This window comes from Rhopalosiphum maidis, chromosome 3 (genome assembly GCF_003676215.2).
Source record: "Rhopalosiphum maidis isolate BTI-1 chromosome 3, ASM367621v3, whole genome shotgun sequence".
Taxonomy (NCBI): Eukaryota; Metazoa; Arthropoda; class Insecta; order Hemiptera; family Aphididae; genus Rhopalosiphum; species Rhopalosiphum maidis.
In genome coordinates, this window is record NC_040879.1 from 36,496,060 (window position 1) to 36,568,148 (window position 72,089).

Consider the following 72,089-nt stretch of genomic DNA (forward strand, 5'->3'; position numbering starts at 1 on the left):
ATTAAAAAATTAATATTTATTGTATTTATAAATATTATTAATATTGAAAATTAGTCGAACTAATTTTTATCAAAAATAATTAAACATATATTATACCTATATTAAATACTTATTTAAAAGTAATTTAATGTAATATTTAAGTCAATTCCGATCTCGTTCCGTAGACTGGTGTAAATAAGATCGCCATTTGTGGCATAAATAACTTAAACATTTCGAAAATTTCATTGGTTATAGAATAATATTATATAGGAAATCCTGGATTATTTTAAGTGTCTGCGGTTTATATTTTCGGATATAAATTTATTAATATTTGTAAAATAATTAAAACTGTTAGAGGAAAAAATTACTTTTCGTTCAATTATGGTATTTAATTTCGTTAAAACTTGAACTTAATACTAAAAAAAATTAAAAAATTAATAATAAAGGGTTTTGACTTAGTAGTTAGTTGCTATAAGAACAACGAATTTTGAGAAATAAAAGTTTCCTATAAACAAGCATTTTATAATCATACATCGAAAAAAAAAACTAAAAATAATCGACAATTTTAAATTTGTTTGGTTATTTTTTTATGAATATTGCGATACAAAATAAATACCAAAAACTTAAGTTGCGTAGGTATTCGTGTACTATAACTCTATGAAAATAACTACCGATTACTGGTGTAAATATATGTCTGTTTTCCCGCATTTTTTGTTTGTTTTTCTAATTGTTAAGTAAAAATCCAGAATTTCAACATTTAATACGGGAGATAAGATAGGTAAGGTTTTGTTACTAAAAAGTGTCTGAGTAAAAAAAAAAATATACACACTGTGGAATCAATTAGCTATTCATTTAACATCTAAAAATGTTCGCTTTTCTGAGTGAATCATTTTTACATTTTAGTATTTTACGGTTCAAATTCTAAAATATTGATGTTCGTGTGACTATTTTTGTATTATACATTTTTACGGTATTGTGGTTCGTTAGATTACTCCAAAACGATATTACGGGGCCCATAATATTGTCACTGTCGTGACACGTAGAATTCAACGCGAGATGTCACCGAAAATTACAGTGGCGCTCGTTTACACGGTCTATATCAGTGGCTTATTTCCAACTGGGTGCAGCGCGGCACATCAATGTGCGGTAAACATTCACTAGGTATGCCGCGGGTTTTCAAAAAAAAATTTTTTTTTATAAATGACCGGTTTTCTAAACTTTGATATACGAAAATCGTCATGCATCCGCTTTATTTATATATTGATAAATCGACAGTTTGTGGGAAGTAAACGATTAAAATTACTTATGAGTGCACCTATCTTACTATCTTAGATAACTATTGAACATTGAACTGTAAAATGTATAGATAATATTATTAGTCCTGTTATAATTAATTTTATGCGACTAGTCAGTAGTCAGTATATCCGTTGCAGCCGACCTGTATAGTTAAACCGTATTCGTTGTGTATAGTTAGTAACACCATATCTGTATTTAAAAAATATACATTTATGATATTCGTTAATCGTTTACTTATAAGTTATAAATTTATAATCATAATTATAACTATGGATAAATTTGTAACTCGTTCTGTGGACAACGATACTCAAGTTAGTAAACAAACAAAATATATTAATATTTACCATACACAGTACATGCTCTTCATCCATCGTGTCTCATAAGTGGTGAAAAATTATCAAATGAAGCAATGGTGTCCAGTAAACTTAAACGTAATTTATCTCTTCGTTGACAATAATGTAACGTATTTCCAGAATAAAAAATGGTCAGTATGTTGTGTTTAATAAAAGCTTGAACACCACTGGTCTATATAATAATAATTAATAATTCATAGATTCGTACACTCTTACACTATGGTCTATATACAACAATGATAATATGATATTGTTGATTATAGGTCCCTGATGGTAATCGGTCAAAAAGTCCGTTTTAAAAAAAGTTGGACAAAATGTCCGGATTCAGTTTTTATAGTCAGACAAAAAGTCCGAAAATACAAAATATTTTATGTAATTAATATTTATTTTAAAAATTTAAAAATGTTTGTAGACATTATACATTATACACATTATATTAATATATTTTGTTTCTATTAGATTCTGAACGGAGTGATGAATGTATTATGTATTGATTTTACAATGATGTGTGTTTATTTTTTTTTATTTTTGTGTCTGTCATCACGTTTTGGAGTAGTAATAGTGCTTTGATTTTTGACATCAGCCTCTCTTTGAGAAAGAAAATTCATCTAGTTGGTACTTTGGGGAGTCAAGAGTAAAAAATTATCAGTAGTTTTCAAAAGCGTAAGGAAAAACCGTGAAAAAATAACGAAAAACGGGAATTTTTAAGCATAACCACTTTTCGACAAAATCGATTTTTTTATTTTGCTACAACACAAAAAGGTAAAAATACTTGAAATTTTCACCAAATGTTTATATTAGCGTTATCAATTTACGATTACATTTTCAAAATATTTTGACCTTTTTCAAGCTACATATAGACAATTGAAATTTTCGACTTTTCTAAGTTTTTTTTTTTGAAATTACTGTAAAAAAAAAATTGCTATTTGAAAACTCTTTAAAATTTAATCCAAGGTTTATAAATTGTACTTATTGTAGTAAAAAAAAATCAAAACTCTTTAGGCACAATTTTTGTTTATAAACATTTAAAGTTTAAATGTTTACAAAATATATCAAAATCGCGAAAATTTGCAAGGAATTTTGATGTTGAAAATTCAAAAAAATTTTGTGATTTATATCTAAGGTTTTAAAACCCAATTTAAGGCTATCTATAAGTTTTCTTCAAGTAACTGTAAAAAAAAAATCACGGGTCAATATAAAAAAAATTTTATGAGCGTATGAAATTTAATTTTTTACGAAATCGCGTAAAATAACGATATATTACAATTTAAATATAGGTATAATAATACAATATATCCTACTAATTAAATTATTATTGACTGACAAATCATCTCCGTTCAGAATCGTTTTTCGTATACAATGATACCTTTCATTGCATTCAAATTTAATACATCTATTATAGTGACCAGTACTCTTCATCTCTACTATACAGCAGAGCAATATACCCACTTTTTTTCTTTAAATTTTCATTTATAATTATATAATTTATTATTAATTTTAATAGGTACGTAGATACATGTATTAAAAAATATTAGCAAACAATCACACGATATCTTAGGAACAACAATATCAACATTTATTTGTAATTAAATACATTTCAATCAACAATGAAATTTATTTTATTTATAAACATGTAAAATAAACTAAAACTAAAAAAAAAACGCTTATCAAGTCAGAGACCGGCATGTAAACTTTCTTGATTTTCAATTTTTAGAAATTTATTAATTGTATGCAATATGTATGTATAATGTATTTTATTTATAGTGAGATAGATCTCTGAAATTGGAGCGCAGATTTTGTTGTTTGGAGTCTTTTTAGATTCACATTGGCTAGGAGAAGTGCAGTGAAGTTTTTCAGAATTTTATTGATTCATTACTGTACTTCAAAAAAAAATTAGAATACATTTTATTCGGTGTTTTTTTATATTTTTCAGCTTTACATAGCTTTGTAGTGAGTCAGCGATTGAAGATAAAGTTCTGAAAATCTTCACAGCACTTCTCCTAGCCAATTTGAATCTAACAAGATACCAAATAACAAATTCTACCACGCTAAATGAAAAACTAGCAAAAAATAAGTATTTTTTTTAACTGTGAAAAATTAAATAATTTTTTTTGAACATTTTTAATCTCACATTTTTTATCTACTTAATAATCCCTTTTTAATGAGCTATCAACCAGCTTTTTACCTATAAGCCTATGATAGTTATGGAGAAAAGTTAAAATATAGAAATTTTGGGACTGTTCACGCCAACATTTTTGTGGATTCATATCGTTATACCGCTTGTCCGTTTGGGTGTGATATCGGATCTCTCTCATTAACATTTTAGGTTAAAGCTAGCTTAATTATCCACCTACTCATTTCATTGAGTTACATTTTTATCATTTTCCTATTTAACAAAACTTTTCGAAGTTTTGAAAATTCAGACTTTTTTTTAATTTTAATAACCATACTTGATTAAAAATCAAGAAAGTAAAATAGAATATATATTAAAAAATATGAATTTGTTATTACTATAGATACATAACTACATAGTAGTTTTCCATTATATTTTTGTTAGTTATACGAAAATATAATATTATAAAATGTGTACAAATATTTTTAAATTTTTAAATATTAATTATATAAAATATTTTGTATTTTCGGACATTTTGTCCGACTATAAAATTTGAATCCTTACTTTTTTTCCAACTTTTTTTTTAACGGACTTTTTATGTATAGACTTTTTGTCCACGATTCGTCCTTGATGTACCTAATATAATGATTAACTACCCTTGAATCGAATAATCTGCTGCATGTAAACTGCATATTACCTCGATCGTTTCAATAGATAATTAATATTGGCACTTGGCAGGTAAAAATATTATTAAAAAAGATAATTTTGTCCTCTACAATTTTTGTGTGAAAATTTTTTTTGTACAACCAGTATAAAGCGAGATATTAACGCAACGGCTACTTGTTTTTAGCAAATAATTCATATTTCATTAAAAGTGTACATTTTGATGGCCTTATAACGCAAAAACTATAACTTTTATGTGAAAATATCAAATGACTTTTTTTGTAGATAATTACTTCCTTTACAATTTATATCTTAAACTTTTTATTGTACGACTCATAAAAAGCAAGATATTCAAAAAAAGGCCAATTTCGTGACTTTGACCTCAAATAACCTCTGACGCAATAACCTCTGTACATGATACAGATGGCGACTTCTCACACGTTATTTACAACGATGTCATAAAGGTGTGTACCAAAATTCAGCTAGGTGGGAATTTTTCCAAGCTGGACCCCATTTTTCGTCTAATATCACTAATACCAGTTGTATGAAAATGAATCTAATTTAAATTTAAATTGGTCATAGTAAATAAATTCCTTGCCATTGATTTAATGACTGTATTAATAAATAAATATATATATATATACCTAATAAACTATTTCAATTTCTAAAAAAAAGTGAATTCCAAGTGAAAATCTGAAGCACTATTTTTAAAAAATAAAATAATACCTCATTAAAAAAATATTTTATTCTTTATTCCACTTAGATCTTAGAACATTGAATACATATTGAGGTTATTATTTTTCAGTTAACTATTTGTCAAATTTTAACCATAAATACGTACACAAAAATATTATAGTTTAAATATAAAAATTAAAACAATCAAAAATGTTACATGTTCTATATGGCTCAAAAAGAATCTAATTATTTAAAAAATTGTATTGTATGTTGGAAATGACAAAATAAACATTTAATGAAAATTTCAGGTATCTCAATTTTTCAATTTTCAATTAGACCAAAAATAAAATAATTTTGTCAAAAAATTCAGTTTTTTTATTTTTTTTAATTAGTTTTAAAAATGTTCAGCCATCTACTTTTACTATTGTAAAATTTGATTTACCTACTAAGAATTTAGTAAAAACTAGAACCTTGATTAAAATCTTAATTGAGTTTATTTAATTTTATTGGAGACTATCTACCTCTGGCTTAAGTAATTATATCTAGATGGTCCAAAAATTCTTATTAGGTATCTTATAAGATATTCTCTACGCGTTGCAAAAGCAAAAAAAAAATGTACATTTAGTTATGTAATGTGATTCTAAAATATTTAAATTATAATAATCATTATACCATAAGTGTATATATTATAGAATATTATTAATTACACACATATTAAGAATAAAATATTTAACTAATTAAGTAAACCATTATTTTATTTTACCATTAGTACAGTAGTGCATCATATTAGTATAAAAAAATGAGATAATTTGTTCATTTACTAAGATTTCTGTATTTATACTTTCATTATCAGTGAAATATCTATACCTTGGTTATTTATACAACATTTTTAAGTGTAAATACATTATAGTTATACTTATTAGTTATTACATACACACAAATTAATATTTTAACAAAATTTAGTTAAAACTTTAAAAGTAACTTAAATTTAAGTTGTTAATGTTTAGACATTTTTAAAATTTTAAGATAAGATTTGGCTTGTTTCTAGAGGTAACCATAAGTACAAATTATGATGGGCTCTTGTTGTATTATTTTTAATTACAAAATTATTGATAATTTTTAGTCGTTTATTAATTTAATTGGGAAACGGAGTGGTCGAGCGGGCTCCGGCCACGAGCGGCATCTCTTTTGTGGGCAGGTAACGGTTTAGAGAGCGAGGCCACCACCCCCCTCCCCTGGGTATGACAGAAACCTATAGGCCCAAATAGTAATTCTGCTAAATAGACGTCCGGAATTAGGCCTTAAATAAATAATATTAAAAATTTACTTACTTATTTAAATTTTATTTGAGTAAATAGTTAAGTAGTTTCTACATAATTGATTTATCGGCTAAATAATTTTTACTGAACAGAGCATTGCTTACAGTTATATCCAATAAGATGTTATAAAAGAATGCAAATAAGTTTTTGTTAATTTAAGTCTAAACAAATTTTATTTATTAGATACTATCGGAAATGGGATTATTAATGTATACCAACTGAAGTGTGCTGATTAGGGTGATCCTTTATTAGCAACTATTAAGTACTTTTTATTAGTTTAAGCAAAAAATTAGAATCAATCCTTTTCCTGCATAGCTAAAAACAGTTATCTAAGTCACATAAAATTTTTGCTGTTCCTTACTTATATAATAATTATACTATACTTAGTATATAACTTATACACAAATTATTAGTTTTTTCAAAATTAAAATATTTTGTAAAGAATAAAAGGATAAAAATATAAATAATAAACAGGAAATATAAGGATAGAATAAAATGTATAAGAGGTATAAATTGGTTTATGAAATATATAGGATACTCAAGTGCCTCTTATACTAATAATATTATACATATTATTAAACTTTTATTCTCAATCAAATGTTACAAAAATTAACATATAAATAATATAGCCTATATATACAGTAAACCACGACATTAATATTATGGATGACAATCTTTCATTGTTGTTGTGGTGATGTTAAAAGTGATGTTCATTTTTTAAAAATTAAACGTAAAATAAAACAAAATTAATTTTAATTAATATACTAAAGAATGACAAATATAAATTAATGATAGTAATAATAATAATAATAATAATAATAATAATAATAATAATAAAAAAAAAATGTTTATAATTATTTTTTGAGTTTCAATAAGAAAAGAATACAAATTATGGCATCATAACATATACATTTATACCTAACAAATAGTTTACTAAAATCTTAATACATAAAATGATGTATACATATACAAAATATGTATGTATGTATATATTTTTATCAGTATATGTATTTTCAGCATTTTTATTATTTAGTCTAATTTAAAAAAAAAAAAAAAAAAAATAATCAATAATAATGTAATAACAATAATGGGGAATTTTAATGTAGGTATAAATTATGTATATTAAAATAATGATACAGAACAACTCCAGTCATTTTTCTTATATATTAAAAGTTATAATAATCTACATTATAATACCAAACATTTTTAACTTCTAGTCTCAAAAATATTAATTCTATAAAAAAAAAAAACATTCAATTATTTTAGAAGAAAAAATGTCTGGTTTTATTAAAACTATATTAAAATATAAGTTTATATATAGAATTAATAATATAATACAAGAACTAAAAATTAATTCAAATTAAAACAAAAAGAGAATTTCACAGTTAAAAATTATTTTAAATGTATCCAGACTGAAAATTAATTATACATACTATATAATACTGCACTTAGTAAAACTCTGAACGATGATAATTAAAAGGTATTGGACAAAGTCTCTTTGATAGTATGTAGAATAATTAAGATAAAATATAATTTGTGTTAAAGTACATAATAATACCTATTTAACTATGTTTTAAGTATTAATAAACTCTTATACGATTTGAATATTTATTTTAACTTGAGTGCAGCACCATATTTTGTACAACATGTACTACTAAATCATGTCTTACATGGACCTAATTTATGTAGGATTTATATAATACAATAATTAGAATATATTTATTAAGTACACATATTTATATTTTACCACAACATTATACATGGGACAGGATTAGTTATAGTACATGATATACATAGTATGTAACTGATTTAATTTGAAATTTTATTTAATGTAAATACATTTTAATATTCATTCATAAAACATATAAAAATTGTATTTTTAACATAAATACACAATATATGGTACAATAATTATGAGATATATGATTTATATTTACAGACAACGGGTATATAAATGATCAAATTTAGATGCCTGTTTGGTAGCAGACAGTGATTATTAAAAAATATGTTTTTAGCATGTAAAAACCTGATAGCTTAAAGGTTTTTTGTGAAAATTACATTTTCAAAAATTTAAAATATATCAGATTAAATTCTTAAGCTATTTGTAAAAATTGTGAGAAAATAATTGGCATCATAAATTTAGCTGTAAGCGAACCATATTAAATATCTCTTGTCTGTAACTAAAACCATTTAACATAAAATTAAATAATTACAAGTGGTCAGAGTAGTAAATGGTAAGAGAGGATCATGTTTATTTTTCATTTCAAATTTCATAAATTTTGTTAATGTTGTTAAAGATAATATATCATTAATTGAATATCTATTAATTTTGTTTGAATTTATATTACTAATTTTTCTTGTGAACTAGTTTTGTTTACATACAAACAATTGTGAAGTACTATTAAAACTTTTCACTTTAATGAATTATATTTTTAATATTTGAATAAAAAATCTTGGTATTTTAAAATTATTTTTACTATCATTGACCACTGATAATTGTTCAAACAATATGTTTAATTGCACTCATAATATGTTAAATATACTTGAATAATTAAATGTAAACTGAATAAGATCGATAATTGATATTTTTTAAAACTGTATACCATTGTTGTTATATTCTGACAAAAATTAAAATTGCAGCAAGTAACGAATGAATAATCTAAAGGTACATGTCAGCACTTAAAAAAATTATATAAAGCTAAGTTTTTCTAATGTAAAAATAAAAATAACCTTAAAATAAAATTAAAAAAATTATTACTATGGAGATTTTTCTTATTAGGAAACGGTTTTTACAATAAATATACAAAATAGATTTGTAGAAATATGTGTTTCAAAATGTAATAATACTTTTGATTGTAAAATTAATACTGGCGTGAACGTAATGAAATTAATTATTTTTCTCTAAAAAAATGCAAATCGATATATTATTTATATAATATAGTTATATTAAAAAAAATATTAATCTGTTAAGAAAAAAAATATATTTAATAAACAATGATCAGAAAAAAAATTAAAGCTTCAACACATACATTTTTCTTCTAATATACTAATAAAAATTTGGTATTTGTCACATGAATACACATGTGTATTAAAAATAACCTTTATTAAATACATTACTTAATAAATTTATAAATCAACTTTCAATAAATCATACATAATCACGCCGTTAGTGAAGACAGAGCAAATCTAAGAAAAGAAGTTATTATTTTAAGATTAATTTATGATGCTACTAACTAATTAAGATTAGATTTGTAACCCTCAAACTTAAGAAGTAACCGGTAACTTGAATATTATTTTATAATAATCATTAGCACAACTTGGTAAGGTGATTTTCCAATGCTCAGCATCGTATAATATTCACTACATGTGTAGTTCTTTAAGATGATGGACAACTAACATAATATATTATAAAAGCAATCTAATTTAATTTGAAAAGTCAAGAATTAAAATATTTTAATTTATCAAGTATATGCAAAACATGGAACCCCATCATATAACCACATAACTAATTTTGTACCATGTTTTTTGATTTAAGCCAAACACACATGGTTGATATTTAATGCATTTATATATTATATACATAAATAGTTGTTATTTTTAAATAGATAAGAGCAGTTAGTTAATTGTTATAAAAATAATATGTATATAATTATTTGGTAAAGGTTATAGGAATGTAATAAGGTTTTAACCTAGAAGAGCTTATTTTATTATAATTTTTTTTTTTTTATTAGTTGCGCCAATGATAAGAATTGTTATGATCAATAATAAAATGCAAATAAAATACAACATAATAGATAATAGTTGCATAAGAAATTTGGAAACTTGTTTTGAGTTCAAATTTGTACTTACTGCAATTATATTTTGGGCATGATTGTGATTTATTTACTGGTTTTAAATTGGCAATTCTAATGTTGAAAAGGGCTTAGAGGAGAATTAAGACATATCAGTATATAAATTAAGTATTGATTTTAGACTGAATTCAACATAAAAATATTTGAACTTTGTATGTTTATACTCTGATAAATATTCTGAACTCAGACTTACATTTAAAATATATAATCTAAATGTCTAATAAAACTTCGGGCTTAGCTTGTATTAATCACAAAGGGCAAAAAAATCATTTATGTTGCAAGTATATAAAAAAAAACAATGTCATACGAATAAAAAATATCACTAATATAATATACTTGGCAATATTTCAATGGAGATTTTAATGTAAGGCAAACTAATGCCATCACCTCCAAATCACTTAGGAGCATAATATTTGAGGTGAAGTTGTACTCCATCGCTACTGGGGTCCATTATGAGGCAAGCCTGCTTGATTATTTGGCTATAAATTAATTATTTTAAATTAAATAATTGCTATTTTTTTAATAGAATAACTAGTTTTAATTAAAAATAAATTTACCAAAGTCATGGGTGGAAAATGTGGTCCTTGGACAACCATGTGTTGTGCTACCGATAAATGATGTCCCAATTTTGGTCCAACATTATCTTCGGCCTTTTCTTCTTCTCTCCTCTTTAGACAAGCTGCTTTAGGATTTAGATTTCTCTCTGAAATAAAAATTGAAAAAACCATTAAAAATCATTACAAAATAATAACAATTTTTATGAAAACTAGATTTTAATATTTTACCTCGAACTTGTTGTTCCAGTGACATGATGACTTCAACAGCCATGTTGAGAATACCCAGTTTAGTTTGAGGTTTATCGGTTTTTAGGTGTGTCATACACATTCTGCCAAGTTCTTTTAATGCTTCATTAATGTCACGAATTCGAATTCTGAAAATAGATCATTAAAAATATAAAATAAACATCACTATGATTACATTAGAATGGTTTTATAAACTTTTAAATTATATTTAAAAGTTAATTAAATTAAATTAGCAAAGCTAATTTTGCAAGCCATTGCCTAACAATGACTTATTATTTCATGTTAAAATTAAAATACAGTACAGTTCATGTTTTTAAAAATATATTTATGTTTTTCATAAGTTTAGTTGAAAGTATACATCATTAATTATAAAAATAATTACTAAATGTTGTCAATAATGATTAAAAAAAAGGAATATAATATTATTTTTAAAACAACTATTAAAAAACTACATTTTTAATAAATCATAAATTAAAAAAATTAAAACATTTGGATTTTAAATAAGTGAAATAAATCGTGGAACTTATTTTGCAATTATTAGGTGATCATAGCTGTGTACAAGGGGTATAGACTGAGTTCATATGAAATTTTGTTTGATCACTGATTTATGTGAATAATATTTTATAATTATTTAATTTCACTATTCAATATTAAATGTAAATAACCATGAATAGTTATTAATAAATTTAAAATTAAACCATGATATTAACATAATATAAAAAAAAGGAGCCAAGAGCCGCACACAAAGTTGCCGGCAAAAAAGCTCACCTTTCTCGAGCGTTATTTGCTTGGCGGCGCTCCTTTTCCCGTTGAGCTTTTAATTCAGGATCTTCACTCTCGTCGTCCACACTTGTACAACAGCAATACGAAACATCATAGTTAACATTAGTTTTAAACTTATGTTACAACTTAAAAGTTAATGATTCATTTTTAATGTTCTAAGAATTGTAAGTTTATATAATCTTAATAACTTTATTTATAATTCTTAATAAAAATATATATATAATTTCCAATATTATACAAATATACAATTATAATAAGTTTTAAATTTTAAATTAACAATAATAGCAACAGATATTGAATTGAAAAATGAAAACAATTGTAAAGTTGTACATTTTTATTTACTTTATAATCGAAAACTATTTAATTATACCTCATAAAATTTAATGAATTAGCAAATTACCTTTCACGGACATTATTGGCTTGTCTGCGTTCTTTCTCTCTATGTGCTTTTGTTGAAGGATCTTCATTATCTTCATCAGCACTAGAACAACTAAAATGATAGTCATAAAATAAGTTAATATCTTATTTATTAATCTTTGAGAAGCAAGCGTGTGGGTGAGGTCAAATAGAGGTGTGCCAGTATTTAATGTCAACTGAACACAACAAATATAGTACAAATATACATGATTTATATTTTAATTTATATCACTACTTAAGTTTTGTTATATACATACTCACAAGTATACAAAATATATTACTATATCTATGTAAATTAATGTGCCATATTGTAGGTGAAAATTATATTGATATGTTAAATAATTTTTTTCTTAATTAGATCAGTAAATTTTTATTTTTTAATTTTATTTAGTAATTCAGCCTAATGTTTGCAACAACATGCTACTTATTATTTTATATTTACACAATACTAATTTACTGTAATCCTAAAGAATTAGCCATTACTCCATTACATTTCATTTGACATTCTTCACCAATTTTATTTTATTAATATTGTCACATGTTAAAAAAAAATTAGTTTAGCTACCAATAATCTAAGTAAGATTGCAAGTTTAGAAAAATTTACTAAAAATAATTTTAATTTAATTTAAACATAAATTGATTAATCCACTAGTTTAATAAGTTTTTTCATTAATCACTATAGTTTATCATGGATAACTAGTAAAATATTCTTGTGCAAAATTACCTAAACTATTTAATAATTAAATAATAAATTTAGAAAAATTAAACTCGCAAAATATTTATCATTTAGGGGAGATTTAATATATTAAAATTTATTTTGAATGGATATTTGTTCGTTTGAGGTTCTGATAATCAAACACCTGAGACACCTCTACGAAACAAAAATCTGAAATTAAGTTAAGTTAATGTGTCTTTAAGAAAAAGGGGGGAAAATTGCACATTAAACTTACTATCGACGGGATCGTTTTGAATTTTTATTTATAGGCGAATTGTTTGGGGGTGAATTGGCATTAACGATGTTATTTACTAACAAGTGATCACTGCTAGTAGGCTTGATGTCCGAACTGTCTGGAGGTTCTTTCCGTTTTTCTACAATAAAAATAAAACAAGAATTAGATTAAATCATGTTTAAAAAATTAAAAATTACATTATTAGTATTAAAATAGAAAAAAAAAAATTTTAATGATTAATACATACTGATATTGCTTAGTCTTTCAATTTTGATTGGCCCATCACTGTCTTGACATGTTGAAAGTGTTTGGTATGTATTTGGAACAGCTCCTACTGTAGCAGTTGCTGAATGGGGACTTCCCTAAAAGTAAAACAATAGATTATAAATACATATAAAATAAGTAAGCTTTAGAAAAAAAAAATTTTAAAATAATGTAACTTACTAAATGTTGATGATACAATGGTACAATGCCTGAAGCGGAATGTTGAACACCAGCTAAACTTAAAGCTTGACTTTCAGCATGATTTCGTAAAACATTTATGGCATCGTCCAGTCTTTCTTCCATACGACTACCCTATAAAAAAAAACAAAAAATGTACTTATAAAAACTACAGAAAAATAAATAATTTAAAAATATACACCAACCCAAGTTTAAGCAATTAATGTTAATACTAATTGTAGCTATTAATTTTAAGAGTTAGAAATGTTAGAATATTACATACCAAATGAATAGTGCGATGATCAGTAGGAAAATGAGGAGATCCAGGATGAGGTGGTACTACGCCAGGGGTCCAAGATCCGGCACTGTTTGCAGGCGCTAAAGGTGCCAAAGGTGGTGGTGAACTTACAGGTGTAGATGGATTTGAACTGTAACTGCTGACACTCTGGTCAGTGGGATATATCTACAACACATTGTTGTATCTTAAGAAATTGCTTCTTTTATTTTTATATATTACAAAAAATTTTGAATTATTTCATAACCACTGACGTAGGTCCAGATTACTGTAATTGGGTGTATAATTTTAAGGATAGGATTCAGGTATTTTTTACAGCAAAAACAAAACATAGTCCCTAATAAATCTAACAATTATAAGAAATGTATAATGAATCGCTATGATTCTTGTTAGTTATTTGTTAATAAAAGCAACAAAAAGCCTTCAATGGTAACTATTTAAGCATACCGTATTAATATCCCAGTGTATATATTATAACATATTACATATTATTACATAATATGTAGGTTAATTATGTAAATTAAAATAAAGCAAATAAGTAAATAAATTTATCGTACTGATGCTAGGGTTTTGCCAAGTGTATCCCCGGGAGTTTGAATAGTGGGACTGTTATGTCCTGGGTACATCATTGAGCTAGGGGTAACTGCAATTGGACTTGGAGCAGAAGGAGGAGCTCCACGCAAACTTGACATAGGTGGTAGAGGGGAAGTGCCTAGGCCATCTGTAGCAGGTGAAACACCACTAGGAGGTATACTAGCATTTGGACCAATAGTATTATAGCCCTGTGAAAAATAAACATTTATTATCACCAAACTTATGACTCAGATGTATAAAAAAAATATAAAAAAAAAGAAAAATTTAACAAATAAAAAAAAAATTAAATTATAGCTCATGTAAATTATTAAATACAAATTTAATGAACTGTAGTAATATTTATTTGAAAATTATATGATATTACGATGAATAAATAATAAAATTAAAATATAATTTATTCTCTTATACCATAGATTAAATATACTATAGATAGGCAACACCAATACAATAATTTATCTATTATTATTTTAATTTTGGTTGAGCTTACTAGTGGCAAGAGACGGTAGATACTTATCTCCCACCTTCTCTAGCCAGTAGCCAGTTCTCTAACTGAATCCAATTTAAATTAATGAGCTATAAATAATTGCATTGGCATTGCCTTCATATAGCAAATTTAATCTATGCTTATACTAATGAGATCAAGTAAATTAAATATAATTATAAATTTATAAAAATGATAAGTAAATTGAAATAAAAGATAACAGTTGTTAAAAATTTAATTTTAGCTTAAAAATGGGCAAAAATTATTACATAAAAATAGGTTGATAAATTTTTAATAAATTCCATTAACAAAACTAATATTTAAGTTATTTTAAATGATAAATTAAATTGCCTCAATATTATACAAAGATGCTAGAATAGAATAAAAATATAGTAATTTAAAATATGTCCTTACAAATAATTTTATATTTGTCACATACATATTATATTATTATAAGACTAACCAAAATATTTCATTAAATTAAAGAATACATTTTTAATACTGCATGGTTTTTTAATAAATATCTAACTATGAATATTTCATTTAAAATCTTAAATAAATTCTTGTATTAAAATCTAAAAAGTATAATTTTAATTTTTTATAATAAAATGTGGGAAAGGGCGAGTGAGTTTTTGGTGGATATGCGTAGAGATTTATTTTTAATAAATATAATCTAGTAGGTATACAGAAATTGTATATAACATGATCACAATTTAATTTTGAATTGGGGATTGCATCAATTATCAGTTTGAAATTACAACAATTCCATTAGTTTTAAACAAACTATTTTAGTCATGCATTATTATAAACTAAATTGTTTTCTTTTTTCATAATACTACATTTTAAAACCGTGTTATATTTTATGCTAATTTAGAGTTGGTATTTAAACATTTAATTCTTTTGTTCTAATGCTTTTGTATAGTATAAACACAAAAATAAATTATATTAGGTTACCTTAAGAACTAAAATATGAAGTTGATAAATAAATGTAAAAATTTTAAAGTACAAATGGGAGAAAATACATTAATATTAATAGTTTAATAATATATACATAATAAAAAATGTTCATATTATTAATATTTTTGTAAGACTTAATATTTTATGCAATTATCTAAAATAATGTTTTAATAAAATATGTTACCCACTTTTCAATACTTTTACATTATTAACATTTTAATTGAAACAAATAAAATAAATAAATGTAAAAAAAAAGAATACAAATTTATCAAGTTATTATTATAAATCATTTTACAAATAAGTTTTTATTTTTAATATAAAATATTAAGAAATAAAAAAAAATAATTTATATAACTAAAAATTAGACTACATATTTAACTAAGAATATTATAAAATATCTTAAAAAACACTTATTATATATTTAATGAATTACTATTTTCTACAACTACAAATATTTTAATTTAAAACCAATAAATATAATACTAAAAGTTAATAAACCATTAAACCACCAACTACTATTCAATTTTTCTTTATCAAACATAACTACGAGTATACTTATGTTAAAAATTCAAATTTAATTAAAATAAAAGTTAACAATTTATTAAAATGATTGTACAATATACAACATAATTAAATAATAATAGCTACATACAATGAGATCTAAATATTGTATACGTTATATGCATGTTGTTTTTTTTTTTTTTGTATTAATTCGATGTTACCATTGAAGGGGAATTTGTTTGTACAGTGTTGTTCGCAGCAATATACACATTAATAAAGCTCAAATAACCTCCCGTTAATTTAAAATTATTCCAAATTTAATGTTAGCTTCAGCCCTTATAAGTGACTAAAAGTAAATGATATATTCTTACCAAATTTTCTGGTGTTAGCATAGTGTTTGTTGGTGGAAAATTGTTTGGCGTCATGTTTGGAGACGTAGTCAGCAGCGAATTGGGTGGGTTGGTATATGTTGTATACGTTGTAGGAGACTGAAGTTGAGCAGTAGCACTAGTTGTCCAAACATCACTATTATTTCCTGTGCTGTCTACAGATCATAAATAAAAAATTATTACACCGAGATATTAAACCAATTACAATTTGTTGAATGTTAACTAATTACCTAAGTAATAAGAATCAGCATTGTACACAGATGAACCAGGTTTTTGAGCAGCAAATCTAGCTGGATCTGGTGAAAATTCATCACCACCATACTGAAACATAAATATTTAAGTTGAGATTTAGTAAGTAATAAGTATAATTTTAAGAATAAACATAATTTATTGAATATAATTAATAATATTTGATTAGCTAGTATACTATATCATTAAAAATATTACAAGTATAATTTTGAAACTGACCAAAAACATAATATAATAATGTTTGGAAAGGTCAAGATAAGTCGATCTAGTTGCAAGGAATAAATAGAAAAATTGATATTTTAAGTACCATATACACCGATACAATAATACTAATAATAATATATATTAAAAAACTATTAATATCGACATTTATAATTTTGTAGATATACACGGGACTTGACAGTTATTGTTATCGACAAGTCTTATTTTTGATTTGGTCACTTATACGGTTCGGACAGAAGCCATAAACATATTTTATGTTCAAGGCTGTGGTTTCAAAGTTTCTCATATTATTATCTGCTCAACTATATATACATTGACTACTTGTACTTCTAATAAGCTGATTGAGTAAAACATAGGCACAACAAACATTGTATCGTATACATGGGAAAATGAAACAAAACCTTGAAAAATGCACAAGGTTGAAATCCAAAATCGTCAGCGGTAAGTCACCGTAAAACGTATGCGTAATTTCGGAAACAATTATTATGCGGATAAAAGCGCGGACAGCGATGTTAGACTCAATTAACTATAGGTAGTTTAGCGATAAAAAAAAACCTGCAAGGTTCGCATTCCCTTATTGTCGGATAGAAAATCACTGAACGTTTTGGAAGAAAAAAAAATTAATCTTACTCGGTCAAATATGAATTTTCCAATTATAAAAATGGCATAACTATAATCACGACGCAATGAAAAAAAAACTACATAATCCCAGGCAGTCCGATTTCCGGTATGCATAGAATAATATTAATAATAATACCTAAGGGGAAAAATACTGCTTATATAATACGAATACTATACGGCGGTATTTATACAATATGTATGTTGACGGTGATATACGGGTAAACTTTTAATGAGACTTGTCTCGCGCGTACACACTACCACCCACACAACGAGGGGTACATTTTCTCTGCCACCACTCTACCATTCAACAAACATAAATTTGCTTTGTTGAAGTGAAACTGCAGTGGACCCGTAATAGGTATGAGACGCGTAAGTATGTACCAATTTATACAGTCAAGAGCATTATCGTTATCGGTATTTTATCACATGACTATTTATAGGATTATTCGTCACGGCCTCGAGAAAACCTATATCTATATAACATATAATATTATACAAACGGAATAACCATATACTCGCGTTGATAGTTTAGTTTTTTTTTTCATTTTAATAAGGAAACAAAATCGTTACTTATTTAAAAAACCAACAAAATCACGTGACGACATTTTTAAATCGTGGCCAGGACTTAAGACTGAGGGTATCTATTCCGCTAAATCGCCAATCGTTTTCTGTGAAACGGTAAAAAACCGATAGGTACTTACACAAGACAATATTATATATGCATAGATATACGGTAGTATCGACATTTTCACGTTCAGTGACCGTCCCTTGACACATCGTGCGACTGTGCTAATGATAGTATGGTGTTTTATATAACGTTTTGATATAAGCGATTTAATAGTAGGCTTAGAAACAGAGTCAATACAGGCCAGTACACTTTCAATTGCGGTTATTTTTAAAATTCGAAACTGTCGTGTTGTAGTGTCATAGTGAGGTCCTAAAGACACAATTTTCCCTTATATTAGCTTAAATCATAATGTAGTATACAGAGATACCTAATATCATAACAATAATATAAGTCATAATAAATTTGTAATTTGTATTCATTAGGTTTATTTTGTTTATTATCATTTATCACTAAATACTTAGTGATACAAATAAACATTATTATTATATTTTAAGCCAGGTCCAGACGAAGATAGCAAACCATGATTATGAGTATCATTATGTGAATAAGATGATAGTAAACAATCAATCTATAGCGAAAATAACTATCGTATTATCATACGTGGAAATTTAATTTATTTAATTTTAGAGAGGGGAGCCTAAAATTGTTTTACCAAAATAAGTTAGTAAAATTCTAGCACCGGTTTTAAATACGACAACACCGTATTAGGTATAGTTAAAAAGTTTCCTTTTTGTTTAGGTATTGTTATCATAGAAACTTTGCAGAATCTTTCTAAGCATAAATAATAAATTACCCCTCGTTTGCTAATGTATGTTATCACATTTTTCACTCTTACAAAAAAGTTTATTTTTACAAATATCTATTGTTTGAGAAAAAAGTATATTCCTATGAACATCTTGTTCAGGATCAAAAATCATATTTAATAGAAAATAAGTGTAGTATTAAAGTGTATTATAGAATTTCCAATTATAAAAAATCTTTTCTAACTACAGCACCATGTTGTTATATAATTTGTTAAACTTTGTTTTTACATTAGCTATTTCTATTTTCTATCGTTTAACATATAAATTAAAATCATTAGTATTGGTTCTCGTGGGCGTGATTACCGGTACCTATTTTTGTGTGTGGTACGTATTTTGAATGTGTGGCCATGAATATGTTAAAATTGTTTGTAACTTACTGCTCACCAAACTGGCGGACACAATGAAAGTGTACTATTAAAGTAGGTACAGTTTTTATCTTTAAAGAATAGGGGCTAAATTTATGGCAATTTAACTGAATAAGAGATCTCCCAGCAAATTAAATTTCTCAAAACTATCCAGAACGTAATAACATATTTTGATCAATTTTAACTTAAAACTCGCACATTTCATTGAAAGTATGTAAAAACCGATTTTACTGTTTAACGCGCGTATATAAGACCAATACTACAATAATAATTGCGTCCTCTTAAAACCAAATTCAAATGACGTACGAGTATATATTATTTAAACATGAATCATTGATCGTCATTGTATAATTTACTTAATTTACATCGTGAGTGTATAGCGTTATAAACGTTAAATGAATCAACCCGTTTATAGTTAAAAACATACTTGAATTTTGAAGATTTTTAGGTAAATTCAGTAGCATTTGTATTAGAGAAATTATATACTAACTTTTTTACTATAATAGCGCCATTGTGACGACAACTCACATGATTTATACCAAATAAAATATGCGATACATAGAATATGTATAGATAAAAGTAAATTATGTACCATGTGAGTTTTGGCTTTATGGCTCTATCTATAATATTGTAATATTGTGTTTGTATTTATTCCTTTTTACCCGATTCCACATAAAGTGTTAAATCTCGTGTAAAATAAGTAATGAACTTTTATAATTTTGTCACCATGACGTTTAAATAAAGATCAAGAAGATTAAAAGCTTAACAGGTAGTCGTAAATCTTCCAGGTAAAATAACATTTCATTTTTATTTTTGACTACACACATACGAATAGTGTAATAGTAATAAAACTTTAAGGGATTTAAATTTACTGGCCTATCGCTATAAATTTAACAAACAAATGCTGACAACAACATTGCAACTTATAGATAACAATAATATAATTTATTTGTGGGGGCAATAAATTTTCCTTGGTGAATATACATTAGTAATTTGTATCGTCCTGTAAAATGAAGCGAAACATATAATATTGACGTAATGTAATAACAAGATTGAATAATACTTCGAATATTAAAAAAATAAATATAATTTTATAAATAAATTAATTAAAAACATCTATTGTTAAGAAAAAACAAATAAAAAGTGTTATTTCTATAATTATACAGAACTTAAAAATGTATGCTAATGCTCTATGTGAATTGTTATTGCGACTTCTAAAAACCACGATAATTAATTAATAATCATATTTACATGATCGACTGAAATAATTCATAACGAACCCATTGTTTATAATTATTATTCATTATTTAAGTACAACATAGTACCTAATAAAATTTAGTTATTAAATTTTAAATAGTACTTATTTAAGATTAAAAAAAAAGTATACAATTTTACGTCATGAAAAAAACAATTATATTCTACCTCCTCTTTTATCAACGATAGAACTTAGGAAAAAAACGTTGAAAAATAGATATAAAAACACTAAAAACCTTAACCATCTCTTAAACCTCTTCACTTCCTTTATATCAAAACAAAACCACGCGAATGATTTTAACACACTTCAAAAGTTTTATTAAAAAAATTACAGTTACTAAATAATTTGAAAAACTAACGAAAAAATATTATGACTCTATTTATTATAGTATGAACAATATAATATACGACTTTATGGGAAGTGCATATTTTATTATTCACTAAGTCTTACTAAATTAAAACGTCATATTAATGGTAACAGATAACATATTATACTAGTTCGGTTATGTAATTGTATTGGTAGCTTGATAAAATAAGGTTTAAAATAGTAACGTCTGTTAACTTAAAAATTATGTAATTATTAATTCTATGCATAAAAAAAAATAGAAGTTATTAAGTAATAATCTAAAAAAGAAATATTGCACTGCGTATTGTGGATTAGAATTAGGGGAGAAGAGAGCTTAAAATAAAACTATATCAAAGAATAATTTATATAGGTTCCATATGAATATTATAGTTATAAAGAATTAAAACACATATGAATAAATGCTGTTAAAGAGTATGTATAATGATTAAAATTAAAATAGTTGATAGATAACTTTCATGAAGTTATTAATCATTAGGGTATAGAATTAAACTGTATCGTTAATTAAATGTATACATTAACGATAACTCAATATTTTGTTATCGTATTAACCATAAAAATAAATTTAATGTCTATAATATAATACTATTATAATTTGAAACACAATCATCATTTTCAAATACCAAAAATAATATCAGTTATTAGTTTATTACTTATTATATAATTTAAATTAATGACTATGTTTAGATAATTTATGACTCCTAATTGGAGATATTTCATCTATTGAAACACGCACACACAACATATAAGATACCAATATGTTTATAATTTTGCTAACACCACAAAAACATCTATATAATAAGTAATAACATAATAAAATCTACAAGGTTGATGGTGACGAGAAAAAATTTAAAAAATTTTCATTCGGACAATGGAAAATTATTTCGCAATGCAATTCTTCGCATTGATTGACCTTATAACATACTTAAGAGTATATATTATATGCAATATACAGAAACGGAATCCCTGAATGCGTTAAAAATAACCACAATGGCAGATGCATCTTCAAGGAGACTTACGTGAATGGATTATTTCTTTTTCTAATGAATGATGAAAACAAGAACATAAAGAACTAGTATAATAAAGACATATTGAACGATATAATATATTATATTGTCGTATGTACACACTACACAGTTCTTTTATGGAAACTTGTTTTCTACTCGTTTAATTCCTTCTTTTTTTACTCTGTCACAATACCAAAATATTAACAGATTGCATTCAAATGGTAGCAAACAACGAATATTGTGTCACGCAACAAATTAATGAACTTAATTATATTGAGTATAATATATATTTTGTTTAAACTTCTAAAAAAAACTCTATGTTTCAATATTTTTTTTCCAATAACAATGAAAGGCTTTTAGAAACGTACATTATATATCATATACACCGTTTTGGTTCATTACCCTACACGATTATATGTATATACGATTAGAAATGGTAAATAAGAATAACATTACAAATGTGAGCTTGGCAGAGTCATTATTTAATGTTAACATAATATATTATGATCTATGTACTACGATTCTCAAAACTTGTTCCGGTCAATTTAATGAACAAAATCGAAATAAAATTCGATGGTAACGAAGTATAAATTACAGCATACATATTCTAATAAATAAAAAATGGACGTGATTAATGATTTAAATACAACGTTTCACATTTATAATATTTACTAATGAGCCATAAACTGTTTTCGAAATAAATGTTATCGATTTTTTTTCTAAATTCTCATCATTTGGAATACCATTGATTAACATTTTTGAAGGGATATAATTAATAAATAAATAGGTAATTACTCCTAATTCGTTGTTAAGTTTTTAGTAAAATAGGTAATATTTAATAACACAATTATTAAAAAAGTATGTGTATAAATAAAAACAATAAATATATTATAGTAGCGTAGATAAACCAAACTGAATTAATCAAGAAAATAGTACACACTGTATTACTAAGCCCATTATTTTCCCCAATGGAGATTGTAATACACATATTTAAAAAAAAATAAATAAATAAAATATATACGAATATATTTATAATACTAATAGGACTCTGTAATATATATTTTTATCCGAAATTTAATTATTTGAGCTAGAAGGCATAAACAGCCTCTAGATATATTATATATGATTACTGATTAGGCATATTAAATTTCTACCCCCAAATATACACATTTTATTACTAGATATTCATAAAATAGGCATAAATTAAAGATAAAAGTTGATGGTATTAACCAAATGTATACTATAGTATTAGTGTGAATAAAGTGTTGACATATAACAAATTATAATTATAGCATGACTAACTGATAATTATAATTAATCGAATGATAATAATAAAAAAAATAACACTAATATGTAAATAGTATAAGATGTAATAGATTTAAGGAATTAAGTAGTATTTTTTTATCTGCCCGCTGATAAAAAAAATATGTGACTAGGTACTGAATTCAATTTTAACGAAATAAATTTATATACTATTTTAAAATAAAAAACATTGTTTGGATACTAGTATATTATCGCCTTCCATATTTTTAATCTTATAATACGATTTATTTAATTATTTTACAATATTCAATGATATAATTTTTAAACATTTCAATATTCTCAATAAGTATTAAATAAATATATTGTTATTTTATAAAAAAAATTATTTACATAAAATGAAAAAATATAAATAATATACATATACCGTACACACAAAGTTCGGTTGGAATCATTTGTGACAGAATTTATATAAATAAATGTATTATAAAAAGTTTAACCAAAGAATGAGGGATTCGTTTAAAAAAATATGTACTAAAAATTTTAAATTAATATAACGTTTATATTTTATTATATTGATTCTTTATGATTTTATTACCTACTATCACATTTTATATTTGTATAAAGTACATAAAAAATATTTTTTTTTTTTATACAGACTAAATCATGGTTATAAATTATGAGTATTCAAATTTTAAAATAAATTTAACAACATTTAAGCTCCCTGTTAGGGTGACAAAATAAAATTTTCTCGAAAATTATTATTTTGTTGAAACATGAAAAGTTTTTTTTTTTACAGCAGATTATCTTTAGTTTTACCAAATTATTTAAATTTACAGTTCAGGCATAACATTATGTAATAATAGTTAATAGGACATTACTCAAATTGACAAATAATAACACAAAATATATTCAAATATATTTTTTAATTAGTAGAATATTGTACGTCTTAACTTGTATTTATTTGTGTGATGTATTTTTTATAAATAGAAACATAAACATTTAAAACCATTGAAAATTATATCAAAATTATTTAGATTACTAAGTAAAAAAGTTCATAGATTGATCCATTTAATTAAATATATTTCACGCCATTAAGCATATATATTTAATAAATTACGTTAAATAAATATGTATACACGTACTATACAGTACATTCCAAAGCAAAGAACCCTCCAACACCATAGTCCATAAATATTTTTGCACAAAATTAATAGCTATGAATGTAATATTTTCGACTTGTTCATTGCCAAAACAAAAAAAAAACTTTAATAGATTGTATATATGACTAACATAATACAAGTATATTACTACATAAGAAAATATTTAATGTGACGTTGAGATGATATTATGATGGGAATTGCGAGATTTTTTAAACAAGAATTTTTCCGAAATACATTTATTAATATAATAAATACGTATATTAAAACCAAGTTGAATAAACAAAAAATATCATATCTGAAGGCATTATTAGATATTTTTTAATTAAATAGACATTTAAAAATAGGACATACCAATATTATTATCTTTGTCTTTCACTCACGAAACCAATAAGTGTTTAACGCGTATTGGCCATATGACTCCCTTCACTGCCTTCAATATATAAATAAATTATTATAGTATAGATTTACACTGATAACGTTTACTTCCATGAGCAATTATAGGGGCTTCGAAAACATGGACTACAAGCCTTGTAGGGCTATGACTGGTGGGTTCATGGCCTAAAGCTAGAGGCTAAAACCAAATAAACGGGTGACACTGTGTAAATCACGATAAAATTAAAAATAAAATCAATCATACTATCAATAAGAACTTTTTGTAATTTTAAGGACTTAATTTTATATAATTAAGTTTTAAAAAATCAATAATTTCAAAATATAAAAAAAAATTAATTTAATTTTTTTTCTTTCAAAACATTTTAGTTTTTTTAATGCTATTTATTTGACAATTTCAAACAATTTTTTTTATTTGTGATACAATCATAGTTTTTATCGCAGGACTTGCATTTGAAAAAAAAAACATTTTCGTTTTATGTTAATAATTAAAATTAAAACGTTAAAAACTTATACATTTAACGGACGTTCTACCAGTATGTGTTTAGAGGCGCTTCCTTATACTAACGCATAACAGAAAATTGTACAGTAAATAACTGAAGAACCCGTTTTACTCTATTTTTAATATTATTCTATGTATCCATTTTAAAATTAAATGGCAAGAATATTATCAAGGGCATCTCGAAAAGATTTTTTTTTTTATTATTTAATTTTGAACTAAGTTATGGGCATTTTAAAATTGTACATTTTTATTTAATTGTATAATGCTTATAACTGGCTTCAAAATTAAAATGTCAAGAATACTCTTCGTGGTGCCTTATAAATAATATTTTTGCCTTAAAATTTGATAATAGGTCAATTCACGATTTTTCCTCTCGTGATGTTTTAGTACTATATTGTCATTATTCAACAAATATTAACCGTAGTAAGGACTTGACATGTTTCGTTATTAATACGTATACACAAAAAAAAAAATGTTTAGACTAATTTTAAGCAATTAAATATTATTAACATATACCTATACTTTAATATACTATATAAACCCACTCGCACCGTTTCTACGGCATGCCGCGCGCAGTATATTGACTTAAAATAACAATAAAATTATAATGTATAATATACAATTATGATAATTGATAATGTAATAGCATTAGAAACAGAGTCGGACACGACCGTTTAAAATCGTTTCGTACTTATATGCAATACTTTATCGTTGAATTCAAATTAAACATATTAAATACAGTAACCTATAACCTACCCAATGAACGAGGTAAACTCGAAATCTACTAAGTAGTTTTTAATAGTAAATCTATGATCGTAGAGATAGTCAAAGAATAATCATGTCCGACATTAATAAATACAATTTGTTTATATTATATTTCAAATTTTTAATTTGTTAGAAGGCATTCATGAGTACAAATGACGTATATTATAATATGATAAACTAGGTACTAAAGAAAAATAAACAGTGTAAATAATATAATTAATTATTATGGATTCGAAGGGGGTTATACTCTACACACGGACTCATGCCTGATTATATAAATAACAAATACATCGTGAATATTTAAAGTCGATAATTACATTTTTATTATGAAATATAATAATTATAACGATGATTAATAATCTAAAATTCATATTGTTTATAGAATTGCTGCATTTTAACTATATAATATTTCGTTATAGATACTTATTCAAACACGTTTTTTTAGTTTAAGCTCATAATACATTGCAAATTGTAATAATCTAATCAGATTTGTTTAACAAACTATTGGAATATGTTTACATACTAAATAATATGAATAATCATCATGGTATGAACGTAAAACGAAAATGTGAAATTTATTAAATTTTAAGTTGGCTTAGACAGGCAAAACGGGAGAAAAAAAAAGAATCAAGCTATACTTTAGAGGTGCGGTGAGTAGAAGACCATTGTTGTGAGGATGCAGGCAGGTGTGTTTTATAACATCTGCCAACTGGTTTGGTTCACCTTACAAAATAATATAATCAACAATAAAGACCTACTTATAGCTACTTCACGCAGTGTAACTGCTGTTGCCTAGAGTAAATTCGATAAAACGTTACTACACTTTTCTAACCAGGACAAACATTTTTAATGCCAATAAATTATATTCCACATACAAATAAGTATATTTAAATACAATTGAGGAAATCTTTACTATAACATATACAGACTAAAAACGGTTGTTCGAATTTAAAAAATTGATACATTATGTTATCTTAATTACATGCAGAAAATCACGGACACCCAGTCATTCCAAGACGTTCCAAATCCTTTACCAGTTACATCGGATGATAGGGGTCATACACCTCAGAGTACACAAAAGTTATGACATTACAATAAAATAAATTGGTGTTTGTAATATTTTAATAAACGACAAACATGTTCAAATAGTCTCCAGCTTAATTTAAATAAAATCTATATATTACAGTGGGGAAATGATAAAAATAATTATAGGTTAAGTTATAATCAGGGTCTATACAATGAAGTGCAGTAAGAAGTTGATTAGAACATATATTTTTTTTAAAGTACAATTTTTTTTTTTTTAAGTGGTTTGTAATTTAAACTACATAACGAATGATTTAATTTTAGCTATATTTATATGATACATTGAAATATATTAGAAAGTATACAATAATCGATAAATAATTAAAACTTTTTTATTTAATTAAATTATAAAAACCCTTGACCTAAGACTCTTATACAACCGAAAACAACGCAAATAGCCGTCGATATATGAAGTCAAGATAATTATAGTCGTGATGTTATAAGCTCTATTTTTATAAACACGCTTCAAATCGTTCGAATTCAGTTATTATAGACTATAAGAGAATTGTTATATACCGCGGTATATAATAACATTATAAATTATAATATACCCTTAGTTTAGAGTGCGGTACACGAAAACGGAAATGTAGTGAATTAATACAGCTACACGTGTAAAAAATTAAGTGTAAATTATTGAAATGCGTAAGAATTTACCACAAAACTGTTTATAAATTCTCTCACCTCTCAAACTTAAAGCTCGGCAATAAATGCAAAACAAAAAATACGAGAAATGGAATTTTGAATGTTTCAACAGGAACTGATAATATTATATTGTAATATAATTGATATTTTGAATCACAGACGATGACCGTCGCCGCTATGAGACATCCGACAAAAAATATAATACTGCAATATATAACATATTATTATGCGTATAGAAAGTTCGGACATTATAACGCAGCTGCATTTTTCGAGACGAGAGTATAATAATATGTAACAAAATGTATTCTAATGTTTTATACGAGACGACACCGTGTCCCGTGTGTGCGCTATATATATATATATATATATATATATATATATATATATATTATCAAGATAAGAGTAAACGGAGAGTGGCGGCGTAGATGATTTCGAATATACCTGATGTTTTATAATATTATCGTCTTCGGGCGACGTGTACATCAGTCGGCCGTACGAATATTTGCAGTGGTCTTTGTCGTTTTCGTCACCGACGCGGTCGTGTTGCAGCTGCAAGTCGACCGTGCCACCGTCCGCGTGACAGTACGACTTATTGTTGTAGCCGCCGTAACCGTCGAGCTGCGTGAGGGCCAGCAGACCGATTCCGGTTGCACCCCCCTCGTCTTTGCAATCGACACCGGCACCGAGACCCACACCGCCCACGATAACGCCGCCGCAACCACCGATGTCCGGCACGACGGCCGCGGTGTCCATTACCGCGGAAACCGGGTCGGCCAGCGGAGATACGCGTTTCAAGCTGCAGTCGTCGACCGGCGTCATGCGGGGTTCGGGTTTCACGTCCACTTCGAGCTTGATGGGCTCTAGGGGGCTGTAGGGGGCAGCGCCCGCCGAAAGCCTGAGATAGAAGTACGGGTCGCCCCCGCAGGGCGTCTCGTCTTCCCTGGTCCGGTAGTGGTGCATGCTGCCGGCGGCTTGTGATGGTCGTCGGTCACCCCGGCGGGTCGCAGCGGTGCAGGAGATCGTACTATTTAATACTATATATATATATATATATATATATGTATTATGTATATGTTATAATATATAAATAGTACTACGAAAATCGTATACGACAGTCGCCCTCCTCCTGCGCGGCCTGTGCGTTCAAATACACACACACGCACCACCCTCTGGGCCCGAAATCTTTTTTTTTTCTCTCTGGTCCCCCGTCAGACGCGAAATACGCGACGACAACGACGACGGGGCGCGCACAGATGGTCGCTGTGCGGCACACACGCGCACGCACACACCAAATACACACACACACACGCGCGCGCGAAACGACACACGGACACGACGACGACGACGAAAACAACGCACGCAGCACGTGACGACGACGTTCGCGTTACGAGAGGTCTCTACCCGTCTGCGCCTCGTTCAGTCTCTCTCTCGCTCGCACTCACGCGCGTTCACACGATCGCTCTCGCTCGCCGCGCGAAGCCACGCACTGCTGGGCGGGGACTAGGAGGACGGCTCCGGCGTCGTGTCCATTGTCACGGAAAGCCGCCGTTACACTGAAACGCGGGCCGCGCTGTTACGGCGAAGGAGCAACAGGCTCTACGTACGAACACACGATGCGATACGAGTGCGCGCGCAAACGTGTGCGTGTGCGTAGACTTAGTATATGATACATGTATATATATATGTGTGTGTGTATACGCCACCACCTCTAAGCCGCTGCTGTACAGTGTGTAACCGCCGCCGCCGACGCCGCACTACCACCTGCCTATGCCATCGCCGCCGCATAAACTATATTACTATGTATATATATATATATATATATATAATGCCTAATGTGTGTGTGTGTATATATATATAAACTGTACGTGTGTATATAGTAATAATACGGCACAATAAAACGCGGAGGATAATATTATGCACTATAATACGACTATCGTGTGTACAGACCCCTCGCGCAACACTGCTGCCAACCATCGACGACGCTTCTCTCAGCTCTGCGCTCGCCGTTGCCGCAGCAGCAGAACTGCCGCGGGATAAAAAAAAAAAAAACGAAAAAATACGCGATAGATGTAATAATACATAATGTATTTTATGTAGTATGTACGCGCGGGTCTCGACGGAACAATACACGCGACACGACACAATAATCGTCGCCGTACGAAACCATTTTTTTTTTCTCCCGAACAATAAAGCGTTTAATGAATACGTTTTTTATTTCAAACACCGTGTAAATGTTTCGATTAATATCACACACACACACACACACACACACACACAAACGCACGCACGCGGCGCCGTAAGTCACAGGTCGAAAACGAATAAATTGTCCGACAGACGATCGTCGTCTTATAATGAATACAATTAATTAGAAAAGACATTTCCGCGGTACAAGTCAACGCTCGTTTTGCCGGATCACATTATACTATATAAACCTATATTGAAAATACTGTATATCTATCTCGGAATAATTGTATTTGTTTAATTTATTAGCTGAAACGTCATGATTTAATTTCGCCCGATACACACTCGCGTCATTAAATTATGGTATTAAAAGTTGAAAATACCAAAATGGACCGAAGAATATTATTAGCTAGTAAAAAACTAGTTTCACTTAAAACTATTAAATTTTAATCATTTGTAATCATATATTGGGTTATATAATAATAACTAACAAGTATATATCTTCAATAGTAATATCTTCAATAATGCTGACACAATACTCAAATGAAATGAAAATTAAGCTAGTTATACATTAAAGTACCCAAATCATCATGATGAACTATATTAAACAATAATACAAATATCTGTATTACGCTATACTCGGTCTGTTCCTAAAAAAATTGACGAATAAAATATGGTAAGCATTTTACGTACAGAAAACGGGGATGAAATTTAATAGCAGACATTGGCAACCAAAGAAAGGTACTATAACACTATCCCCTCTCGACGATATGGTGAATGTGGAAATCAGATATCTAAGATCCTCATATCCTGCTGCATCGTATGGAGGTTCGTCTTACATAATTTTACAAGGGTTCTTTTACCCCTACTGAACAAAAACTAGATTTCACTGATAAAAGCTTTTTTAACATCTATTTTATTTAACGTTTCATTACATAATATATTTAAACAAATACTTTCAACAAGTTATATGAATATTTTTAATAACTATTGATAATTACTAACAAAACCAAAAATGTTTTTCCAAATAAATACAGTTACAACAAATATATAATTTATTTGAGTAAGGATTTTTAATTCTTTTTAATAAAAATTATTAATATTTTTATTTAATATTCGCATTCCATAATCAAAACGTATTAATACATATAATATATCAAACTTAACTTAGTATATACATTGTACGATTGCGTGCGTACATGCGTAATGTCAGTATTATCATTATTAAATACATGCCTTTTAAAACCAATGATTTTTCCATTATAATATTATTTACAGTATTTTTTATAATAATTACGTCTTATAAGCTGTAAAACAAACGACTCTTTTCATTATTTTTTACTACTAACTTAGTAACCATATTTATCTTATAAAAGATTAACGAAATTATTATACAAAAACTTATTTCATCGAGTCATTATGAAATGGGTGTGCCGTTAAAAATTAAGATTTCATTCATTAAAACTAAAGAGCCCTTGCCGTTCAATGCATTGGTCATGGGCTAACATGAGTTGGAGGGAAGTGGTAGACGCACCATGACGGCGGTGTTGTCTGAATAGTTACAACTGAACACTGTGTGCTGCCACGGTGTATCCTACTACCTACATCGGATGCCACTTTGCCAGATGTTTCAAACTATTGAACTACTGGTCCTTTCTTGCTGCGCTACAAAAATTATATTACTGCTACACACGTATATAATAATAATATTGCACTACCCCATCACCGTGGAGGCCGAAAAGCGAACATACGTGAGAGCACGCTTCAAAGACGGAAAAAAAATATGGAACGTTTTGGTAAACCCGTGCACAAAAAAAATAAGGGGACCAAATTCTATACAATAGTTATTGAAAGAAAAAAGGTTAACAAATTACATTAAAATCAACATTTGTTAAGCAGCATCATACAAATTCCTTCAATACACAGTCCAACCATAAAACAGAATTTAAACCAACACACGTATTTAAAAATCATCAAACACGTACTACGTGCCTAACATATTAAACAAATAATTTGGTTATTAATTATAATATACCATTTTATTAATAAAGTTAAAAATAATTTTGATAAGAAAACTGAAAATCTAAATATTTAAAAGTAGTAATATTTATAATTGAGTGGATAGCCAATTGTATTTTATCATAAAGAAATAGTTAATATAAAATATCTAAATACGTTCAAATTAAAGTTAAATTAATTCAATATCAATAACAATCTTATTTACAACCAATGAATAGTGAATAAAGCATTCTTATATTTTAATTTATAGGCATTATAAATTAATAACGTATTAAAAAATGCAAGAACAATATTATTCACAACTTATATAAAAGAAAATAATAAATCAAAGTAAACCGAAAAACACAACTATATTGGTTTTGTCTATGATTCTAGTACACTAAAACTTGCATCAATTTTAATCAATATAATATGCATGTTATTTATGATTATTTATCACATGAAATATGTTGAGTTTTAAATATAAAAGGAAGACCTGGGATGGGTCATAAGATAAATTAAAAAAAAATATTCAAAGTAAATTATAAAATAAAAATATAATGGATAAATCCGAGATTCGGCCAAAATATTTTTCGATTCTCGAACTTAATAAATATTATTTTGTACTCGTTACTCGTACTTATTTATTTATAATACTATAGGATATGATTTATAAATAGATATATAAATCGATCTGTTTCTAATTCTAATTTGAGACTAAATTTAACGTACATACAAATATAATATCTAGAAAAAATTGTAATTTAACATTTTGTATTTAATGAAGTTTAAAAAAATTACTTAAGTATTAAAAATTGAAGGATGATTAAATTGTTTTTAACAAAAACGTTGGTATTGGAAACATTTATTGTTTAAACTATTTTACCAATATACATTTAAATTACACATTATTGCAGATATTTAATTTATTTACATGTTAAAAACTAGAACAAAAGAATTGCTAAGAGTACATGCTTGTTAAGCTGTATAAATAAAAACAAGTGTTTTTAGTTTTCTTTGTTGGGGTTAAATGTGAAGAACCATACATTGTAAATATTACTTACCAATGGGCAATGAATCAAATAAGTATAACTTAAGTAACAAATATGCCTTTAGATTATTTTTTTTTTAGATATTAGAAATGTGTAATACTTTTAAATTTCTAAACTATATTGTATTATTTCAAAAACTAATATACTAACATATAAAATTAAAATATATAATTATTTAAAACTTCTATCTTAATTAAAATATACATTTTTATTTATTTATCACTACATTTTGATAATTACAATTATTATAAATTTATAACTACTCTAATGACTTCGTTAAGAATTCAAAAAATAACACAAAAAAATCGTGATCAAATCTACAATAACACACAACTACAACAGTACAAAACATACCTATACGCGTAGTGTAATTGCTCATACCAATAAAAATTTTTATTAAACCTTATAAATTTATAGGTACAAGACAAGATTTGTCAAAAATATATATTGGGACACTGATCAGTAAATTAGGTATATCATATAAATAATAGTCATACTAAAATAATAAAGGCGAGTATTTTCGTTATATTTTTTCAGTTTTTTTTTATTTTATTTTAGTATGGAAGCATAAGATTACAAATGATAAAATATTGTATTAAAAAAGTAAAATCTTACCCAATGATGGGGAACTTCAACTTCAGAAGGTTCTGCTGGTGGCGAGTCTATACTCTGTAAATAATAATAATATACATTAAACTAAGTGATACACGTTACACAATATTTTCTAATTTATTAATTATTTTTTTATAAAATTAATATATGATTACACTGCTGTAAATAATATTATTTTTTAAATATGTTGCTCTTATTAAGCTATTTATAGATATTAGATAATTGAAATTTCAACTTTTTATAGTTTTGTTCGACTTAAATATGATAAAAAATTTGTTAGCAAGTTTTAATTTGAAAAATTAAGACAATGTTTCTCATAAGTTACTTTTGCAGCAAATAAAAATGTTTAAAATACAGTCACGGGTATAAATTCAAAATGTTCACGAACTTTTCAAAATCGAAAAAATAATAAAATATTTTAGCAATAACATGAAAGACCATCTATGATCAATATCTATAAAACAATTATTTATCAATCAATTAATTTTAAATTTAACACATCTATTGCAGTGATCTATTCAATGACAATAATGTATATTAGACACACTAATATATACGTCTATTGTAGCAGAGCGAATTCTTCAAATTTTGATAATATGATGAACTAAATTTAAAAGAAAATGTTGAGAAAAAATAATATAATTAATTATTCATAAATGTTGAAAAGATAGTATTTTAAAGTTATTTTGCTAGGTTGAGCTAGGTATAATTTTCACCTACCACAAAAAAGTAAGGACTACCTATAACTATTTATATCAGCGCACTATTTGTTTTCTCTTTCTGGCCTACGCGTAGTATAGTAAATTTTCGTTTAGCAGAACCAACCTTGTGTTGTTAGCTTTAATATTAGAGTGAAATGACCTATTATCAAACTTTAAGATGAACATCATTCTTGTTTATGTACGTTAGATTTTTTATAATATTTAAATTTTTTTACACGTTTAAGTATGCGAAATATTACAATTTAAAAATGCTCATATCTTGCTTTAAAATCTAAGTAGGTATCGTAAAAATGTCGATATACAAACACAGATAATGTTTTAGCTTGAATTTTGATAATAGGTTGTCTTAATACTCAGTTTACTCTATACTAAAGCTAACAACATTAAGTTGGTTCTGCCGAACGCAAATTTGTTATGTTGCATGTGAGCCAGAGAGAAAACAAATAGTACGCTGACAACTTCTTAAATTTGTATTCAGTAATTTTACTTAATTTATGATTTTAACAATGTGCAATGACTTTGGAAATACATTTTCTATTATTATTATTGAATATTGACACAGCCAACTATCAAGAATATTACTTAAAAAAAATATAACAAAATATGATAATTAAGTCACACAATAATTGTGTAAAAATGGTTAAATTGAATTATATGATAAAGTTGATAGATTTTAGGAAAATAAAAATAAGTAAAAATAGGTTGACAGTGGTGGTGGACAATACATACAATGTTTTGGTATCACAGTTGCAAAGCAATAGAAATTCTTTTCACTTAAGAGAGAATTTAAATCCTGACTGCAGTTTAAATTTTTAAGATATAAAAAATAAATTAAATTAAAGATTTTAAAATTTTGAAATCTTCGTTACAGAAATTATAATTAAATTTTTTTCCTTTTTTTTTTTGTAAACAAAAAACTGTTGTATTATATTTAAATTACCTAAAAAAAAAAAACATAAATCAACTTTTCTTTCAACTTGAAATTAAAATCTCAAATATTATTATATACTTCAAATTTGGGTTAATGATTTTAATATTAGCGAAATTAACCTACTATATAAAAGTTAAAAACATTATCTATCTTTTTTTACGAGTCACTACTTCAATTTTTAAGTTCCTACTAAGCATATATATATTAGTTTTTAAATGATCATAACTACTTAAACATTAAAATACAATAAAATATACGTATAAACACAGGTAATCCTATCGTGAGGAGTGATAATTGGTCAATTCCGTTTAATATTAAGACCTACAATACAAAATTGAATTTGATTAGTAAAATCTGAACTTTAATTTTCTGTTATACGTCAGATGGAGAACACGTCCCTCTTGAAACGGTTTTAAAAACAACATTCGAATTCAATAATTTAGATAATATAAAGAATTTAATTTACTTAATAACCTATCTAGTAAAGGTGCTATTCATTTTCTAATGATTTAATTACTTTTTATAAAACGAACTTAATAATATTTAACAATTTATAACCAGTATATTAAAATTTAAAAAACTCCACACCACTTGGCACATCTTATACGGCAAATTAAATCCTTTAAATCTATTACTATGTAGGGTTTAACAAAATGGTGATCATTCAATCACTGATCAGTAATGCGACATTATTGTATAGAACGATGCTACGCTCTCATGAGTTGTCTCCGTCTTACAAACATATAACACGGCAAATTTGTGTTCAGTAAATTCGTTTTTATGTTGGTAGTTTTAATATTAGAGCGATTTTATCTATAATCAAACATAAAGGTAAAGCATTATCTGGTATCTTTTGTTTGTACTTGCGATATTATAATGTTTAAGCAAGTTATGAACATTTTTATATTTTAGTATTATATATATTCATTATATGCTAAAAATAAAAATACCGTAAACAAATCGATGAAATATAACAGATAATGATTTTACGTCTTACATTTAAGTCTGATAATAGGTCAATACGCTCTAATATATAATTAAAAGCAAACAATACAAAATCGGTTCTACTGAAAGCAAATTTGCTATATTAATATATTATGTTAGTAAGATGGCGACAAGTTGTCACTGACAACGTATGCGGGTAGCATCGTCATTAGTTCTTAACAATTTATTTTACTATAAAAAATTCTGTAAAATTTAAACGCAATATTTATTAACTAATAAACAATAACCTTTAATAATTAGTTACGGAAACAAAATTGTATATACATGTTCAAATATTTTACGAATATTTTTTCTCTAATAAATGTTGAATATTAATCCTAAATGCTACTATTGTTATTGCTCTTAATGCTTTTATAGTTAAGAATTTTTCAAAACAATTTGTCGTACTAATATATAATATTAAAATTTTGGATATTAAGTACATGCTTTTTTAAGAATTCGACAAATATGAGTTTACCACTTAGTGTACAAAAAATATCAAACTTAATAAGAAATATAATTTTTATAAAAATTGTACAAAAAATTATGTTGATTTGCTAATTTTTTTTTTCATAACAAATTCTGAAGAATCATTTATTTTTTATTTATTAGTAATTACTGTATAGATACTGTACTATTATCAAAGGTCGACGGAGTAGGGAGAGGTGATACAGATATTTTTGCAATCTATAATAATTAGCTCTACTTATATTAAAGCAAAATTTTAAGTATTTATAACTTATTATTTGTTGTTTCTAATTTACAGAACAACAGTGATAGCCCCCTTGTGGTTCTCAAACACCACAATATTAGTCAAAAATTGATTATTCTCTTATAGTTTACATTGTAACTTAGGCAATAAAAAAAATATTTCAAAAACAAAACCACTAGATTTTAACATGCAATAATAAATATTATATAAACTAATATATAAAATTTAAACCATCTAAACAAATACTAGGCCTAAAAACAAGTACATTATGAATACTCATATCTTAATCATTCTAAAATATAATAAATTATGTTTTTGTTTCAACTTTCAAAAAAAAAAATTAACTAACTACATTTTCTACTATTGCTAATCTATATTCTATAGTTTAATTTAAAATAATTAATATTTATTATTTTATTTCATAAAACTTACTAGTCTAAATGGGGTAAATAGAAATAGAAAATTGAAACATTTCAACCTTTAAAAGTAATGCCGAGATTATCAAAATATTTTACATATACATTCATGCAAATAAATATAAAATATAAATAGTGTATAAGCAAATTAATAGCTTATATTGATAGTTAGGAATGATAGTAAGATGCAAATATAAAAATGTGTGTGAAATAATAATATAATTTATGTATGTATAACTAAAAATATCCTTTTAAGTTAAAAAATTAACATTTTATGTAACAATTTATTACCTCTCTTTTTCTTTTAACTGCTGTACCAGCAGTAGTTGTTGGAAGAGGCTTACGTGGAGTATTACCAAATGGAAAATATGGAGAATCTGGGCTGAAAGTTTCAGGGCCAGAAGCAAAATTATTACCATATGCCTAAAACAATATTCAATAAAAATAAATTGTTATATCTTCTTGGCTTGTATATATTTAAGTACCCTACTAATAATTAAAGAAAATATCTTTCAATAAGTACCTTAGATTTGAAATAAATTAGAGGCAACTCACAAATCAAATTAATTATTATTCATGGAAATAATGCTAAAAATCATGTACAAAACATCATAATGGAGTACATGTGGGTGGGGGGTATCATTATAACTTATTTCTAAAATATTCAAATAAAAATATACAAAGTATCACATGAACAAATCAACATACCATTCCATTTTCTATATTATATGGTGGCTGAAACCCAGATTTTTCTGAAACAGAAATAAAACATCATAATTAATAAGTAATTTTAATTAGCTAGATACAACAAAGACATTTTAATAATTAACGTACAATTAAAGCATTAAAATAATGTAAAAATAATAATTTTGTATTTAAATTTGATAATAGATGATTTTATATTAATAATATAACAATAATCTTGTTTTAAATTGACTGTGATTGTACATAGTAAGATAAATGGTAGATATAGTAAGATTATGTAGTAACACTGTAACACTAGTAACAACTGCATTGACTTTTAAACATTGATATATTCAACCCATAACTATTATAATATAATATATTTATCTACATAATTAATAATTGAATTTATGGAATGATATACTGAATATATTGAATAATTAGATATATTTCTGGTGAAACAGGATATTATACGTTACATTCAAATTATTTAGGCAAGGTTTAAACTACTGAACTTAAGTTATTTTATAGGATAGATGAAATATTTTAAAAACACTTAGAAAAGAAATAATCTCTGTACCAATATTGCATTGTGCATACAATTATAATGATACAGCAGTAAAATAAAATGTTTTTTTTTAAACACAAAACCTAAGGGCTGATGAATTTTATAAACTCTATAACAATACAATATAATTTAAAACAAATGTAAACAACAAGAAATAGTAGGTACCTTTACACCAAAATCACATAATACCATTAATTGTTAATTGATTTATTCTAAAAATATTAATATTACACACCTACCTTATCTATACAACAATAAAATATTATCAATATAAACCACCAATATTAATAATATTGATTGTATAGATTGGTAACAAGAATATAACTATACGACCAATAAAAAACATGGACAGGTAATTTCATGAAAAAAACATAATCCAAGTACAGTAATTAGTTGTAAGATACTGGTAGCAAAGCTTGTTTATTCACAATAATATTGTGTTTAGCATAGATGCTTCTAATAAGCAGATGATACGCTATACAACATAATATTGGGAATGCGTTGTCATTGACACAATCGTACGTAAAATGGAAACTAAAACGATGACAATATAGGCATAATATTATATTACAGGAGCAATCAAACGTGTTGCAATCATAACCGACCCGCGAATACGAAACGGACAGATTTTAACGGATCGCATCGCAACATATTTCGTCGTTGACAAGCGGTCGGGGCACGTCCAGCCTGAAACGAACGTCGTCGTGTTTCCGCAGAACGCGCCGAGAACGGGGTACGGGAATGATATCGGGAAACATCGAGGACGCGCGGACGTGCAAATACCGCGTCGGCCGACGGACCGACGTCGGGGGCGACGCAATGATGACGATAAAATGAATTGATTGGGAAAATAAAAAAAATGGCCCGGACGACGGTCACACGTCCGGCGGGTCCGTGCGTCTTTGCACCGCCGGCCGCTGCGGCAACAAATTAAACGACACCAACCTGGTTGTTTATTCGCGATCTTGTTGAAGCAGTTCTGGAACACCTCGTACAAGTGCATCGGTTCGTCGTCGCTTGTCGCCATTTTGTGATTTCTTCGATTTTACAAGCCCATCGGATTGAAAACATAACACGACGAACTCTCACGGATCATGAACATGCGAACGGCACTGCGAGAATAACATTGCCGTGCGACATGGTGCCCGTGTACGCGGAAAGCGTCAGATGTCAGATCGTATCATACTATCCGTAACCACGGTGCAAAAAACACAAAACCGAAAAACCCTCGGCGGCGGCGGCGCTGTCCTAACTCCCCACTCCCCGCTGCCAGCTGCATTTGGCCAACACGGAGGCGCGACCGGTGGTGGCCGCGCGCCGGGAAGCGGTCGCGGGGCGAAGAGTGAGGGGGCGGTTCCCCCAACTCTCGTCGCCAGCCCCCTCTGCGACGACAAAATGACGCAGTGCAGACACCGGCGGAACACGGCTACTCTTTTGGCCCGTCGTACACGGGTCTCCCGTGCGTTCGGCGTTCAGCGGTTGTTCGTGATAGACGATTTTCACTACGCTTGAGCGCTTCACTATTCACTGTGTTTAGCGTTCACTCCACAGTCCACACTCGTCGCGGTTCTTTTTCGTTTCGTTTGTCACTGACCACTTGAAATCCAGTCGGTGGTGGCACATTTAAAGATTTTTCGATCGAAGAATATTTTCATTTTTCATGATGTTTGGCGTGTAATATGTGTAATCGTGAATTGTTAATCATAACAACACGTCTAATAATTGTGAGTTTCCACAATGCAATCGTAGTAATCGTATCGAATGGCTTGCGTACACTATAATACCGGAATAGGAGCAAACTATTCAAAAATATAAGTCACAGTAAACTAATAAAAATATCAATTAGAAGTATGAAAATTAAACTTATTTACATTGAAAAAAAGCGTTAAATACAAATTAAAACTTCTTACCTAGCTAAAGAGGTTTCACTCATATATTTTAATATTAATTGTTCTTACAATTTCAATATAAACACTATTACACAATAGACAATAGTTATGAACTAAAATACAACCGTCAAAGCGTTAATCTTATGATTTTAGTCATTAAAGGCTCGTTTAAATTGTGTGCATCTGCATTGCACATGGTACATGTATATGGTAAAATATATTAAATAAGTTATAGTCATTATAGGTATGTATATACAAGCTACCTAGCTATATTATTCGGGCGCAATAAATTATTAAATTTTAGGTACATGTAGAATTATACCAAAAATGTTTGCTTAAATGGCTAAATGTATCTACCTATTCTACATATATAATGTTTATGATTATATTTTTTTACATTTTGCAATGACCAAAGCATAGGTGTTACCTATGACTGGTATGTAATATATATATATGGTACCCAATACCTATAATCTGTATATACTCAATGAATATTAACTTTTTTTATTTATTGAAAGCCATACAAAAATTATTTCGAGACTCATAAACTATATTTTATCGCAAAAACTAAAAACAAATTTCTATAAACCTAAGAACTTTGGAAATAACTAATAAAGTGATAATATTTTAAAAAAAACATGAGTTAAAATTTTTAAAATGAATAATCTGCTGTTATGAAGAAGGTAGGTACACTACATCGTACATATAGTACACACGAGTACCTACACGACACACCTATAAGGCTTTAATATTAAGCATTTTCTAAATACCTATATAATAATATAGTAAAGCATTTACACAGTAAATAGTAATATGCATATATATTTTATTGTATTTTTATTTTGTTTAAATTAAAAAAAAAATAATTTGTAATAAAATACAATGTATTATACCTATTTTACGATTTATTTTCCTGATTGTTGTTTTAGATAACTTTAATATATTTTATAAATTACTGTAATATGTAGAACATCAGATAATAAAAAATGTAAACTAATAAAGCCTTCATAAAACCTTTGAAAAACGAAAACAAAATTATAAAGATTGAACGGATGAAAAATCAGTACTAAATCAATATTAGACCACTTAAAAACCATTCAAACAATTTATTTGGTACTTTAGTATCTTTTAAACAAGCTAAAATAAAATAAAATAATGTTATTAAAAAGATAAATTAAAAATGTATAGATGCGAATTATATATAATTTAATCATTTAAAAAAAAAATGCATTTTTAATTAGATAGTATTTGAAGTCATATTAATTTATTGAACCATTAAATTTATTCTTTAATTATTTTTAAACTTTGAACATTTATAAAATTTCTCTGCAATGACATGGAGAGTATAGATTATATTATTATAATGCTTAGTTTCGATGTTTTAATAAATAAAATAAAATTATTAGTTGTTATATTATTATTTATTATTAAATTATTAAAGAAATAATAATCTAAGTTCGTGTATTAATTTGATAACACAGCTCGAGTATACAATAATAATGCGCCGTTGTATCGAACACACTGTACAATCGTATGTTAAAAACAAAATCACACCGGAACTTAACGATTTGTTATAAATTTTCTTGTTTTGTATAAATTTGCGACACCACAAGCCGCAAAAAATTATTGTCTATCAATTGTCAATGTATCGCGTTTCCGATATACGTTACGTGAGAATCTACGAATAATTTATTAAATTTTACATTATTTATCTTTAAATAATTGTTACTTTCGAGTGCACCTAACCTCCTCCAGGTGTTTATTCGAAACTAAATACTGATATCACTATTCGGTATAAGTGGTTTACAAACTGATGTCGAACAAGTGCGATTTCGGTCATATCAGTTCATTTCTCGTTTGATTTCAATAATTGTTCAATAATAGTTTCGTTATTAAGAATACCTTCGGCCTACTTCTTACGGAATAGCTTTAACTGCGTTTCAAATGTACAATATACATCAATAATATTGGAAGATGATGAGTGTAAGTATTTTCACAAACAATGATTCGCGTGTACAGAGTTATCCATGAGGATTTACCAATTTGAACTGGTGTATAGGGTAATACATATTCCAATACTCCACCGTTTTAAATTAGTAAGTCTTCATGAAGCACAGTGTTTATTCACTAACTCTTATGATTGGTATTAGTTAAAGTTAGGCATTTTATTTTATTATATATTATACATTCAAAGAAAAATGTTAATTTCGATGAAATTTGTAAAACTTAGATTTGGATATGACCGTATTTAAATTGTATGAAATACCTACACATTTTATTGATATATTTATTTCTAATGTCAAATACTATTTGTGTTTAATGTTTAATGTGATCTGAGCTAATAATAAGTTTATATATATTCATATCAATTACAAATTAACATTAAAATGATTTGAATCATTGATAGTAGGTATGAAGTATTTTATGGGCTTATCAACATTTAATTAGTATATTATTTAGATCATATACTCTGGATAGAGCTATAGCCTATATCATGTATAGTCCGTGTTTGAAGCAGAAACGTTCGAGACTGATGTACTTATTACACATGCGTGAAAAATGAACTAGATCGCGCGGGATGGGGTAGTATATTACTTTATGGGTAGGAACTAGGAGTGTGTGATTAGGTATTAATCAGAAAATAATTCTAAACATTTTGAAAGTAAATTTGCTCTTTCACTGCCACAAAAACTGTTAATTAAAAAATAACTTAGCGGTACCTTCCAATGACCATTTACAGAAACTGCTAAAAAGATTAAAGCATTTGTAGCTTCTTTTGCATTATCCTGGTATACATCATTACCAGTACCTAAGTCAACACAACTATAAAAATTGTTATTTATGTATGATACCTGCTTCCGAATAGCCATTTCATCTATGACTATATTAGAATTTAGAACTTGCAAGGTTATTGTTTGGAAAGCTTCACTAATAAACCCAGGTTCACCATTTACTACACAATACCACTTACATATTGTTGTTGGGTGGGGCAATACATTTTTAAAGGTTTTCCTCACAAAATAGTAGACTTTTGAAGAATAAAATTGTAGTGTGAGAGCAAAACTATGTTTAGCTGGGCTATACTTTGAATTCTTAGCTTTTAAACCTCAATTTATAGTTTAACAAAATCATTTGTTGTATCCTACATAAAATAAAATACAAATAAAAAATAATAATATATGAGCTAGGATTGTTTAACTTTGATAACATTTTATAGAGCAGGATTTCTTAACTTTTTTGATATCATGGAACACCAAACAGAAACACTGTTATAAAGATAACACAATAATAGCTAAAATAAAAAGTAAAATTAATTAGTTAACAATATCCTTGTCGAAAATTACCAAAATATTATCATAGACCTCTTCATTTAAACAATTTTTTGTTTTAAATGACTCATTAGTAATTTTAATGATGATAACTTTTTTTTTGTAGCAAAGTCAGGTGTCTTTAATTCATCAACAAAACGTTTTTATCATTTTGGAGTTTCTGCAACAACAAAAATTAAATATATATTATTTATAAGTAACATAATTATTAACTTTATGATTTACCTTGCAGTTCAGGAGTAGACAGAAGACTTAAAACTGTTTGAGTTGACTCATTAATTTCGGACTAACATTTACAGTTTCAGATATCGATGGCTGAATTGTCAATTCATCATTTTCCTATTGTTTTATGTTCAGATCTATTTAACATAAATAATGTACACTTTAAAATAGTATAAAAAAAAATCTAAATAAGGGGTAGATACTTACAGTTGAAAAAATGGTCATATGATTTTTCCCTTTTAATTACTTTATAGAAATCATATCTAATTTTAATCGAAAGCCAGATTTATTATAACAGGATTCATCAAAATGTCAGGAACATAACTTTCGATATGGCAAATACTCATCAGCTTCTACATCACAAGCATTCAACCACACATTTCTTTTCTCTTCATTTGTTAGAAATCTAAAAATTTAAATATGTTTTTAATGAATTAGTTCCTAGCAATTGATAAAAAAAATAAAAAGTGTATCAAGTTATTCTACACTATCAAATATATGAAAATAAATAAGCTATTAACATATTTTATACCATAAAATACTAATTACTATTTACTAATAATAATAAGTAATAATAAGCTATTTGGGCCCTGCAGTAATAAAAGTAAAAACTAAATAATAATACTAAAGCATGCTTACCGATGCAATTTAAGATCAGGTACTTTAACTGGCGACTGTAGACTTAAAATACAACATTTGTGTGACTTTCCAAGTTTATTCATTTTCACAGTCTAGTAAAGAAACTCAAGTCAAACACTCAATGGAAAATAGAAATTATATTACTGTATATTTTGTCATGATGAATAATGATTAAGACAACATCATCACATCACAACGGTCATATTATTTTGTTTTTTGTGTATTCATCAGTAATGACTTATCATAAAACAGGTTTGCGCATGCGCAGTGGTGAATTTGGGCCCGAACTGCTATGCTTCAAGATTTTAAATCATAACTCTATCCAATTTATATGACCTGAGGTATATTAAGTACTAATTAATTACTAATAACAATTTAGTAATAATATTATTTACTATAAAGAATAGTAAAGAAAAAATCTAACTATAAAATAAATTATTCAAATTATTATCATTATAATTGTTTTTTTATATTATAAATAATAAAAATGACTTAATTGATTTAAATTAAACAATATCTGCAAACATATCAATATTAAAAGATCAATTTACCTATTCAGTTACTATAATGATAAATTTCATAAAATTATCAGTCGTACTTAAATTCTAGATTTATCTATCTTTTAATTTTAATATTAATTTTTTAAATTTTAAATTTTATTTATTTATAATTGATAAATAGATTATAAATTAAATAATTCTATTATTTTGAAAATAGTTTAAATGGATTTATATTCTGTGAAAATTTATTCATGTTTTGACTTTTACTTACTTGCACAGTTAGAAACTATTTCTGAATGTTTTATACTTTACTCTGTGTTAAATTAAATTAATTTTTATTCATATTATTAATTTATAAATCATTTATGTATCTAATAGTTATTTAATAATTTAGTAGTTAGGAATAATAGTATAATACTATAATACTCGGAATAATGGTTTTCTGGTTAATGGTTTTAACAGTTTTTTAGCTATCTTGTAGTATACGCTCTACCATAGATTACAGTCAACCTGCAATTATGGAACGCTTGTTGTATGTGCTCTACTACCTAATTTATATCTTGATTATTGACAAATTTAACACATTTCTGGGAGATATGGAACAAGTATTTTATTTTATTTTATTTTTATTTTTTCTAATTATTTTTATACTTATGATTATTAATGATAATGAAATAAATGACGTAACAATGATAATATAAAATAATTTTTAATAATATATTACTTATTTGTAAGAGTTTTGTTTGTTATTAAAATACCTTTAACATTGTGCGTTTACTACGAGAATATATTGTCTAAAATCAAAATATGGTTGTTGAATGGTAATGTTAAAACACGGTAGAGTGCAACAAATGGTAGAGCACATATTGCTGGTACAGCACATACAACGAGATAGCTAGTTTTTTTAAAATTTAATTAGTTTAAGTTTAAAGTTTTTTTTTATAGTATGAAAACATATTTTTTAAGTAGGTACCTTACTATAAAAAATATCCTCAAAAATTAATTATTAGCAAACATGATTTATATTTTATAAATATACCTAATAAAAAATATGTTAATAATGTAATCATATATACTAAGATCTAAGAGAACATATTATATTATCAATTAAATTGTTTATCAAGTTGATTTTTTTCTACTATAGCCTTAATTCTAAGCATAATTAATTAGTTAATTATAAATATATAATATAACATACTTAATTATCCATTGTGTAATTGTATTTATTGTAATTAATTAATGTGTTATATAATTGTTATTAATAATAATTAAAATGATCCTTTGGTTTTTTGCCTGGTTTTGGTGAGTACATTAGTCAAAACTATAAAAGTATAATAATATCTGTGGTAAATGGTAATGTTCACGATTAATATTAAAAATATGTTATTATTATCCATATTGCCATTTTTGTATTATCGCATTATAATATCTATCTTAGTCACTTGACTTGCATTTTTCAAAACTATTAATTAATTTCAATTAAGTTAGTTACTTCAATATGTTAACATTATGTAATATTATTTGCAGGTCATTTATTACAATTTTGTATGAAATACAAAAATATTAATTATACAAAATATATCGTTTTTAAATTCAAGCAAAATTGTGTTAATGATCTTTAAAATAATATTATATTCAATTAATTAAAAAATAGAACTGTATAATTAATATACTATGCATTCACATTAATGAACATTGGAGTATTAAAACAAGTGCTAGAAATATTTAGTAGTGTATAATTAGGTAGTTCAGTATTATTTATTAACCCGTGCCAAGAAAACACAATATGATAAAAAAAAATTGAAGGGGGAAGTTTAATCTTAATTTTTTTTTTAACACTAATAACAATTGATTTCTATTAATAAAAGGATACCATTGATAAATTGGAAATTGGATAAATGTTATATTAAGATATGCTTAAGAAACAACTGCAAAATAAATACAAGATAATACACCATAATTTAAAGTTAATGTTTTTTAATAATTTTTTAAATATAAAATAGAAGTTTCCATTTGAAAATTATGAGTTTATTTAGAATTACATTTTTATAGTAAATAGAAAAACTATTATAACATAGTTTTGTATTTTTTTCATTTAAAAATATCTAATCATAAATGTAAAATTAATAAAATTGAATTTAAATTGTCAATGAAAAAAATAATTTTAAATTTATACAAGTAATTTTAATTTATTATTATGAAACTTTTTTTCAGGCTCAATTGTTATGAAGGATTAAGAAAATTATTTCTATAGCTTACATAGGAATACACCATCATTGTATAACCATTTTATAGCAATGGAGGGTTCGTACCAGCCTTCATCTAATTACCAGCAAAACCAATCGACGACTTATAGTCAAAGTTCATATAATAACGGATTTAATATTCAGCTAGCAAAAGAAAATGGTACAAACAATTACTATAATAGCACACCTTTAACTGCTCCATTTGCTTATAATAATGCTAATGTTCCTTACAATATGGGATACAATATAATGACTCCAAATATGCCATATACTAATGAATCTTTGGTTTCATCAACAAGCTCTTCAAATATTAATTATAACAATAGTAGTTATATACCTTCAACAGTGTATCCATATAGTAATATACCTCAACCTCAACAACCACAGATAACTGGATATTTCAGTAATGAATCATTAACAGATGTAACAAAAAAAACATTTCCCAATGAATACATACAATCTTCATCAAATAGTATAATGTATAATGATAAATATACAACTAATATTCCCGTACATATCAACCAACCTGACACTTATAAAGCACCAGTAAATAACAAACAATATTTATCATCTAATCAAGCTTGTAATGATGTAAAAGAATCAAAAAAAAAAGATGAATGGTTTGATTTGACATCTAAATTTTTGAATAATAGTGTAAAAAGTACTAATAGAAAACCTTCATCAACATCAAACCATACTCCTAGTATTTCAAAACGTTCTCGCCGTTCTTCATCTCCGAAATCTCGTAATATTAGTAGGGAAAAAAGTGTTAAAAGTACGAAAGCAAGTGAAGATATGTCTAGTGAAGTGTCTGAAATGAAAAAATTATCTAATATGTCTATTCAACAAATAATTGACTATGAAAAAAAAAAGTGGAGCAAATCAGCACCAACAGATGTATATTACAAAAAACCTGATGACAATTCAAAAATTACTTTTGGAAATAATATCGCACTAAGTGTATGTGATGAATTTGAAAAGACTTTAGGAAAACGTGTTTCTAGTATTAATGAAAATAAACCAGTTATTTGTAAACCTCGTAAAGTCAATGTTAATGTTCATAAACATAAACATAAATGTTCAGGTAATAATGGTTCTAGTACGTCTGATGATGATGATGATGACGATGATGATGATGATGATGATTACTATGAAAAAGAAAATTCTACACTTAAAGAGCTCGATAGAAAATGTTCACATCCAGATAGACTTCACTCAGAATTATGGTATAATGAGGTTGGAGAAATGAATGATGGTCCAATGTGTAAATGTAGTGTTAAATCGCAAAGATCTGGTATACGGCATAATATTTATGTTGGAGAAGGTCCCTTTGAACCTTGTTTACCAAATTCAAATAATAGTGACAAATTATTTCATTATAGAATTACTATTACTCCACCAACAAATTTTTTACTAAAGAGCCCTACAGTTATTGAATATAAAGGAAATAAATATACTTTTGAAGGCTTTTCATTACTATCTCACTACCCTATTCCTATTTTACCCACTTGTAAAGTTATTCGTTTCAACACTAATTATGCAATATTATACATAGAAGAAAAGATTCCAGATAACTTTATAGTGAAGGAGTTGCAATTATTTTATGATTATTTATTTAAAGATATTTTGGAATTAGTTGATTTAGATTTGCATGGTGTAGGTAATAAAGATGGATGTCCTCAATTTCATTTCATGCCTCGCTTTGTAAGAGATTTGCTTGGTAATGGCAAAGAAGTACTTTCTATGAATGAAGTTCTTAAATATCTATTAAATAGCAACAAATTACTTTTTGAAGAAAACTCTTTATCTGCTTTAAAAAATATGCCTATGAATGAATGGCAAAATATAGTAGATGAATACAAAGGCATGATAGTTACAAACCCTAGAACTAAACCATTTTCGATACGTGTTGATCAGTTAGATAGAGATACTGTTAATGAAGGTAATGAAAAAAAAGTAAACAATGATTATCCAGTTTTGGTACATTTTGGTATTCGGCCACCTCAACTTAGTTATGCTGGTAACCCAGATTATCAAAAAGGCTGGCGTGATTATGTGAAATTTAGACATCTTCTAGCAAATATGCCCAAACCATCATTCGAAGATAAAAGAAAACTGGAAATGAAAGAAAGATCTTTACAAGAAATGAGATCCCATAATAAAATGAAACGTGGAGTGACTGCTGCAGTTTCTAGTAAAGGATTTTATAAAACTGGACTCATGTGTGATATTGTTCAACACGCAATGCTTTTACCAGTACTTGTGTGCCATTTTAGATTCCATAAATCTTTGGAATACTTAGAAGATACTATAGAATATAAATTTAAGAACAAATATTTACTTCAACTTGCATTAACTCATCCTTCATATAGAGAAAATTTTGGTACTAATCCCGATCATGCAAGAAATACTCTTACCAATTGTGGTATAAGACAACCAGAATATGGAGATAGGCGTATTCATTATATGAACACAAGAAAAAGAGGTATAAATACATTAATCAATATAATGTCACGGTTTGGTAAAAAATCAGAAATGGAATCAAATATAATGCACAATGAGCGTCTAGAATTTTTGGGGGACGCTGTTGTTGAGTTTGTGTCTTCTATTCATTTATTTAATATGTTTCCAGACATTGAAGAAGGAGGATTAGCCACATTTCGAGCAGCTATTGTTCAAAATCAACATCTTGCTGTTTTGGCAAAGACTTTGAAGTTAGATGATTATATGCTATATGCTCATGGCTCTGATTTATGTCATGATTCTGAGCTAAAGCATGCAATGGCTAATTGTTTTGAAGCTTTGATGGGTGCTCTGTTTTTAGATGGTGGTATTGATGTAGCTGATCGTGTGTTTGGAAAAACATTTTATAGGGATTCACCAGAATATCTCGATATTTGGGTAAACTATCCCAAACATCCCTTGCAACAACAAGAACCTGAAGGTGATCGTAAATGGATTAAAAAACTACCATTACTTCAAAAACTAACAAACTTTGAAGACTCTATAGGCATAAAATTTACCCATATAAGATTATTAGCTAGAGCATTTACTGACAGAAGTGTGGGTTTCACAAATTTAACACTTGGTTCAAATCAACGACTTGAGTTTTTGGGGGATACTGTTTTACAATTAATAGCTTCAGATTATTTGTACAAATATTTTCCAGAACATCATGAAGGTCACTTATCTCTCCTTCGGAGTTCTTTAGTAAACAATCGAACTCAATCTGTAGTATGTGACGATTTAGGTATGGTCAGTTATGCATTATATGCAAATCCAAAAGCTGAATTAAAAACAAAAGATAGAGCTGATTTGTTAGAAGCATTTCTTGGAGCTTTATATATTGATAAAGGCCTAACATTCTGTCAAGCATTCTGTAATATATGTTTCTTCCCTCGTCTACATGATTTTATTCTAAAACAAGACTGGAATGACCCAAAATCTAAACTACAGCAATGTTGTCTAACATTACGATCAGTTGATGGTGGTGAACCTGATATACCAGTGTATAAAGTGATAGAATGTATGGGACCAACTAATGGTCGAAAATATACAGTTGCTGTTTACTTTAAAAGTGTGAGGTTGTCACAGGCTACTGGCCATAGTATACAACGAGCTGAAATGAATGCTGCCAATAGTGCATTAGAAGTATCTAAAGATTTATTCCCACAGTTGGATCATCAAAGACGTGCTATATCAAGAAGCTTACGTCATCAGTGTTCAGATGGTCAAGCAAACATTGATGACATAATTAAGTTAATAGAATCCAATTCAACCAAAAATGAATCGGATATGAGTGATTTGGATTTGGCTAAAAGAAAACTCCATAGAAAACTATTAGCGGTATTATGTGCTAATAAAAATACTGATATAGATCATTATTCAGAACCAGAAAAAAAAAAGAAAAAAAAATGAAGACAATTTTTACGCTTTCACATTTATATGTAATGTATTATTTTTATCTAATATATTTTAAGACAAAATGTGATGGAATAATTATATTTTAAATTCATTTTAATAACAACTGTGTTAGCAAGTTAATTATTAAAGGCTGTACATGTATTTTACATTAATATGATTACATTTATTTCAGTACTGTTTGGTATAACAGAATTATCTTTTTTAAATTTTATTTAATTGTTGCATAAGTTTAGCTTAACTATAATCTAACCAGATTATTTTTATACCAATCAAATTCATCAATTTTATAATTAAATTTTGAATAATTAATCATTAAATTGATGAATTTGATATTAGCATATTAGGTGCCAGTTTTAAAATGTGCCTTCTAATATAGTTTATATACTGTATTGACAATATACTGAATTAAAATTATTACCATAATGACTATAAACAGTAAAAATAATTTATTTAAGGTATGTAATTATTACACAATTACAATTAATATACAATAATAATATATAGATATAATATACAATATACATAATATATAATTTACTCAGTTTTTTAAATTTTATTTTGCTCTATTTAGTTAAATAAATTTAATGTTAAATATTTATGATTTTATTTATCAAGTTCTGTCAAGGGTAATTAACATCTTTTTTAATGTATAAGTTCTAAAAAAAATTATATTTAGAACTATTATAGCAATAAATAATTTAAAATGTTCATTTTCAACATAATACTAATAGCATTGAAATGAATATACAAGTTTGGCCATGACATTTTCTAATATTATCTATACGACTTTATGGCTAATGGAAAATAATATTTCACCTTACATTTATATAAACTTTACTTTGTTTCCTACATATTATTGTTATACTAATTATTTTTCTAGCCTTTGTTTTATTGCACATTTTATATAATTGACTGAAATAAAAATACTTGGATATTTTTGTGTTAATGCTTTTTTTATGTATTTAATATAATAATAATTGATTATATGAATATTAATATTTTACTAGATATTTGCATTTTTCTTTATTATTCACTGTAGGTATATAAAAAAAATATTGAAAACATGTACCTAAATAATTATTTTTTCTTGTTTTGATACCTACTTTTAATGATAATACAAAATGTTTATATATGTATAAGTGTCATATTGTAAAAATAAAATAATTATTTGTTCATGTCTTTTGATATAATTAATATTATTATTCTACTAGGCTTATACATAAGTTAATATTATGGCATTATGTTCACCATATTTATTTTTATTTTTTCACAATTGTGTGATAAATTGTTATGCCTTATAGAATGTATTCTCAAACACCAGTACTGTGTAATATTTATTGTATTTGTACAACTCAAAAATATATACAATAACAATTTTATTAGAGTTTTTTTTTCTGTAGAACAGCTAGATATAAGGGATATTACTAAAGATCAGAATTTTATGCATTTAAGCAAATGCTTCATATTGAGTGTATATACTTATACAGGGTTTGAAATTTGGCCGATTCAGACCCAACTGATTCCATAGACAAAATTTAATTTTGCATATTTGGAGGGTTAGGACATACTTTTTCTTAAGTGCATATAATGTATATATTTTTAACAATCTTAGTAAATAATCAAACTATTTCATGTTTTTATTTTGGAAATTGGAATTTTTAAATACTGCCATACTGGCAAAAAAAAATTACTGTTAACACGGTATAAAATTTTATCTTCTCTAGTTTGATACTGTGTTGATTTAAAAAAAAAATTATATTAATTTATTAGTTACACTGCAATGTTATATTTTATTTGTTTAAGGGATTACTACACCATCATTTGTTATCTCTGTCTATCTCCCACATAATATAAGGAAAATGATACTCCGTATTTCCACGATTACGACTCTCTGGTTCAGTTTAGGGCAAAAGCACCTATTATATATTTTACAAAGAAGAGTATTTCCTGTGCATTGACCGGATTGATTTTTAATATTTACATTTTTTATAAATATAAGCATGTTTTAATTTAGAATAATTTCAACTATTTTTAACCATTAATAATTTATTAGTTACCTTTATAAAAAATATAGAAAGTATGAATGGTTAGTTTAGTTTTAATACTTAATCTATCCATAAATTATAGATAATATTTATAATAATATTAACGAACAAAAGTATATGAAACATTATGTTAATTTAACACTATTAGTTAATTTGTAATTTTGTACAGTAAAACCCATATAAGAAGAACGAAAAATATTTAATTTTATTCTCTTGTGCATATGAAAAATATTGTTGAGTTATTAATTTAAATTGTGTACATTATATATTTTATTATATGAGCTGTAGGTACATGATTAGATAATTTCTAAATTTGTTTTTGACATTATTATTTTAATAAATATATAATAATTTAATCTTAAGAAATTACATTTATATATATTATAGAAAATACTACTATTACTATACTTCTATAACTATAGAAAATGAGATATCAAAATATCTAATGTTATAGCGGTATAGAAAAGATTAGAACAAATTTATTGATGTTCCTTCCACAATTAATAAAATATTTTATAAACTAAAGTTAGTCAATACTGGTACAGGCGCGGATACAAGGCGGGGAGCATGAGAGCGTTGCCCCCTCCCCCAATGTCACAAAAAAAATCAATTTACTTTATTAAAAAAATTTCATTGTCCAACGATGAAAAAAATTATATTTTTTTATAGTTTAGGATCTTATATTTAGTTTTTATTTACATTAAATAATAATAAATAGGTACATTGTTTAGCATTAGCGGATAGTTTTATTTATAATTCTGTAATTTCCAATTGTGCTGGCTGATGACGCGACGGATGCCGAATGAAGTATAATATCGTAATCGCCTGCATTTTTGTATACCTATCATAATTAATATTTTCATTCTCTATCATTCTATTCTGTGCAACTGCCAACTGCCAACTTTTGTTCGACGATATCTAAAAATGGTATGTAATTTGTATATTTTAGTTTCTTATATTTCTTTTTCATTTGATAAGTAGAGCATTGCAAATATTAATACGATAATTTTTTTTAGATTATTGTATATTTATAAAAGTTACTAAATGTTTATAGTTTTATACGGTATAAAGTTACAAAAAATTGTAAAGTTAGTTATAAACTACGGGGATGCTAAGGGGTGCTGAGCACCCTCAGCTTTACATTAAGCACCTCCAAGTTCCACGTCTTTGTAATTTCAAATATCTATAGTTTTAACAATGTAGTTTTATTTTTTAAAATTTTTTTATTATTTATTTATTTTTTTTATCTTGCATACTGATTAATAAAATGCATTGACTTATTAACTTGTTAATAAGTCAATGATAAAATGTATATTATAGTGACATTGTGTGTTCAATTCATTAATCATTTAGTCATAAAAAACAATTATTAATAATTTAGAGTTTAGGTTTTCAAATTAAAATCTTTAGATGGCCAAAGCTATTAATCATTTTGTGAATATGGATTATGAAAATAGTTAACATTTTATTCAGCATTATAAGGTACATATTAGATAATTTATTAAGTATCCAACGTAATAAAATTATTACTTTTTAGAAAATTTAAAAATATTCTATGATTTTAGGACACAATAAATTCAAACACAGAGTGCATAAAAAACAGAAATGCATCAAAAACAGTTTAAAAAATAGTTTAGATGATATAATAAAAAATACTAAATAAAGAAGTATTTCCAAATGTATAAAAGTTAATGCTGATTGCATTAACCATACTTGTCAGTTCTGCGACATGCGAACGAAGTTTTTCCTCAATGAGGAGTTTGAAAAATTAGTTGCGAAGCAATATGTTACAGCAGAGTTATACTAATTAGTAATTTAAGTATCATAAATAGGGCCTGGAAGTTCAAACTATCAAAATATGCTTTAAATGTGTACTTTTTTGTTATTTTTACTTTAAGTTTTTGATATAAATAATATTTAATAGACGGGGAAAAATATGCACAATTTTAATATTGTATTATACATTATATTTACTATGGTATAATATACTATATTTACTTTAAGAATTAAAAGTTACAACTAGGGATTTTGAATATTTTGATAGATTTTCAAATACAAATGAACGACAATTATCAGCCTGATCAAGCAACGACCTTTAGTTTAAGTCAGGTTTTTATTTTATATTGGCAACGTTTTTATAAGGACATATTTTTTCTGTATTTTTCAATAAATATATTTTGAAATATACTCAAATATACTAAGTCCGACATTATCATAAAATATTAATAAAAAATAACACTAAAATGCAATTTTATTTTAAAGAATGCATATATTTTTAAAAAACATTAAAATATGCGAAATATTTACATTAAAATTTTATTTTTGAACTCGTTAGATTGTGATTCAAATTGTTGTCCCATCCAGAAATTTTTTGATGCACTCAGTAAAAAAATGCAAATGCATGAACTTCCGGGCTCTAATCATAAATATTGAGAGAAACCTAATGGCATTGTTTCTAAAGAAATATTAAACAAATTTACAAATATTGATAGAAAATTATGTTTGACACTTAAGAATGTAATATAATTAAAATAATCAAATAGGTACTATAGAAAAAAAATTAATTGTGTCATATTTTTTTTCCAAAAATAAAAAAATAAGATTATAGTTTAATCTTAATATTGGGATTATGTAAAGATTAGTGGAGTGGGGAGCATAGCTCCCCACGGCTTTTTAAGCAATTCAAAATTGTAGCACCCACACGATTTGAACTCCAGTTGCGCCACTGTTTTTACCATATAAATATTACAAATATTTCAATCATAGCCTATAGGCCTATTAACTAGTTAATAATTACTTATTATTACAAAAATTATCCACCCTACCTAATAACATTAATATCTGGAATCTTTAATAATATTTTTAATTATCAAAGTTTGATATATACAATTAGTATTATAAGTATCATAACATTTATAAGTAATTTTATTACAGTGATTTTTGAAGGATATCACAACATTAAATTAAAAAAAAATGATTATTCAACGAGATAATGAGTTGATGAATAGCCGCGTGACATCATAGAGCTGACTGAGTAGTTTGATTTACACAATTATTTTAATAACTTAAATTAGTATTTCTGAATTTGTTTTCATAATCCTAAGTATATTCATGTGCTTAAGACGATGGTGTGATTTAAAATTAAATATATCTTGTTGTTGCATACATATAATAAATTATAATTTAATAAAATTATTGAGTTCGCGACTCGCGTTGTATAACCACGCAAACCAAATATTTTCATTATTATTTAATGCCTGTATCTCATTGAATAATTAGTGTTTAGGTGTGAGACCCACGCCATATTATATAATATAATAGATGTATTTTAGTCAACTTTTTTCACACACTGACAATATCAAATATTTTGATTTTTTTGAATATTTCAAATCAAATTATTAATCAAAATCAATTAATCATTTTATTATCTATCATTATTCGCAGGCACAATCGTCACAGAAAATGAATTAAAAAGAACTATAAATTCATATTTTTTACCTGTTAAAAAACAGTTTTTAGAAATTGATAAAAATATTACTAACGTCAACTCAAATACCACAAACTTTTTACTTAACTGATATAGGTCAATATATTAGAAAGACTATTGATGATTATACAAAATGTCAGCTTCTTGAAAATTCTTGGATGACACCTAAATATTATTTATTTCCTTATTCGAAATATATAAAAGGAGGAAAGTAGATACGCCGGAATGTTGGTCAACAATATTCTTTTAATTGGTTAGTATTTTCTATATCAAAGCAGGGATTATTTTGTAAATATTTTTCAATTTTTAACAACTCGCACAAAGGTGGTTTTCAAAAAAAACGTAAATTTACTGAAATTGTTTACACAACCACTTATAAAATTTGCAAAAATGTTAGACAAAACGAGAGATTTAATATATCATGAACGAACAGGGTACTACAAGGAATCCATAGAATTTGGTAAAAGTTTTTTAAAAACTTATCATAATCCTAACTTAGAAGTACTTAATTTACTAAATACTAAACGTTTGGCAGAAGTTAATGAGAATGGAATTCGTCTGATTCTAATAGTCGAAAGTATAATATTTTTAGGCAGACAAAACATTTCACTAGGGGGACATAGAGATGACGGTATATTTTAAAGAAAAATTCAATTAATACCAATGACCAAAATACTTCTTTAAATGAAGGCAATTTTTAGAGAACTATTACAATTTCGTGTTAAATCAGGTGACAGTATTCTTTTGACCATTTTGGTAACTCTTCCAATAAACAATGCAAGTGCTAAGAGGACGTTTTCCACACTACGAAGACTCAAAACATGACTGAGATTATTCACCGTGATATTGACGTAAACGTCACCAAAGTCATTGACAGATTTTCAAAAACAAAAAGAAAATTAGATTTTGATTTATAATTATTAATATATTGGTCAATTAGTATTCAATATTTTTTTAATTGTTTTTAAATAAAGAGTGATCTTTTCAATGTATCTACCTAGTTTTTTTTTTAAATTTTAGTTTTAAGTTAATTCCTTTAAAATTTAAAGAAATATTTATAGTAATAGCATTGATTATGTATATAATATAATTAAAATAATAAAAAATATACAGAGTGTCCCATTGCGATATCTCCTAAAATAATGGAGATATCATAATTCTGGTTTTTTAATAAGATTCACAGGGATAAGAACTACAAATATTTCATGTTTTAATTTATTTTTATGTTTTGATAAAAAAGTTAAATAATTAATAAAAATGGCTATCTTCAGCCATTTTGTAGAGTTTTTTTTCTGAAAATATTGACTTTTTAACATTTTAATTTCATCAATTTCCTGATTTTTAATATTTTTTCTAGTTTCGAAAAAACTGCGAAATTATTATTATGTCTTGCCAAAAAAATGGGACAAGATAATAATATCAAAATATTAAATTAGGTATTTTAATTGTGGACTATGCCATACTCAAATTACCAACAAACCATAAAATATTAACTATTACGTATTTATACGTTGGCGGACAAAACACCTTATTTTTTTACTAAATTCAAAGTAAACAAAATACATTTGTTTTATCTATTTATCATAATTGTTATAATATAACCATATTTAATACTAGGTATAACAAAAATGTACATATTGATATTTTGTACAATAGTTATTAACTTTATTTAAAAATTTAACAATGTTGAAGAAATAAAATATGACGTTTATTGTGAGCCACGCTGAAACCCGTTCGCCAGCCGTACGAGCACGCGGGTCACATGTTTGATACAATGATACCACTATGGCACTATCGTATTAAATAATTCGCAGTTTTTTCGTAACTAGAAAAAATATTAAAAATCAAGAAATTGATGAAATTAAAATAATCAAATAAAAAATACATTTTTTAACTTTTTTACCAAAAAATAAAAATAAATTAAAACATGAAATATTTGTAGTCCTTGTACCTGTGAATCTTAGTAAAAAAACAATGGCAATGGCTAAATTCTCGCGGGACACTCTGTATATATTGTATATATAATGGATGATGGTAATAATTTTAATATAATAATAGAATTATTGAACAATATATATATATATTGTTAATATTAATAACCTTTAATATTTACTCTGGATCCGCGCCTGTATACTGGTATAGCACAATCACAACTCGATCGACTCGATTACATAAAATATAAAATAGATGTTGTATAGGTTCCTACTACATTGGTGACAAAACAGAATAATAAAGATAAAAAAATAATAAACAAGACATTTGTGTACGACCTGATAGCAGGCGTTGGCGATGACAGTGGCTGTTGTTGCCGTTGTCCCGGCACGTCGATGGAACAGCAAGCAGGGCAGGGACTGACCAGAGTACCAGACAGCGACATTCCACTGAACGTCGGTTGGACAACTCGGGTTAACGATCGCGTGCACGTACTGCGTACGGGGGGGTTTTACACGGCAAAACTTGTATCGCGGACACGAGATTTAGATCATTGAACGCTATTGACTGGATTCCGGCGTTAAACAATATATAATATACGACGAAAATAACAATTAACCGAGTTCGCGCCACGTTAAACAAACGGAAAGCACTTGGTCGCGAACGGCCTCGGTCGATGATTCGGACGGGCGATGACACGAAGCGAATAAGGCTATTTGCTTGGCGCAAAAGTCAGAACAAAAAAGAAAACTAATAGGTCATGGACACGGAAAGTGTGCAACACGTCGATGAGCGCGAGAGTTCGGATTCGCGCAAATCAAAGACGGAATATGGCGATGGCGCAACGGTTTTGCAACGACGAACGAAGACAATAAAGGGACTGCTCCGCTAGACGAGCGGAAAAAGACAAAAGACGCGGCGACGGCAGACACCAGCGGTCATCGGTTAGACCGTGACGGTATACGGTCCCCCTCCGGAGGAACAAAGTTTACATGGTGCGGTGTGTACTGTAGATCGCCAGGGTGGCAAACGTTACGACGCAGGACTTGTCGCCGCACCAAATTAAAATATTAATGTAAGTGTATCCAACAGTATTATATACCTAGCTTTAAGTTTAAGTGCTAAACTTATTAAGAGGACGTAGTACCCGCATGTGTTTCCTCTGTCTTACACGCGTGCACGAGTCCATAGGCGCAATTAAAGGGGGCTAGGGGGCTTAGCCCCCCCCCCTCACCCAAAAAAAAAAAAAAAACTAATGATTTAACTACACAATACATTGGAGAGAATAATCACTTTTCGTGCAATTGAACACGAATGATTCGATTAGTGCGTCGATAATCACGTAATGCAGCTAACTATGGGTAGTTGGTGGGAAATTTGCATTACTGATGACAATCGATCGGCAAATTTCCGTAAAAATCGTGGGATAGACCATACCGGCGTCATCACAATGTCACATAATACTATTTATGACTCGTAGTTCGTACGTATTTATCAATTTTTATTATCTGTCAGTTCATTTATTTGTGAGAGGTCATTTTCAACAATGTGAAGAATAAACATATACTTAAGATCTACTATGTCTCAAAACCGATTTAGTAATTTGGGTATACTCAGTATAGAAAAAGATATTGTTGTTGACGTTGAAGATATTCTAGATTCTTTTAGTAAAACTGAGAAAAGAATAAAATTATTATTATAGTTACCTAGGTTTAAGAATAATAGTGTATTAAAAATAATATATTATGTGAATTAATATATGTACGTATATATCAATGTATTTTATTAATGGTTTTTTGATAATTCAAAAGCATCATAAAAGTATCCAGTATAGAACTGAGTTACAGCCCTCCCCCAAATTTCAAACCCTATTTGTGCCTATGCGTGTAACATAGCAAATTTTCGTTCACCATTTTCAATGTTCTGTTAGTTTTGATATTAGAGTAAACTGATCTATTATACAATTTAAAGGTAAGATTATTATCCAGGGCCCCGCGTATATTTTATTGATATTATTATTTTTTTTAAGTAAGTTAAGATCTTTTTGAAAATGTACATTTTAAAATAATCGTAACTTACTTACTATACAGTACATATAGTACATACATACGTATAAGTACAAAGCTTAAATCTTAAATAAATTTAGTTAGAACCATTTTTTTTTTTAGTATTAACTATAACTATATTAAATAATGTGTTTTATAGATTTGTAAGTGATTTATAAAAATTTAATTATTCCATTTGAACAATACTCGTTAGTTACTTATATAACCTTTTTTAAATAAATAATAACGAAAACTGTTTTGCATCTTGCACGGAATAGAATCATTCATGTTGTAGTGATAATTAAGACTCCAAAGTGATACACAATATAGTTGAGAATGTTATCTGTGAAATATCGTTTTTATTTTTTTGATATCACTCATGAGAATAAATCCATTATTTTTGTGTTTTTTAAACATGAATAACTGTTTTTGTAATTCTTATATCGAAAAAATAAAAACGACATTTCACAGCCAAAATTCTCCCTTTTATGTGGTGAAAACACATATTTATACATATAAATAAAAAAATTACTATTTAAAATTGCTTCTATACTTCATTGATAGGGTAGCAATAGTGTTTCTGTGCTTCTCCTGGATCCATCACTGGTTCTACATAAGTAGCTTATTATGTATAACTGAAAATTCTAAAGAATACAAATATATAATTATTGTAATATTATAAATATTATATTTATATACAGGGCGATTCTTTAATCATTAAACACTCATTATTTCGTCAAGTAATGACTTTTTTTCAAAATATTTTGTATCATGATTTTCTCAAACAATATGAAATTTTTATTTTTTTCACCCTTTTATTTAATGGTGAAACCACTAGCAACTTTTGATTTTCTAACGATAACCTGTATTTAAAATGTCATAAAATAGTAGGGCTATTTTATTTTAAAATTTTAATATTAAAATAATTATTTTTCATTTAACCATTAATGAGTTATTGCTGCTCAAAGTTGGGTGGTTTGAGGCTTTTAGGTGTTCATCTTACTGGTCATTACAACTGTGGGGCATTGATATAACTACAGATACAAAATTTACCACTACATCGATAGTCGATGACGAGTTTATTATACATATGCAAATAATATGTACCTTTTATATTATCTATTACCCATGTTACTACTGGTCTTAATGAGTGTGTATAATGTCAAAAGAATCACTCTGTCAGTACCTTTATAGTGCCTAACCGATACGGGTGTACGACAGTCGACGGTATTATGTAATATTATAACTTACTAAAAAAAAATGATTTAGATAAATTAATAATTTATTTAACCATGTATTAAACTACAGTGCATCTATATTATAATAATATTTTGTTAGGTTTATATTACAAAAATACAAAATAAGATAGGTACAAGCTATAGGTTATAATGTAATGAGTAAAATTATTTGCAAATAAATTAATTTATAGTCTTGTAGACTGTAGTAGTGTAGTATATTATACCGTATGACCTATGTATAATGTATAAAGTATAAACAAACGTGATTTTGTACATCCCATTCTACCTGATTACTATTACATACCTGTGACTTAATCTTATAAGTAGTAAGTAACCTCTAGTTATGTATACCTACATACTATACCTACCTAATACTAGTGAGTACTACTTATATTTTTCATTGATAATAATAAAATTTAAAAAATAAAAAAAATATATTGTTTGACATTATACAATAATAGTCACATGTTATATTATATCATTGTTTGTGTTTACGGGACTTATGGTGATGGCTTTGGCTTATGAGCTGAGATAACTAGGAAATTTTGTTTGTTGAATTCTTCGCCAGTATCTTCAATAGACAACATTAAAAACATTAATATTAATAACGTAAAAAAAAATTGATATACCGCACTAGTATAAGTGATGGATTTGCGAGCACTCGTTATGCTTGTTATAAGAAGAAACCAAGTCACTCGAAGGATTCGATACACAGAGAACGAAATGTTACTTGGATTAGAGATGTGTGCTGTAAATTTTTACCAACTTTTTGTTACTGTGGTAAATAATGTTTTTAATTATTTATTAATTATATTACGAATAATTTAATATCCATAATATGTAATACAGAACATTTTAGTTTTTTAATGTTATTATAAAAAATAACTAAACTTGACAAGTATACAAAAATAGACGTGATGTATTTACGGGGGGGATATGGGGGATAGATCCCTTTCGTATTTTTTTTTACTGATATGTTTAATAATGTCGTACTTGTACATATATTACAGAAATAGAGAATAAAATTATTAAAAACGCTACATTTTATTATAATATTGTAATATTAAGAATTTAGATATATTATGATTTATGGCCGATGCCTGTAGTCAATACACAACCTACTGCTAAATATGTTTATGATTGAAAACAATTCGTATCATATATCGTAAAATTCCATCAGTCGTCATTATTGTCAGTAACGATCCGGCCATTATCATGTTTTTAATAATAAGCATTTGGTTGCTATTTCAAAACATATTGCAAGACAAAAGCAGAAGGCATGTATTATGTATATATAAATAGGTATTCTATTCTAAACGATAAATTATAGTAACTAAATAGAATACAAATAAAACACATTAACACAGTGTTTCCCAACTGGTGTTCCACGGAACCTAAGGGTTCCGCCAGCCGATGCGAAGGGTTCCGTGAGAAATTTGAGAAAATATATATTAATTAATGATAATTTTGATTTGAATTATGATTTGAACATAGAAAAGCTACAAAAATTATACGGGGTTTCCACAAAACGTTCAAGCTCCTGCAAAGGTTAAGAAGTTGGGAAACACTGCATTAACACATTAACACTAAAATACGAGTTATTACTTATTTTTATAATATTTATTATTGCATTAATTTTTTTTTTTAATCCAGCATAATAATTCATTACTCATTATAAAATGATGACTAGCATCCTTTACCTTCGTGCTCCAGGCCCCCGGCCAAGTATCAAAAAAGGACCCTTCTTTAGTAGCTGTATTGAGGCCCCAAGACTCTTAAGTTTGGAACACTGGCTAGTGCATTATTTTTTACTATTTTTTACTATTGTCCTACATATATATTTGTATATTTATCAATAGGTACTACTATTGTATTATTATGGTTTTTTCCATTTTATAAAAAATTGACTATGAATAATAAATCTTCAAAACAAAAGAATACAGTTTTATTTATTTTTGAGTAGGTATTTATTGATAATGAGTATAAACATGTTCAAAATTTTTGAGAAACGGTGGTGATTTTAAATGTATTCCCCCCACGGAGGGAATTATATGTTTTCCGACGTATATCCCCCTTTGATAAAATCATATTAAATACGTCACTACACACTACACCATATTAATTAAAATTGTTTTTTATTCAACATACATTCCATGATGTTACAGTTTCACTCATTATAGATTTTGTGTTCACGATGTATTCGACTTAACTGTGGACAGTGGCGGCTCTAGGGGAGGGGCCAGGAGGCCATACCCCCCAATCCAAAAAAAATACAGCCGGATTTAATAATAATATAATATGTATAATATGATACGCTTTTATTATTACGGTTTATAATAATATATTATACTAGTATACTAGATATCATTTAATTGTAAATTCTCGTTCGTTGTTATCTTATATTTTTGCGTATTACACTATAGTATGTAGTATTGTAGTATGAAAATGGTTTTCCGATAGGGACTCTCCGATTTTCTATACATATTTCTAATTTGGTTGATTTCTTATCTTTAATATGTTTGACCGTTTGACGACTATCGTGTTCAGACGTTCAGAGTAAAATCGTTTTAATGCTTGACGCTTGTAACTTCATTTTACCACAGTCATTTTACGCGAACAAACGACCAAAATAGTTACCATTGAAAAAATTTAACCTCCGGCTAGCAATTTACATTGCAATGGTACGTATTATTTCAGCATATTAAATTTAAAATTATTTGATTAATTTCTTTACTCTAAACTCTTTATTTTATTTCAATAAGTGTTCACTATACTATAACTTTAGAATTTAGATTATTAATGAAAAAAAAAAAAAAATGTTTTTATAATTAATGTTTTCTTTTCAATGATTACAATAAACCATTTAGGTTATATACAATAAAAAACGATTGTGAACGGAATGAACGGAGACGGAATTAAGTTTCTATTATTAATATGGAATTTTGACAAATTGTATAAAAATTCTAACTTCAAAAGCCAAAAAAATATAGTGCATATTATGTATTTTAAAATTTTTTACACTACTGTAGGCCATTTTACCTGCGTTATACAATAATTTTATATGGTAATTTAATCAATTAAATATATTTTTATTTTTAACATTAGGCATACATAATGCATAATATATAGTTATATAGATATAAATTTAAGTAAAACACCAATATTTGTAAATGTTTTTAATCTCACTTTAATGGACAATTTTAAAATAACATCCCAATTCCCAATAGGTATTTTTATATTTTTGGAAGTTTAAGTCAAATTATATCAAACATAATATGGTCATATAAAAATCAATAACAGCAGTAATAATATAAAATCATTAACCATTAAAAAAAAAAAAAATCATAATTTGATCTCAGTTTAGAAAAAACGTAAAAAGCAATAGATAATTATAACCTAATTTAACCTAACCTCGCTCTCATGCACATTCATCGAAACATATCTTTAGGTATAGATAAAGTTATAGATAGATATACTAAAAATAAAAATAAAAATTATAGAATTTGATTTATAAAATGTAATTATTATATAAATATATATTTATTTTGTATAATATTTTGCACTATTGACTAATGTGGGTAATATATGGCACTAACTTGAATAAATATATTATAAAATATTTTTGAAAAAATTGTGTGATGTTTATCCCCCCCCAAAAATTCAGAATCAAACACTAGAACCGCCACTGACTGTAGAAACTGGTAATTTTGAATGAATTTACCGCACCATCGAGTCGTTTACAAATATATCGTTGCGTATCGTGTAGGTACGACGTAATAAGGTTCAACGAACTCAATTCAAACACTAATGACTAAAAGTAAACTGGACTCAATTAAATTTCATCCCAATAAATGTTAGTTGTATACCTATATTTAATATCTATAATTCTAGAATAGACCATTGCTAAAATATTCTCCACAAATTAAAAAAAAATAAGCTGGGGAAAATTATTATAATGTATTACCTATAGCCCTATAGCCCTATAGGTCTGTTCAGACTAAATTTATACTATATCCCATAAAAAAGTTTTAATGTTAAAAACAATAATGCAAAAAAAAATGGTGGATTTTGAGTTTACATATTTTTAAATTAGGTAAATACATAAGTAATTTTTAATTTCTCCTTGCATAATAATTTTACACATTCGGTTGTACTTGTGACTTTAAATACTATATTATACTCGTAAATTTACAAATATGAATTAAAACGAATAAAATGTCCGAAAAATGCTAAAAAATGTTTTAATAAAAGCATGCAAAATAAAAGTTCAAATTAAAGGTTAGCTAAAGTGGACTCGGACTTGGACCACGACTGTTTTTATATAATATATATAATATATAAGAATTGTTAATATTATGTTATTTAATTGAAACTTGCAACTAATATTTTATGTTAATTCTGAATTTTGTTAATATTTTTATCTTCTGCGTGATATTTGAAGTATACCTACCGTTTTACTGAGTTACCTATCACAATTTACAATTTTAGCGTAGTCAATAGTCGTTAATAAGGCTTGGATTTATATGTAATTATATATTTTTACTGTGACTTGATAAATTCGTTTTAAGGGATTTCCAATGAAGTTAACTATATTTTATTTTACATATTTTTACATAATTTGCCATAAGTACATGTTTTTACATATTTTTCAATAATTTCATTTTTTCCTACATATTTTGACAATTTGTTCATTAACGATTATTTTAATAATTATTAATTATGTACGATTGTATTTTTCAATACAAACAACTTCCCAAGTATCCAAAAGTACGACATAGTAACAAAATAATACCAATTATTGAACTTAATTTACGGTAGATTTTACTTACTCCTTCAGACATAGTCAAAATGCAATACAGTCCAATAACATCAGTGGAAACCAAAAGATCATTTAGTCAGTATAAGGCAATTTTACGACCAAATCGAAGATCTTTTGAAATTCAAAATTTCAAAATGACTGTTATCATAAATTGTAATCAAGATAATTAAAATTTTTACTTTTTTTTAGCTGTTTTTATTTCTATTTTATAATTTGTAACACTTTTTAGATTCTGAACAGAGTGATGAATTTATTGATTTTACAATAATGTGTGTTTTATTTTTATTTTTGTGTCTATCATCACGTTTTTTTAAATAATTTTACTATTTAAAATATAATTTGTTTCATTAGAAACTCATATGGATATATTAAATAATTAAATATTAATAAATAAATCACATTAGTAAAATACATATTTTGGTTTCATAAATACATATAAATCCGAGCCTTAGTCATTAATCATTAATTAAGTAAAAATAATATTAATACTTCATAATTTAATCAAAAATTTACGATATCATTATCATAGTTTCTTGTATAAACGATATATTTAGACTATTTTAACAATACCTAGTTGTTAGTTCGATTCCAAAATGTAAAAAAATACATAAAAGGTTTAGTTTTGTTTAAATTTTTAAAAGGATTTTTTCCGATGATATCTGATAACTTAATTTAAGTTTTAACACGTATTCGACTTTAACTTTTTTTCTTACAAAACAGCATCAGACTTTCGATGTCAGGATGAGATATAACAATCCACCGTATAGGTGAATTGCCCAGCACAGATGTCAACTTGCATCGGTTAAGGACTGATAGCTAGACACACAATTACCATTTTTAATATTTACTTATTTTTTTTATTCATTCAAAAAAGAACCGGATATGTGACATACACATAATATATAATAGAAATACAATTTCATCCGTGTACCACCCACATCGTCGTGGATTGCCTACCTGTAAGCCGATAGATTTAGATGCGTGTAAATTTAACTTCCCCGTTGATTACACACATTATCATTAATTTGTATGATAAAAAAACATAAACATTTTTAATGTTTTCTTGTAAAATATTCGGTGATCCATTTAATTTATAACGTCCCATAACCGTTTGTTGAACACAACCTAACTTAACGCTTATCGCAAATAAAGTTCAAAAACGAATTATGGAACCAAACCTCTGTCTATATAGGTTAGGAGGGTAAATTATTGACATATAATTATATATAACGCCTGAAATCGAGGCACATCAGCCGCTAGTAATATTATATAATAAAAGAAATAAATTATTTTAGGTTTGAAAGATCTGGATATATAGGGGCTATTTCTATAATGATAAAATTAAAGTAATTAATTTATTAATACTTTAGGGTTTTTATAGAATGGATAATATCCAATATATGTATTTATAACAAGTATTTGTTAACTAATACATTATAATAGCCTATAGGTTAGTTATAACTTTTGAAAATATCATAGTTCCCATATCTTCCTAACCAAAATTATAGATTTATTAGTTATTCTTATTACCCTAAACTAGTTAGACTATATTAAGGTATTTAGTTAACATAAAGTTTAATAACTTAAAATTTAAAAACTATTTATTCGAATAGGAATAATACAAACATTTTCGGGTAAATCTCAGTAAAGAATCTAGATTACTCTTTACAGTCGTATGCGGCTTTATACCTGTCTGTAAATATTCGTAAAATTAGGATCATATACTTAGAAGACTGGTCGGTCAAATAATTAATAAAGACGCAGTTAAGTCCCCTCATAAGTTTAAATTACAGAACTTAGCTTCCCTGGCCCTAAAAATTATAAAGTGCCTATATATGCAATAATTAATTGTTATAGATATAATTAATTGTATAGTTAATACTTTTTCTAATGAAAATTGATATATTGTAGGTACTGAAAAAATATATTATACTTATTATGTTATATACTTAGCCTTTTTTGTTGAACAGGTATTCAATTGGTCATAATTCAATTAATTTAACTTAATAATTTCTGATTAGAATTAGAATACTTTTAAAACGTTTAAAATAATGCACCCGATTTTTTTTTTACTTTATTATGGCTAGATTGTTTATTATGTCAAATTTTGTAAATTGTCTTGCTTAATTAATAATCGTGAGTGGTTCTAATACAGTAGTCAGTAATATCTATATGGCTATATGCGTAATGAACGGTAATCGGTCAAAAGTCCGGATTCAGTTTTTATAGTTGGACAAAAAATCCGAAAATACAAAATATTCTATATAATTAATATTTATTTTAAAAATTTAAAAATATTTGTAGACATTATATATTATACACATTATATTATTATAATTTTTTTCTACTTTCTTAAATTATATAATTTATTATTAATTTTAATTTATTTTATTTTATATTTTATTTATAAGCACGTCAACTAAACTAAAACTAATAAAAAATAGTATATATCTAATATAATAAAAAAATATAAATTTGTCATTACTATAGGTGCCTTAATTATAGTGGATTTCCGTTATATTTTTGTTAATTATACGAAAATAACATAGTAATATAATATGTGTATAAACTATAATCATTTTTACATTTTTAAACTTTTAAAATAAATATTAGTTATATAAAATATTTTGTATTTTCGGAATTTTTTGTCTGACTAGAAAAACTGAATCCGGACTTTTCGTTCGCGATTCGTAATGAACATAAAATTATAATATTTAGCTCCCCCAGTAATTTCACGATTTCACCTAATTTCCGCTTATAGAGACACTTCAATATTTTTCTTTGTATAGATTAAAAAATAATTATTTAGTATTTTCAGTACAGATAGCTAGGTGAGTAAGTATAATAATTATAATATAATTTGATTTGCTAGTGTTACCTAATTTTTTGAATGACATGCTTTAAAATTTACCTCCATGATATTTTTTATTTTTGTAGTAAATATTAAATATAAATAATTGTTAACAATAATAAATTAATAAATAAATAATATAATGTTATAATATGAAAAAATTTGTTTTGACATATTGGATTGAATATTGATGTACAATCATAGAACTAAATGCTATAAGATATATAAGATGTGTTGAAGTGTTTTCAATGTACCTTGTACCTACGTATTTGAAATAAGTAACATCAACAATTTGAAAATTGAGAATACCGCACTTCTCTCAGTGAACGATGTGTAACAGTTACGTAGAGATGTGTATGTGTGAATATGTTGTTATCAAAAATAAAAAGCGTTGATATTTGATAGTAATGTCGAAACTGTATGCTGTGATACTAGTTAATTTTTTTTTTTGAATTCCACACTCACACGTGTTATTTTATTTGTTTATTCCTTATTGTTTGTATTCATAAATTTAAGGCTTATACCCAAATTTTCTGGCATTATAATACAATGGGTAACAGGAGAAATGGTGGTTCAAATGCGAGTTTTGCGAAAAGAAGAAGAAAAATGAAAGAAGGAGTAATTTTTTAATTTAATTTATTTATTTTTAATCAAGATAAAAAGATTTCATTAAGTGTATATTTTCAATAAATTATGATCATGTTTCTTTTACCATTTATTTTACTTAGTTTTATGTTAATGTATTTGATTTCAGTTAGATACTAAAAATCATAATGAAGATAATCGTAGTTCTTATGAAACAACAATACGAGAAAATGAAAAATTCGTACAGTATTATAAGGTAATAATATGTAATATTTTTAAGAAAATTTGTAATATTATGTTTTTATATATTACTTATTTATTTATCTTTGATCATGAAATAAAACAGGCGCAATACAAATTTAGATATTAATCGTAAAGATTAAGTACATAGCAGTAAAATTATAAAAACATCAATATAATGATAAATATTTTATAAGTGGAAGTTGTATTATATTTACATTATAATGTATATTATTTATCTAATTTTAGATGCAGAATGTTTGTCCAGAAGATGAATGGAACACTTTTTTAGAAACATTAAAAACTGACTTGCCTACTTCATTTCGTATTACTGCTAGTTGTGATGTAGAAGCAAAAATACTGTTAAAATTGGTTGAAGGAGTTTTTTTTACAGATTTACTCAAAGGAGAGCTGACTGATGAACAACAAAACAGCAAACCTTTTTGTTTACCATGGTTTGTTTAATTTAAATTACTCAATAATATAAATACAGTGTAACATTTATTTTTCTTTACTATCAATAAGTGTTAATATAAAATTATGTCAATTAAAATGTATACAGGTACCCACAACGATTGGGATGGCAATTGAAAATTACTCGTAAAGATATTCGTGGTTCAGAAGCCTACTACCGTTTACATAATTTTTTAATTTCTGAAACCGGAAATGGCAATATTTCTAGACAAGAAACAGTCAGTATGATTCCACCTTTACTATTGGATATAAAACCAAGTGATAAGGTTATAATTATTTTATCTATAAATATTGCATTTGCATTTTTATATGTCTTAGGATTAAAATGATTGTAATTTATTTTAGGTATTAGATATGTGTGCAGCTCCTGGTTCTAAAACTGCACAACTTATTGAAGCTCTTTATTCAGGTTCTAATTCTTCAGTTCCAGGTAAATAAAATTAAAAAAAATAAATGTTTCAACTTAATCCTTCATGAGTTATTATTTTGATTATTTATTAACCAACATTATTTTAATGTAGATGGATTAGTTATGGCCAATGATGTTCATAACGCAAGATGTTATATGTTAGTTCATCAAGCTAAA

General features: G+C 26.6%; 3 protein-coding genes and 1 pseudogene across 12 annotated transcripts in view; 2 read left to right on the forward strand and 2 right to left on the reverse strand.

Annotated features, from left to right (window-relative positions):
* Window positions 1-9,397: 9,397 nt before the first annotated feature.
* On the reverse strand, window positions 9,398-40,278 carry LOC113557499 (transcription factor 12). Of its 9 annotated transcripts, XM_026963062.1 has the most exons (16): window positions 39,984-40,277; window positions 38,495-38,538; window positions 38,078-38,209; window positions 34,025-34,078; window positions 17,091-17,181; window positions 16,843-17,015; window positions 14,496-14,720; window positions 13,927-14,106; window positions 13,647-13,778; window positions 13,450-13,564; window positions 13,203-13,341; window positions 12,236-12,325; window positions 11,821-11,901; window positions 11,035-11,180; window positions 10,807-10,952; window positions 9,401-10,728 (listed from the first exon to the last, which is right to left on the reverse strand). In XM_026963062.1, the coding sequence occupies exons 1-16, from the start codon at window positions 40,063-40,065 to the stop codon at window positions 10,687-10,689; spliced, it is 1,872 nt and encodes a 623-aa protein (XP_026818863.1). In that variant the 5' UTR covers window positions 40,066-40,277; the 3' UTR covers window positions 9,401-10,686. The 9 variants fall into 9 exon arrangements, with proteins under 9 accessions (XP_026818857.1, XP_026818859.1, XP_026818864.1 ...); XM_026963064.1 differs by lacking the exon at window positions 38,078-38,209 and having other exon boundaries at window positions 9,400-10,728; window positions 39,984-40,278; XM_026963056.1 differs by lacking the exons at window positions 34,025-34,078; window positions 38,078-38,209; window positions 38,495-38,538; window positions 39,984-40,277 and adding an exon at window positions 28,620-29,138 and having other exon boundaries at window positions 9,398-10,728.
* Window positions 40,279-42,537: 2,259 nt separating this feature from the next.
* Window positions 42,538-51,820, forward strand: LOC113557275 (ribonuclease 3). The gene is made up of 2 exons (XM_026962713.1): window positions 42,538-42,910; window positions 47,832-51,820. Exon 2 carries the CDS (start codon window positions 47,915-47,917, stop codon window positions 51,779-51,781), a length of 3,867 nt encoding a protein of 1,288 aa, XP_026818514.1. The 5' UTR covers window positions 42,538-42,910; window positions 47,832-47,914; the 3' UTR covers window positions 51,782-51,820.
* LOC113558026 lies at window positions 43,558-45,200 on the reverse strand (annotated as a pseudogene).
* A 13,321-nt stretch (window positions 51,821-65,141) lies between the features above and the next one.
* Window positions 65,142-72,089, forward strand: part of LOC113556645 (tRNA (cytosine(34)-C(5))-methyltransferase) — an 11,234-nt gene continuing 4,286 nt past the window's right edge. Inside the window, exons 1-6 of one of the 2 annotated variants that reach the window (XM_026961728.1) lie at window positions 65,142-65,215; window positions 70,959-71,045; window positions 71,279-71,484; window positions 71,592-71,769; window positions 71,849-71,933; window positions 72,025-72,089. The exon at window positions 72,025-72,089 is cut by the window's right edge and continues 76 nt beyond it. In XM_026961728.1, the coding sequence (XP_026817529.1) occupies window positions 65,213-65,215; window positions 70,959-71,045; window positions 71,279-71,484; window positions 71,592-71,769; window positions 71,849-71,933; window positions 72,025-72,089 (624 nt within the window). In that variant the 5' untranslated portion in view covers window positions 65,142-65,212. Of the gene's footprint in view, window positions 65,216-70,644; window positions 70,823-70,958; window positions 71,046-71,278; window positions 71,485-71,591; window positions 71,770-71,848; window positions 71,934-72,024 lie in introns of those variants that run through there. The other variant, XM_026961727.1, reaches the window with a different exon arrangement.

Coding starts and splice junctions, on each gene's coding strand:
- LOC113557499 (XM_026963056.1), bottom strand. CDS start 29,138: ATGCACCACTACCGGACCAGGGAAGACGAGACGCCCTGCGGGGGCGAC. Junction 13,779..13,926: donor ATCATCGCACTATTCATTTG/GTATGTAATATT, acceptor TTTTTTTTATAG/GGTAGTCGTATGGAAGAAAG. Junction 10,729..10,806: donor ATTTTCCACCCATGACTTTG/GTAAATTTATTT, acceptor ATTAATTTATAG/CCAAATAATCAAGCAGGCTT.
- LOC113557275 (XM_026962713.1), top strand. CDS start 47,915: ATGGAGGGTTCGTACCAGCCTTCATCTAATTACCAGCAAAACCAATCG.